This window comes from Silene latifolia, chromosome X (genome assembly GCF_048544455.1).
Source record: "Silene latifolia isolate original U9 population chromosome X, ASM4854445v1, whole genome shotgun sequence".
NCBI lineage: Eukaryota > Viridiplantae > Streptophyta > Magnoliopsida > Caryophyllales > Caryophyllaceae > Silene > Silene latifolia.
Genome location: NC_133537.1, coordinates 286,625,300 through 286,697,388, shown reverse-complemented (window position 1 = coordinate 286,697,388; position 72,089 = coordinate 286,625,300). Strand labels below are relative to the sequence as shown.

General features: G+C 36.8%; 2 protein-coding genes, 1 long non-coding RNA gene and 1 other non-coding gene across 4 annotated transcripts; all 4 read left to right on the top strand.

The window, feature by feature from the left end:
• Positions 1–15,665: 15,665 nt before the first annotated feature.
• Positions 15,666–19,711, top strand: LOC141620247 (uncharacterized). The gene is made up of 6 exons (XM_074437169.1): positions 15,666–16,125; positions 16,771–17,060; positions 17,785–18,573; positions 19,017–19,092; positions 19,202–19,305; positions 19,445–19,711. The coding sequence occupies exons 1-6, from the start codon at positions 15,666–15,668 to the stop codon at positions 19,709–19,711; spliced, it is 1,986 nt and encodes a 661-aa protein (XP_074293270.1).
• Positions 19,712–24,860: 5,149 nt separating this feature from the next.
• LOC141621854 (nucleobase-ascorbate transporter 6-like) lies at positions 24,861–28,118 on the top strand. The gene is made up of 9 exons (XM_074438028.1): positions 24,861–24,995; positions 25,205–25,342; positions 25,599–25,742; positions 26,136–26,211; positions 26,551–26,626; positions 26,726–26,785; positions 26,869–27,053; positions 27,143–27,372; positions 27,578–28,118. Exons 4-8 carry the CDS (start codon positions 26,153–26,155, stop codon positions 27,171–27,173), a joined length of 411 nt encoding a protein of 136 aa, XP_074294129.1. The 5' UTR covers positions 24,861–24,995; positions 25,205–25,342; positions 25,599–25,742; positions 26,136–26,152; the 3' UTR covers positions 27,174–27,372; positions 27,578–28,118.
• Positions 28,119–33,002: 4,884 nt separating this feature from the next.
• Positions 33,003–34,013, top strand: LOC141621853 (uncharacterized). Its single transcript, XR_012532732.1, has 3 exons — positions 33,003–33,261; positions 33,409–33,535; positions 33,696–34,013. It is a non-coding gene; the product is annotated as an uncharacterized LOC141621853 (long non-coding RNA).
• Positions 34,014–61,186: 27,173 nt separating this feature from the next.
• LOC141625690 (small nucleolar RNA R71) lies at positions 61,187–61,292 on the top strand. The gene has a single exon (XR_012535456.1). It is a non-coding gene; the product is annotated as a small nucleolar RNA R71 (small nucleolar RNA).
• The last annotated feature ends 10,797 nt before the right edge of the window (positions 61,293–72,089 follow it).

Below are 72,089 nucleotides of genomic sequence, written 5' to 3'. Positions count from 1 at the left end.
AGGATACTCTGGTCAAGGAGGAGGGTATGACCAAGGAAGAAGTTCTAGTAGGTATGGCTACCACCAAGATGATGATGACGAGTGAGAGATGCCTACCTCACCACCTCCATTTGTATGATACTCTTCTCTCCCTCTCTTTTGTATAGTACATTGCATTTAGTTTAGCCTTCACTTGCATTTGTATTATATTTCATATTGCATTTGCATTAGCTAGTTCATATAGTATAATTTGCATTGTATTATATTCCATATGATTCATGTAAAATAATTGCATATAGACTAGAATTCATGCATAATCATTAATGACCAATCCTATCCTTTTCTACACTAGAAATAGTGTTTAAATTGGTTTAGGGAGGTTTGATCATAGGTGAATTAAGCATTTAGCGTGCATCATCTAGCATAGTGTAGATTGCATTCATTTGTGATATATATGCCATACTAGAATTGCATTCAGTTAGAGCATGCATTCATCCATATCATATCATTGCATTTGTACTTTATTTCAAAAAATAAAAAAAAATCCATAAAAATGTATTTCCTTTTCATTCCTACTTCTACATGTACATTGAGGACAATGTCCAAAATAAAGTGGAGGATGGGAATTTATATTCCAAAAATGATAAAAAAAAATTGAAAAATACAAAAACATGTCTTTTTGTTTCATAAACATAAAAACCATGAAAAATTGAAAAATTGAAAAAACCAAAAATATGTTCATTTCCTTTGTAGTGTAGTCTTGTATATATTATTTGTATATATTGTGTTTGTTCATCCTTTTTCACATTGATCGACTATGCCACATCCGAGACATGAGGATATTGAAGACCGCATGGTATGATCTTTCCAATCTCCTTTTTACTCTTTATGTTAATGACTATGTGGCTTTATTTTGATTGATGCGGTATAAACAATGTGAATTTAGGATTGCATTTAGTTTATATGACATACTAGTTGGTAGAAGCCTATGCATTATGATGTATATATGTTAGTTGCATCATGGCATATAGTTGCATTTAGGAAAAATTTTGCGAAACCGTCTATTTGGGAAGCTTGATAAGTGTATATAAGGCCCTAGTAGATGCCTTTTCTTCTTAAGACTTTGCTTGTTAGAATACTTGTAAAACACCTTAGGATGTGTCATATTAGGATCCTTTGACCCATGGATTAAGGCCTAGTCAAGAGTACCTTGTGGTGTGATAACTCCTTGGCTACCGTTTATTCCAAGGTGACCCTTGAAACCATGCAACCATCATTCATCCATGTTCTACCATAAATTTTGTCATCTAAGGGAATGGGCACAAAACAAAAATTGTTCAAATTTGAGTTCAAGAAATGAAATGAAAGTTGAAAAAGTTTGCAAATTGCATCAAAAGAAAAGAGGAGCAAAAAATAGACTCCTAAAGCTTCACATATAAGGCACCCTCACTACATATGGGGTGACTTTGAAAATGTTCAAAAAGAAATGCAAAAAGTTGAAAGTTGTCAAGTGTTGAAATGCCAAACATCAAAGAAATGGCAAAAGAAAGTGTTCTCAAATGTTATATGCCACAAGAAATTGGGGGGAAAATAAAAACAAAGCAAACTCCCAAAGTGAAACTCAAATTCTATTGATCCCTTTATCCATCATATCCATTTTTGTGCATGGTAGAGAGGGGACGACCCTTCTTCTTGTCTAGGCAAGAGGGGGAATTTCGCGATCCTCCAGTGTTTCTAACACCATAGGGAGTCTATTCTTGACAAAAGCATTTAACAATTGAGGACAAAGGTACCCTAGCTTGACACAACTTGGAGGTGATTTATTGGTATCCTTCTAGACTTAGTAGTTTGAAGAAACCATATCTATGAAGGAGTGTGTACCCTTGAATTGCTTCCCTTTAGATAATTTCCGCCACTTAGATGAGGAAAGTGGCTATTCTTTTGTATATGCATCCATTACTTGATTTTGTGTGCTTTAATGCTTGGATGTGTCGCCATTTTGGCAAGACCCACCTTGCCTTGCAAGAAGGATCCTACCTCATGGTTGTCTTGTTGTGAGTTGAAGGGGCGGAGTGAGACCCGGTAATTATCTCACATCGGCTATATTAGTAGGTTAGTTTGAATAAGTGTCCTAGTATTTGTCACCTCTTTACTCGGGACGAGTAAAGGTTCAGTTTGGGGATATTTGATGTGACTCATATTTGCGCACATTTAGTCCCCTAATTGAGCCTATTTTTCATACTATTAAAACATTCCATAGCCATTTTGTCCGTCAAATGCTTTCTATTTTGCTTTCCTAGTGCATTACATATGTTTTGTAGGAAAGGAGATAATTAGGCGGAAATTCCCGTCTCTTGAGCTTATTTGGAAGGACATTGACGATCTTGGTAGAACGAGTATAGAGGAAGAGGCAAGAACTAAAGACCAACGTAGCAAGAATAAGAAGTATGCGAGAGGAAGCATTCTGAACAACAATACGGGCGTCCAAAGCAGGAAGCCGCTCGTCCAAGTACCCAAGAATCCGAGCGTCCCGACCTTCGGCCGCTCGTCCAACCTGCCTACAATCCGCTCGTCCCACCCTTGCATATGAGCGTCCCTCAGCGTCTTCAGCAAAGATGCACATCTGCCCGAAATACTTGCATTTCCCTACTTAGAACTTAGAATTGTTAATTACTATTTTAGCCTTAGTTAACCTAATGAGGCACTACTATAAATACCCCATTTTGATGATAATCAAAGGGGGGGCTTCCACATTAGAAAATCCTCTTAGAATAGATTAGGAGTAGATTAGAATAGATTAATCTCAATCTTTCCACAAAATTACACATTAATCTCTCCTTAATTATTGTTCAAGTTTATTACTTTTGGGTAATTGAAGATTATTGGGTTATTATTGGAGGATTGACAACCCTTCATCAATCAATCAAGTTCTCTTCTTTTATTCTTCCACTTGATTGATTGATGAAGGGTTGTCAATCCTCCAATAATAACCCAATAATCTTCAATTATCCAAAAGTAATAAACTTGAACAGTAATTAAAGAGAGATTAATGTGTAATTTTGTGGAAAGATTGAGATTAATCTATTCTAATCTACTCCTAATCTATTCTAAGAGGATTTTCTAATGTGGAAGCCCCCCTTTGATTATCATCAAAATGGGGTATTTATAGTAGTGCCTCATTAGGTTAACTAAGGCTAAATTAGTAATTAACAATTCTAAGTTCTAAGTAGGGAAATGCAAGTATTTCGGGGAGATGCGCATCTTTGCTGAAGACGCCGAGGGACGCTCGTATGCAAGGGTGGGACAAGCGGATTGTAGGCAGGTTGGACGAGCGGCCGAAGGTCGGGATGCTCGAACTCTTGGGTACTTGGACGAGCGGCTTCCTGCTTTGGACGCCCGGATTGTTGTTCAGAATGCGTCCTCTCGCATACTTCTTATTCTTGCAACGTTGATCTTTAGTTCTTGCCTCTTCTTCTATACTCATTCTACCAAGATCGTCAATGTCCTTCCAAATAAGCTTAAGAGACGGGAATTTCCGCCTAATTGTCTCATTTCCTATAAAACATATGAAATGCACTAGGAAAGCAAAATAGAAAGCATTTGACGGACAAAATGGCTATGGAATGTTATAATAGTATGCAAAATAGGCTCAATTAGGAGACTAAATGTGCGCAAATATGAGTCACATCAACCACGCTGTTTCTTGTACTGGTACTATGGGTGTTAAGCATCGGCATAACCTCGTTCGTGACACCTTATTCGACATCGTCTATAGGTCTGGTATTTCTACGGGTAAGGAGGTCGATATCGGTTTGGTTGACGGACATGGAGGCTCCCTTCGTCCTGCGGATTTGCTGCTTTATTCCTGGGACAAAGGGCGTGATGTGTGCGTCGATTTGATAGGGTCTTCTCCTTTGACTCAGACTGGGATGATGGATTTTGTGCCCGGCCGGGTTGTCGCTGATGCTGCTGAGCGTAAGTGTGCTAAGTATGGGGATTTATGTGCGACAGCTGGGTATGGTTACCTTCCCTTCTCTTTCTCTTCACTTGGGGAGCTGGGTTCGGATGTTGTTGCCTTGCTCAAGCGGATCCAGAAATTCTCGGAATCTCAGGATGCGGGGGCTCGGGTGGCCGCTTTTATTTTGACTAGACTTAGCTTTGTTGTTGTTAAGGGTGTGGGGGGCCCAGATTGTCTCTCGGCTCCCCACCAATTTCATGTAAACTTTTATTTTTCTTTTAATGAAAGCTGCGCGCACCCTTCTATAAAAAAAATAAAAAAAATAAAAAAAAATAAAAAAAATAAAAAAAATAAATAATAATAATAATAATAATAATGATAATGATAATAATAATAATAATAATAATAATAATAATAATAATAATAATAATAATAATAATAATAATAATAATAATAATAATAATAATAATAATAATAATAATAATAATAATAATAATAATAATAATAATAATAATAGTGTGGTTGCCTGCAGGGTGGTTTTCGTTCGGGTGGTTGCTTGGTGGCTATATCGGTTTTTGTGCAGGTAGGGCGTGGGGTTTGCTTCTTCCTTCATGCCCGAGCTTGTGCAGTTTCATTGTCCTTTTTCAAGTCTTCATGCGTGTCCGGATGGTTTTGGTAAGGGCCTTACTAAGGCTGCATGGAAGAAGCATTTTCAGGTCCGGCATTGTCATGATGGTGCGTTGGGACTTACGCGTCAGACTCTTACTGATAGTCTGACTGTTTTATCTAATGCCGAGAGTACTTTGAGACGGATGAGGCTCTGGTTGTGTGGGGTGTGCTTTAAAACCCGTACCTTTCGCGCTAGATGTCGGCATAGTCGGGGTGATATTGTGGCGCCTCCGGAGTGTGTTGATGGCTTCTATAGTTTTGTCATTCAGGGTATCCCTAGACCTCCGGCTTCGTCTCCATCGGTTATTTCGTCTGATGATGGGGTTGAGCTTGTTCAGTGGTCTATATCTTCCCTTAATCGTTTGTTATCTTTGGGCCTTCGCACCGTGAAATCTATACCTCCTAAGTGTCGGCTTGGGTTTGCTCGGGCTTTGAAGGGGGTCTTGGATGATGTGGCTGGTTCTCCTGGTGACCTCTCCTGCTGGATTCGTTTGCTTGTGTTGTCTCTTTGTCTGCTTAGGACCTTCGCTCCTCGGAGTAATCTTGAGTGTAGGACCGTTATTAGGCGCCAGCGTCAGGAGGAAAGTATTACCAGGGCTATCCTCGCTTGGGGGGTGCCTGGGGGTGGTTTGCAGCTGTTGCGGGAGTTTTTGGATGAGGGTCCTTCTTCGTTTCATGTGGAGGAGGATCTTGATTTGAGTGAGCTTAACCTCCATCAATGTCGGCAGAAGATTTGTGATGGTCACTATACTGCTGCTGTTCAGGTGCTTTCTTCCTCTGGGGTCGCCCCCTACTCCGATGCCACTCTTGTGGCCTTGCGAGAGAAGCATCCTGTCGCCCCACCTCCTTCTTTGCCTCCTTTGTCTGGGGATCATCATCCTCTGGTTGCCTCTTCGACAGTGATTTTGGATATGATTCGGAGGTTCCCACGTGGCACTTCTTGTGAGAGGGATTGATTTCGTGCCCAGCACCTTATGGACTGTTTGAGTGGTGCTGTTATGGCTATCTCTGATGATTTGATCACTTCTATTACTAGGGTGGTTAATCGTTTTCTTGAGGGCCGGTGTCCTCTAGCTCTGGGTGAGCACATTGCCAGCGCCCCGCTCACGCCGCTTGTTAAACCGGGTGGTGGTGCTCGTCCTATTGCTGTTGGTACTGTCTGGAGACGACTTGTATCTAAGGTTGGTGCTTTTTTGGTTGGTCCTTCTTTGTCTTCTTATTTTGCTGGTCTTCAGTTTGGGGTGGGTGTGTCCGGTGGAGGAGATGCTATCTTGCATGCCTTGAATCGGCTCACTGAGGTTCGTGGTGTTGAGGTGGGACTTTCTATGTTGCTGGTTGATTTCCAGAATGCTTTTAATCTTGTGGATCGTGCGACCATGCTTCAGGAAGTCCGCCGTCGTTGCTCGGTTCTTTCCCCGTTGGGTGGAGTTTTGTTACTCCAGCCCTGCCCGTTTTTTTATGGGGAGCATTGCTTGTGATCTTATCAGGGTGTCCAGCAGGGTGATCCTTTGGGCCCTTTGCATTCGCTCTGGTTTTGCATCCCTTGGTGTGCAAAATCCGGGACTCTTTTGACCTTGCTATGGAGGCGTGGTACTTGGATGATGGCACCATTGTTGGGGACACTTTGGAGGTGGGGAGGGTTTTGGATTTGATTATGACGGATGGCCCTCGTTTTGGACTGCATCTTAATGTCGCCAAGACTGAGGTCTTTTGGCCTGTTGAGGATCCTCATAGTCGGCTTCCCGGGGTTTTCCCCCCTTCTATTGCTCGGCAATTGCGTGGTGTCTCTGTTTTGGGTGGACCTGTCAGTACTTGTCCTATTTTTGGCAGTAAGATTATGGCGAAGAGAGTGACTAAGACTATTGAGCTTATAGACTTGGTCGCAAGGATTGAGGACCCGCAATGTGAGTTGCTTTTTCTTAGAGCTTATACTGGTATTTCTAAGTTTTATTTCTCTTTTTGTACTTGCTCCCCCCGTGTTTTTGGTTCGGTCCATTTTTCTTTCGATGCTGCCTTTCGTTCCAGCTTGGAACGTATTGTCACCGCATCCGGACCTGGTTTTGGGAATTGGCAGTGGCGCCTTGCTACATTCCCTATTCATCTTGGTGGTCTTGGTGTTTATGTGGCGGGAGATGTTTTACACTATGCTTTTCTTGCATCCCGTTTGCAGTCTGCTGATTTGCAGGCTAAGCTCCTACGACCTTCTGGTATTGTAGATGCTGGTCCTACTTTCGACGATGTCGTGCGGGTTTTTTCTGAGACTACAGGTTTTGCTATCTTACGTGACCTTAGTGAAATTGTTGTCCCCAAACTTATGAAGAAATTGGCAGACATATATTTCGCGACGGTTGCTGCTGCTTTAGAGTCTGTTTTCTCTTTGGCACCGCGTCAGCTTGCGTTGTGGAATTCTCAGCAGGGTGCCCACTCCTCTGATTGGTTGCGTGCGGTTCCTATCTCTGGGTTGGGTCAGACTATGAACGGGAGGACTTACCGTAGTGTGCTTGGATATCGACTGCGTGTTCGTTATTCACGGTATCTAGGCCTTGTCCTGCTTGCTCTCGGGTTTTTTTGCTGATGATGTTTACGGGGACCACGCTGTTTCTTGTACTGGTACTGTGGGTATTAAGCATCGGCACAACCTCGTTCGTGACACCTTATTCGACATCTGCTATAGGTCTGGTATTTCTACGGGTAAAGAGGTTGATATCGGTTTGGTTGACGGACATGGTGGCTCTCTTCGTCCAGTGGATTTGCTGCTTTATTCCTGGGACAGAGGGCGTGATGTGTGCGTCGATTTGAGAGGGTCTTCTACTTTGACTCGGACTGGGATGATGGATTTTTTGCCCGTCCGGGTTGTTGCTGATGCTGCTCAGCGTAAGTGTGCTAAGTATGGGGATTTATGCGCGGCAGCTGGTTATGGTTTCCTTCCCTTCTCTTTCTCTTCGCTTGGGGAGCTGGGTTCAGATGTTGTTGCCTTGCTCAAGCGCATCCAGGAATTCTCGGTATCTCAGGATACGGGGGCTCGGGTGGCTACTTATATTTTTACTAGACTTAACTTTGCTGTTGCTAAGGGTATGGGGGCTCAGATTGTCTCTCGTCTCCCCACCAATAATAATAATAATAATAATAATAATAATAATAATAATAATAATAATAATAATAATAATAATAATAATAATAATAATAATAATAATAATAATAATAATAATAATAATAATAATAATAATAATAATAATAATAATAATAATAATAATAATAATAATAATAATAATAATAATAATAATAATAATAATAATAATAATAATAATAATAATAATAATAATAATAATAATAATAATAATAATAATAATAATAATAATAATAATAATAATAATAATAATAATAATAATAATAATAATAATAATAATAATAGTAATAATAATAGTAATAATAATAATAATAGTAATAATAATAGTAATAGTAATAATAATAATAATAATAATAATAATAATAATAATAATAATAATAATAAAAATAATTATAATAATAATTATAATAATAATTATAATAATAATTATAATAATTATAATTATAATTATAATTATAATTATAATTATAATTATAATAATTATAATTATAATTACAATAATAATAATAATTAATAATAATAATAATAATAATAATAATAATAATAATAATAATAATAATAATAATAATAATAATAATAATAATAATAATAATAATAATAATAATAATAATAATAATAATAATAATAATAATAATAATAATAATAATAATAATAATAATAATAATAATAATAATAATAATAATAATAATAATAATAATAATAATAATAATAATAATAATAATAATAATAATAATAATAATAATAATGATAATAATAATAATAATGATAACAATAATAATAATAACCTCATATAAGCAACTAGGGGCCAATACTATGTTAATCCAGTTCACTTAATAGGGTTCAACGTTGTCCTTACAACTTATTTGGATGTAACAAAGTAATAAAAGTGTTTAATATAAAACTCAAACGATGAATGCATTATCACATATGTAAAATTGATACAATATCAATTATTACATAATCTATAATTCATTCTTAATTTTGTATATAGTTGATCATCTCAATTCAATTGAAATGACATGACTTATCATGCTAAGCCTATGAGAAGGCTTTGTTTAGTAAGTTTTAGCAACACTTTGCACTTTGCTAACCTTACTATATACTTTTTCCCTTTGTTATGAATAATCTTATTATGAAACTTTTGACTACGTGTCTAGATCCAATCTAGACATAGGCTCTCTTGCCTTAAAATAGCTCCCACTGTCATCACAGTGAGTAGGGATAGGACCTTCGGTTATTGGAACGAACTACCATAGTTCCTCCAATTCACAAAACCGAATCCTAATATCATCCCTTCCTTCTTGTATATCTCATTATTGCAAGTGTACTCAATTTCCGTTGTGTATATCTCATTGTTCAACTACCTAGGACGTTTCTAGCAGATATCCTCCTTAAATAATATAGCCAAGATGGTTCTCCAACCATCCTTATGTGTTTAGAATATGGTTTTTGTGTAACTCCTTGCACATAAATCCATCTCATTTCTAATCACTTTAGCTTCATCTCTTTAGTGCTTCATGAGTACTAACCAATGAACTATATGGCTATATAGAGACTTCTCTCAAGGATTTGATTTATAACTTCTCGTCATACTCCAAGTATACGAAGTTTAAGAATGGTGATACATCTTAGCGTAATGAATTAATCCCGCAGCGGAAGCATGTGGATTCAATTTCTACATGTTCAACACTTTTGAACTTGTCTAGACTCTTATCAATATAAGAATATTCATTTAACGCTAATATCCTTTTAGAACTATCTTTATAGGTCTGGATGTTAGGTTCATAAACCCCTATTAGACTCATCTATCAATTTATAAATTACCCATAATTTATTTACTAGTGGATCTAGTTGCATGCATAACAAAATAAAAGAAATAAAGAAGAAATTATATCAAGAGTGGTTTCCTCGATCTGGAGAGTAACCGTCTGACCGGAATCATCTACCGTAGATACCTTCCGAGCGTGGCCACGCATTTTCAGTTCACTAATCCTTGAGTGGCCCTGAGATTTTTGATAACCCTGACAAGGGGTGGACAATTCTTGTCGCACTGTTCCCTTCGAATAGCCACAACTCATCATGACCCAAAAGATGCCCATTTGACCTCAGTTACGAAAGTCGTAGAGCAAAAATCAAAATCACTTTGAAACTGCGCCACCTTGGGCAAACCGTCTTTAGTCTAAGAATTGACTCAAAAGAATACTATAGTAGCTCTCGCCACGACCAGGTTATATAAAAATTGCCAGAACTCTATAAGCGGTAACTGCCCGACAGAGTGTCCCATACAGTCTGCCTATGTGATCGACTAGTCATCTCTTATGACTCTATGGCACTTGAACTTGCCATCAATCGCATCACACTCTAGTCACTTGGAGACGTCACCTCATATAAGCAACTAGGGGCCAATACTATGTTAATCCTGTTCACTTAATAGGGTTCAACGTTGTCCTTACAACCTATTTGGATGTAACAAAGTAATAAAAGTGTTTAATATAAAACTCAAACGATGAATGCATTATCACATATGTAAAATTGATACAATATCAATTATTACATAATCTATAATTCATTCTTAATTTTGTATATAGTTAATCATCTCAATTCAATTGAAATGACATGACTTATCTTGCTAAGACTATGAGAAGGCTTTGTTTAGTAAGTCTTAGCAACACTTTGCACTTTGCTAACCTTACTATATACTTTTTCCCTTTGTTATGGATAATCTTATTATGAAACTTTTGACTACGTGTCTAGATCCAATCTAGACGTAGGCTCTCTTGCCTTAGAATAGCTCCCACTGTCCTCCAATTCACAAAACCGAATCCTAATATCATCCCTTCCTTCTTGCATATCTCATTATTGCAAGTGTACATTCCGTTGTGTATATCTCATTGTTCAACTGCCTAGGACGTTTCTAGCAGATATCCTCCTTAAATAATATAGTCAAGATGGTTCTCCAACCATCCTTATGTGTTTAGAATATGGTTTTTGTGTAACTCCTTGCACATAAATCCATCTCATTTCTAATCACTTTAGCTTCATCTCTTTAGTGCTTTATGAGTAGTAACCAATGAACTATATGGCTATATAGAGACTTCTCTCAAGGATTCGATTTATAACTTCTCGTCATACTCCAAGTATACGAAGTTTAAGAATGGTGATACATCTTAGCGTAATGAATTAATCCCGCAGCGGAAGCATGTGGATTCAATTTCTACATGTTCAACACTTTTGAACTTGTCTAGACTCTTATCAATATAAACATATTCATTTAACGCTAATATCCTTTTAGAACTATCTTTATAGGTCTGGATGTCAGGTTCATAAACCCCTATTAGACTCATCTATCATTTTATAAATTACCCAAAATTTATTTACTAGTGGATCTAGTTGCATGCATAACAAAATAAAAGAAATAAAGAAGAAAACAATGTTCCTTACATTGTTAAATGGTTTGAAATGGGCACAAGTAAGGTCTCCTACCTTCACTTGTTCTTGAGCTCAAATAATATGGGATGACCCTCCAAGATCTTCAAGTCTCAAGCATAGAGACACTCCTCTTAGTTGCACCCAAGACTATCCCTTAAAACTTATATACTAATTAACTAGATTAATATATAAGATTTCCTAAATAATTCTAATAATAATTCTATTATTACACTAGTAATATTATTATGTGATATTAGAATAAGATGAACAATTTTAGAGGTTCTAAAACCTTTTAGAGAGATGAGAAGGAGAACTCTACAATACACTATTGTAAGAATGAATCAAAAAATCAAAATAAGAACTAAACCCTTATTATAAAAGGAGGGTGCCGGTTTTGGAGGTGTGCAAGGCCAATTCATGACCTCTACTTTTTGCTTTTTCTCTTATCTAAAATATAGGCATGTAAGACTATATTTTAGGTAATGATTATGTTTAATTTTAACAATTAAAATAAAACATCCACTTACCTCAATACTCCCAATATTTTGGTCCATACATAAAATGGACATCCATTTTATGTTTGTGATTTTGTCAAATGTCATTTGTTAGGTCATGTGTCACACACCATGCCCAGATCTATTTTTAATGTATATTTATCCAAATAAATATCATTTCTCAAAAAATTAATTACATATGACAATTAGCTAGTAATTCATGATCACAAATATAAAATGGTCATGTTAATATAATTCACAACATCTTGTAATTATAATTAACCATTCATTCTTATTTCAATTGTTTCATAAACAATAATCAATTTTAGTAATAAAATCTTTTAATTACTAAAATAAATCTTATTTAATCAAATTACAATAAGATACAAAAATTCTCACTCAAAAAAGAATTGTTCAAATTTAAGGAATTGATTAACTTGTATCGACATACAATTAATCAACTTATCTATTAAGGGAATTGTTCTATAGGTGTGACCTTAAGGGATCAACTGATCACCACCGTCAAACGACGGTAATGTCAAACTCTAGTAAGCCAATCATTACCGATTAATATTGATCAGTTGACTATATAATGAATCATCCCTTACGTATTCTTATTATGAGATTTAATTATGATTTTTAATCATGTGATCGCACTATTGTTGAGGACACTTACTTCATCACTCTCCCACTTGTCTGAGACAAGTGTGCGTCACCAATTCTCTTGTCCTATTACAATCTCCCACTCAATGCAAGGTGTCTTGCAGGTCGTACTTACATTTGATCATATCTTGAGTGGTTTCCTCGATCTGGAGAGTAACTATCTGAACGGAATTATCTACCGTAGATACCTTCCGAGCGTGGCCACGCATTTTCAGTTCACTACTCCTCGAGTGGCCCTGATATTTTAGATATCCCTGACAAAGGGGTCGACAATTCCTATCGCACTATTCCCTTCGTATAGCCACAGTTCATCATGACCCAAAAGATACCCATTTGACTTCAGTTACGATAGTCGTAGAGCATAAATTAAAGCCAATCAGAAACTGTGCCAACTTGGGCGAATAGTCTTTAGTCAAAGAATCGACTCAAAAGAATACTTTAGTAGCTCTTGCCACGACCAGGCTTTATAAAAATTACCAGAACTCTATAAGCGGTCATTGCCCGACAAAGTGTCCCATACAGTCTGCCTATGTGATCGACTAGTCATCCCTTATTGTTAGGTTCATATACCTATAATTAGACTCTTCTAATAGTGAACTAATTAACATTTTAATATGAGTTCTAAGGATCTAGTGCATGCATAACTTAATAAGAAATAAAATGAGAAAACAATGGTTCTTACACTGTTGTTTTCGGATTTTGGGCACAAGTAAGGTCTCCAACCTTCACTTGTTCTTGATCTTAAATGTGAATGGAAGATCCTCCAACCTTGGTCTCAAAAGTAGAAACCCTCCTCAAGAGATGCACCCAAGATTAGCCCTTATCACTACTAAATAATATTTGCTAGATATTTATTTAGTAGTCTACCTTAAAAATAATGACTACTAATACTCATATATTACATTAATAATATTAGTAGTATTCTTGAACAATTTAGATTAAAAATTCTCAAGTTTTAGAGAAAGAAAACTAAGTATGAGAGAGGAATTTTTGCATGTGAATGAATGTGTAAATAAGAGAACAAATTCTCTTCAAAATAAAGGGGAAAAACCGGTGGGGGTAGGCAGAACAAGACCAATGCATGCACTTGCCTTTTCTAACTTTTCTTACCCAAAAATGGTAGAGTAGCTTTATAGGTTTTTAGGTTATGATGGTGTTTTTAACAATTAAAAACAATAAACCTCAAAACTCTAAAACACCCACTATAAACCGGTTTCATCACCTTATAAGGACCTCCATTTTATTTTGTCAATTTGTCATTTGTCACACAATATGTCACATGTAGTATGTAACATGTTATTAATTAATCTAATGCATATTTATCAAATAAATATCATTATTTACATTAATCAAATTACATATAACAAATCGTTTAGTAATATTTGATCACATAAATAAAATGGGTGATGTGAGTCTTAATTGCGCACATTTAGTCCCCTAATTTAACCCATTTTGCATACTATTATAACATTTCATGGCCATTTTATCCGTCAAATCCTTTCTACTTTGCTTTCCTAGTGCATTTCGTATGTCTTATAGGAAAGGTGATAATGAGGCGGAATTCCCATCTCCCGTGCATATTTGGAAGCTTGTTGACGATCTTAGATGGACTAGTATGAAGAGGAGGCAAGAACGATGACCAACGAAGTAGGAATAAAGAGTATACGTAGATCATAGGCCTTTAAAGCAAAAAGGTGGAAAACTCTGCCAAGATCCGTGCGTCCTAAGCACAAGACGGGCGGATTGCCTTGTCCAAATCCGAGCGGCCCGAGCACGAGACGAGCGGATCCGGAAGCGTTGATCCGGGCGTCTTCCTTGCAATACGAGCGGATCCCTTTGCAGAATCAACCGTGCCTCAAGCCAAGACGGGCGGATCGTGTTAGGAGTAGCAGTCCAAACTGCGCATCTGCCTCGGGACTTGCAATTCTCTATTTAAAACTTAGCATTGTTATTTACTAATCAACCCTTGCTTAACCTAATGATGTACTACTATATATACTCCATTTGTAATAATCAAAAAGAGGAGGAAGTTCCCTTAGCTTAGAAGAAGCTCTCCTAGGTTAGATTAGGAGTAGATTAGAATAGATTAATCTCAATCATTCCACAAAATTACATATTAATCTTTCCTTAATTATTGTTCAAGCTTTATTATTATTAGGTAATTGAAGATTATTGGGTTATTATTGGAGAATTGACAAGTCTTCATCAATCAATCAAGTTTTCTTCTATTATTCTTTCCTTTCCAATTATTCATCTTAAGTTTGGTATAATCCTTTACTCTTTATTGTTTATTTCCTCACTCTCTTAATCATGCTTATACTTGTTGTGATGATTGACACCATTGATAACATGTTTCCCATGATAATAAGTGAGTAGTTGTTTAGCTAGTATTAATGGGGAATTAAAGGGAAATAAACATGGGGATTGATCTATGCTTAATCTAATATGTTTCCATAATTAATTTGCTTGCTTGTTGTGATTTCAACTTATGCACATGTTATGTTCGATGAAATGCGAGCCTATAAATCCTTGCATTTTTTTATCCATCATCTATCTTTTCAATGAGGCTCGTAAGCTTATAAACCAACTCGAGCCTCATTAGACCATGCATAGAGTTGAATAGGAAGGATTAAGTCGACTTGTAGGTGTTGTACAATCTAATCGATTCGGCTCTGGGACCCAAACTTCTTAGGGATTTTAAGATATACACTAACTCGATCCCATCACAACAATAAGTTCTTGCTCCTAATTGAGAACATGTTTGTATGATCTGCTCCCATGAATCCTGACAGGGCTATCGTATACCTATCAAAAATAACTAACTAAACTAACTGTATAGCTAGGGAAGTCAGGTCGATCTCCTCAGGGAGGCAAGATATCTGTAAAGGAATAGTCAGGTGTTTTGTGTGTGTGGTAGCTTCACTTCTCTAATACGCAGATTAGAGACGATTACTTTATAGTTGGGGTTTTATCCTGGGGGCGACACGCTAGTAACTCCCTGCGACTATTTGGAGGGCGTGAATCGTCTTGAGGAGAGCTGATTTATTACGCGACTCTCCAACAAATTTCCAGGTGGTTTAATTATTGTACCAGTTCATCTTCCTTATCAAACGGAGTTTTTTCCAACATTCTCAAGACGAGTTCATGGATCCTATGGCAACTCCATCATCTACTTCCACTCCAACCGACTTTAACAAACCTTTCAAATTCACGGGTGAGCATTTTAAGCGTTGGTCAAAGAAGGGATTGTTCTATCTAAAACTTATGAAGGTAGTGTGGATTTTAACCGCTAAAGATCCAACTAAAAAAGACGTAAGTAATATGACCAAAGAAGAACTTGAAAAACATGAAAAGGAAGTTGAGAAGCGGAAAAATGATGAGGAGGGATTGTAGGAATTATCTTCTTAATTGTCTTTCTGACGAGCTTTATGACTACTATGCTAGCTTTTATTCTATTGCAAAAAAGATTTGGAAAGCTTTGCAGAAAAAATATGACACGGAGGAAGCCGGTGCAAAAACGTTTGCTTGTAACAGGTTTTTAAATTTTAAAATGGTGGATAGCAAATCTGTGGTGACACAAACACAAGAATTGCAAAAATGTGTACATGACATACAATCCGAAGGTGTCGCCGTTGATGACCAAATGCAAGTTGCGGCAATAATAGACAAGCTACCTCCATCATGGGGAGAGTTCCAAAAGAATCTACGTCGCAAGCAAAGTGATTTGACCGTTATTGATCTAATTACAAGAATCCGAGTTGAGGAAGAGTCTCTTAAGAGAGATAATGTCTCTAACAATGGTAATGGTGAGTCGGCGAAGGTAAATTTTATTACTACTAATGAGGACATCCATAAAGGCCATAACTTTAATAAAAATGGTGGTAAGTTCAAACCTAATGGAAAGGCTTTTAAAAATAATTTTCGTAATCACCCTAATAACCAAAACCATTTTAAGAATAATACTAATAAGTTTAAGCATAATAATAATAATAATAATAATAATAATAATAATAATAATAATAATAATAATAATAATAATAATAATAATAATAATAATAATAATAATAATAATAATAATAATAATAATAATAATAATAATAATAATAATAATAATAATAATAATAATAATAATAATGGTCACCATTTTCGTTCTAACTCTTTTGGCAATAATAATAATAATAATAAACTCAATGGTACTAATTATAATAGTAATCAATCCATCAAACCACAATGTTTTGAGTGTGGAAAATATGGTCATATTGCTAAACTTTGTAATAATAAGAAAAAGGGAACCACCTCACAAGCTAATATGATAGAGGAACCTTTGGTTGCTATGGTGACTGAAATTAATATGGTGGAAAATTATGATGGTTGGTGGATTGATACGGGAGCCTCAAAACATGTGTGTCATGATCGAAATTGGTTTAAAAGTTATAATCCTGTTGATTCAGATAGAAAAATACTTTTAGGTGATTCACATACTACTAAGGTTCTTGGTATTGGTGATGTTGAACTTAAATTCACTTCCGGTAAAGTTTTGACCTTGAAGGATGTTCTCCATACTCCTCAAATTCGGAAGAATCTTGTTTCTGGCTATCTCCTCAACAAGGCAGGTTTTGAGCAAGTGTTTAAGTCCGATAATTATTCTATCACTAAGAATAATATGTTTGTTGGCAAAGGCTATGCTTGTGATGGTATGTTCAAATTGAATGTTGAGATGAATAAAGTTGTTGATGGTTCGGTTTATATCGTGAATTGTGTTAATATTTGGCATACCCGTTTATGTCATGTTAATAGTAAATATATCAAAGACATGAGTCACATAGGGTTATTACCAAACCTAGTAAATAAATTTGAGTAACGTGAAATTTGTAATATGACTAAGATCACTAAAAAAACCTCATAATAGTGTTTATAGAAGTACTCAATTATTAGAACTTATACACACTGATATATGTGAGTTTGAAGGGATATTAACACGAGGTGGACAAAGATATTTTATAACCTTTATAGATGACTTTTCAAAGTTTACGTATGTTTACTTAATGAAAAATAAGAGCGACGCTTTTGATAGGTTAAAAACATTTATAAGTGAAGTTGAGAATCGTTTTGAAAGGAAAATAAAATGTTTTCGTAGTGATAGAGGATTAGAGTATGCTTCTTTGGGATTAATAGATTATATAAAGTCTTTAGGGATAGTTCATTAAGTGACCCCACCTTATTCACCCGAGTCAAATGGCGTAGCGGAGAGAAAAAATACAACTTTAATTGGTTTGACTAATTCTAGGCTAGTACATGCTAGTGCACCTAAAAACCTATGGGGAGAAGCAATTTTGACAGGTAATTATGTGATGAATAGAATACCTCGGAAAAAGACTTTACTAACACCATTTGAATTATGGAAAGGTTATAAACCCAACATTAGTTATTTTCGTATTTGGGGTTGTTTGGTTTATGTTCGTAAGACCGATCCTAAAATTCACAAGTTAGGAATTAGAGCTATTAGATGTGCTTTTAGTGGTTACTCTTATAATAGTAAAGCTTATAGATTTTTGGATTTGGAAAATAATGTTGTTATTGAGTCTTTAGATGCTATTTTTCATGAAGATAAATTTCCTTTTGCAAATAGTGGGGGTGATAGAGTTTCTAACGAAAACTTTGTGAGCGATCCTAGACCCTCAATTACACATGAACTAGTACAAGAAAAGGACTTAAGAAGGAGTAAAAGACCTAGAATTGCAAAAGATTTTGGTCCTGATTTTGAGCTTCATTATGTAGAAGATAGTTATCTTTTCGAGGACAATATTATATGCATGATAGATAATGAACCTAATTCCCTTGTCGAGGCTTTTTCATCACCTGATGCTAATTTTTGGAGAGAGGCTGTCAATGATGAGATGGACTCTTTGATGTCTAATAATACTTGGGTTTTAGTTGATTTACCACCCGGATGCAAACCTATTGGAAATAAATGGGTACTTAGGAGAAAAAGGAAACCAGATGGTAGTATTGAAAAATTTAAAGCTAGACTTGTTATTAAAGGTTTTAGACAAAAAGAAGATATTGAGTTTTTCGATACTTATTCTCCGGTTGCTAAAATTTCTTCTATTAGGACTCTGATTGCGGTTGCAACTGTTCATAATCATTTTATTCATCAAATGGATGTAAAAACTGCATTTTTAAATAGGGATTTAGATGAGGAAATTTACATGGAACAACCCGAAGGTTTTGTGCAACCTGGCTTGGAAAATAAAGTATGTAAACTAACAAGATCTTTATATGGGTTAAAACAAGCTCCGAAACAATGGCATAAAAAATTTGATGATTGTGTTTTAACGAATGGTTTTTATGCTAATGAGATTGATAAGTGTGTTTATTATAAAAGAGTTATTAATGATAGTGTGATAATTTGTTTATATGTGGATGATCTTCTCATTTTGGTACTAACATGGCAATTATAGTAGATACTAAGAAAATGCTTTGTAAACATTTTGACATGAAAGATATGGGAGAAGCTAATGTAATTCTTGGTATGAAAATTCATAAGTGTTCTAATGGAATTTTTCTCGATCAATCTCACTATGTAGAAAAAATGTTGAAAAAATTTAATTACTTTGATTGTAAGCCAAGAAATTCTCCTTTTGATTCTCATATTCAATTATATCCTACCATGAATGACTATGATGTGATAAATCAGAAAGAATACTCTAGAATTATTGGTAGTTTGAGATATGCCGCTGACACTACTAGACCTGATATTAGTTATGCCGTTGGTGTGTTAAGTCGTTTTACTAGTAGACCGTGTCATGAACATTGATTTGCAATTGAACGCTTAATGAGTTATTTAAAGAAAACTATTAACTATGGTATTATGTATAAAAGGCACCCTCCTATACTTGAAGGTTATCTTGTGCGCCGATTGGAATTCTTTAGCCGGAGACACTATGTCTACCAGTGGCTTTGTGTTTTTGATAGGTGGTGGTGCAGTGAGTTGACGATCAAAAAAGCAAACAATTATATCTCATTCTACTATGGAGGCAGAGTTGATAGCTTTGTCAAATGCTAGTGATGAAGCAAATTGGTTGCGTAATTTATTACATGATATTCCTATGTGGGATAGACCAGTGCCTCCTATTTTACTTCATTGTGACAAGATCTTTATGCACTATTGGCAGAGTGCATAGTTTGTACTATAATGGTAAATCCCGATCTGTTAGACGGATGCATGGTATTGTGAGAGGACATTTGTCCAATGGTGCTATAAATGTTAGCCATGTGCGATCAAAAGAGAATATAGCTGATCAATTGACTAAAGCTCTAGCTAGAGAGAAAATTTGGAAAGCATCAAGGGGGATGGGACTTTTGCCCAAAGATGAGTTAAGTCATGTATGAGGATACCTTGCAAAGGGAAAAACGAATCATATGATGACGGGTGACATGCCTATGTATATATTTTTTATATTATGATGATTATTATTATTTACGTCCCTCCCTATGGTGCAGGCATGTATACTTGTGGCGTTGATAAGGTTGAGCAAAGTGCATTTTTGTATGAGAACTTGATTAATATTATTTGGCTTTGCTCTTAATGACCCATAGCTCGTGTGGGCGGAATGCTTGGCCACGAGTGCATTTTTGATGGGTCACCTATATGAGTGTTGGAGTGAGGCCGCTTCTGTGAGAATGGGGGCACATTCTCTAGATACACTCATGAATACCGGGATGGTGCACATGGCCATAATGTGCGGACCTTTGAAGCTTGGAACACCAAAGGTATTATGTGTGTGAGGTTCCCAACGTGCCTATGAGTAGTCAAAGTTTGAAGGCGGTGCCACTTTGACTCTAGTACGTGGTGAACCAAAACACAAGTAGGGGTTTAAAGGCGGAGCCACCTCTATGATGCATGATATCTTGTGACATTTGTGAGTTATTTTTTGTTAAAATAAATGGGGAAATGTTATATATTTTAATATAAAAATAATACTCCCTCCTATTCTTAATAACCCTCCCCTTTCATGGGGGACACGTGAATTAAGGAGGGGAGTATTATATGGTAAAGTATTGTAGTGGGGTAGGAGATTGAAGAGAGGGAAGATATTGTGTGATTAAAATAAGTATTGTTGTGGGGTAAGGTGATTAAAATAAGTATTGTTGTGGAGTAAGGTGATTAAAATAAGATAAATTATGAGTATTATGGGGTATTGTTGTGGGGTGGGGTGATTAAAATAAGTATAAAAGTTTGCCAAATAAGGAAATAGGGAGAGTATTGTGAATAGACGAAAAAGGAAATAAAGAGAGTTATTTAGAATAGAAGAGAATATATAAATATCTTTATTTTAAAGGTTAAAAAGAAAAATAATATTACATTTATGTCTTAGTCAAATAATATTCTCCTTAATCAAATTTTGAGACCGTCTTTACTACTACAATTTTATGGAGGAATCTTTCAAATTTTAATTTGCTCTTAATGGCCCTAATTAAGCATTTAGTACGTTACTTTGGATAATTTTGTATAATGACTATTCTTTGGTTCATGAGGTTGACCTTTTTAAATGCTTGTTTAATTGTTTATTCAAATACAAAGATTTAATATTATTGTCGTTGCTAAGGTTTTAACGTTCATTGGCCTTTAAGAGCAAGATTTAATTTGGGTCATCAGCTATTAAGTTTGTACGTATCATACGGATTGAGTTTTACACACACATATATAGAGAGAGAGGAGTTCTAATAAGTCCAACATATGTCATTGAGTCCATAAGTCTCTCTAAGGGTCATTGGATAGAGTCAATGGATGGTTGAGATGAATTTGATTAAGAGCTATTAAAAATAAAAGGTAAAAAATGTGGATGGTTGGATTGAGATGGGTTGTTGATATTGAAAATTACCAAAAAAAAATTACCACTAATCAAATTTCTATACACTAATTAATTTTTCTTTCTCTCTGTAGCCCCTAATTAATCAGTTTTGAGTTTTAGATTTCAGAAGTGTAAATGTAATGTTGTATGAGTTTTACAAGTGTAAATGTGATGTTTTACGAATGTAAATGTAACATTTTAAGTGTAAATTTGATTTTTTGTGACGGAAATTTTGGATTTATATAATTTTAACATTTTACAAGTGTAAATGTGATGTTTTACGAGTGTAAATGTAACATTTTAAGAGTGTAAATTTGATTTTTTGTGACGGAAATATTGAATTTATATAATTGTAACATTTTACAAGTGTAAATTTGTTGTTTTTTTTTTTTGCTGAAGGGTAAGTATATATTAATCAAAAAATAGGGTATCACAAGGGTTATGAAAGAATACAAACAAGAAGAATCAAAACTAGAACAACATTATGAACAATTTGAAATACTATCTATCCAAATCTGATCATCATGCTTCAAAGGCTTCACATTCCTATGCTTCCATCTCGTCAAAATCTCAGAACATATTTGATAGATCAATCTTTGCAGGGTAGTCACCTGTTGAAGAAGACGAGCCTGATTCCTGACAGTCCAGATAGCATAAGTAACACCCACATAACACGCATCAGTAATTAGCTTCTGAAGAGGACTAGCAGCACGATTTTTGGAGAACCAGACTACCATTTCATCCACATTAAAGTAAATTTGATGTTTTACGAGTTTAAATGTAACATTTTAAGAGTGTAAATTTGTTTACAAGTGTAAACGTGATGTTTTACGAGTGTAAATGTAACATTTTAAGAGTGTAAATTTGATTTTTTGTGACGGAAATTTTGAATTTATATAATTTTAACATATTACAAGTGTAAATTTGATGTTTTACGAGTATAAATGTAACATTTTAAGAGTGTAAATTTGATTTTTTGTGACGGAAATTTTGAATTTATATAATTTTAACATTTTACAAGTGTAAATGTGATGTTTTACGAGTGTAAATGTAACATTTTAAGAGTGTAAATTTGATTTTTTGTGACGGAAATTTTGAATTTATATAATTGTAACAATTTACAAGTGTAAATTTGATGTTTTACGAGTGTAAATGTAACATTTTAAGAGTGTAAATTTGTTTTTTTTTTTTTTTTTTTGTGACGGAAATTTTGAATTTATATAATTTTAACATTTTACAAGTGTAAACGTGATGTTTACGAGTGTAAATTTGATTTTTTGTGACGGAAATTTTGAATTTATATAATTTTAACATATTACAAGTGTAAATTTGATGTTTTACGAGTATAAATGTAACATTTTAAGAGTGTAAATTTGATTTTTTGTGACGGAAATTTTGAATTTATATAATTTTAACATTTTACAAGTGTAAATGTGATGTTTTCCGAGTGTAAATGTAGTATTTTAAGTGTAAATTTGAAGGTTTAAGAGTGTAACTTTGGTCCTGTGAGTGTGACTTTGGTCCTTTATAAGTGTAACTTTTGTTCTTTACGAGTAAAACTTTAGTCCAACTACCAAAAAACACCACCACCGTCGTCCTCCACCACCAACTCATATCCACACAAAATATGAGTGCAAATCTATATAATTTTAACGAGTGTAAATGTACAGATATACAAGTGTAAATATAAAGAAATATGAGCGTAAATGTAAAATATGAGTGTAAATGTAAAGAAATACGAGTGTAAATGTAAAGAAATACGAGTGTAAATGTAAATAAAAATGCGTGTAAATGTAAAGAAATATGAGTGTAAATGTAAAGAAATATGAGTGTAAATGTAAAGAATTGTGAGTATAAATCTGAAAAATGCGTGTAAATGTAAAGAAAATACGAGTTTAAATGTAAAAAAATACGAGTGTAAATGTAAAAAAATACGAGTATAAATTTGGAACAATAACAATAACACCAACACCAACGAATATTAACAACTAACTTTATTATAAAACTTAAGAAAAAAAAATAGATCTTAAAAAGACTAAGTATCTATTTTATAGATCTAAGAATAAAAGTAGATCTAAAAATTTTAAAAAAAAAAACTTTTCGAGTGTATCTATTTTGAAGATTTAATAAGAATAAAATAAAAGTATCTCACAATATAAAAGAAGACGAATTTTAAAACTGAAAACGAAATCTGAAAACGATGATATACAATTATACACGAGTCATTTAAAGTCATTAAAAGAACAAGCAACTAAAGTATAATAATGGGTCAAATTACACGTTGATCTATGCATTGAATTTGAAAACGATAAATCTGAAAAACAAAACCATGTTAACAGACGCCATCACCAAAAAACCAATAAACCATGTTAACAAAATCTGAAAACGATAAATCTGAAAACAATAAACCAAAAAACCAAACGCCATCACCAACACCGTCCTCTTTCTCACATCCTCTCCTCACATCATGACCCACAACAACCACAAACCGACTACAACACCCTCGACAACAAGCCGCACTAAATCAGATCTCGATTTTTTATTGGTTTATTTTCAGATCTTGTGGTTGTGGTTGTGGTCGTGGATGTTGTTGTTGGTTGTTGTTGACGACGGTGTTGGAGGAGGCGAGAAGGGTGGCTGGTGGTGTTGTGGTCGTCGGTAGAAGAGGTGCGTCGTTGTGGTGGTGGCGGGTGTGGGCGTGGGTTTAGGTGTTTGGGATCTGGAAATAGTAGGGATGTGGAGGTCGGGATGGTGTGCGTGAGGGGGAATGGTGGTGGTGGTCGGGATGGTAGTCGGGGGGTGGTGTTGTATTTCAGATCTGGAAATGGTGGAATGGTGGAGGTCAGGATGGTGTGCGTGAGGGAGAATGGTGGTGATGGTCAGGGTGGTAGTCGGGAGGGTGGTAGTCGGGTTGTTTCAGATCTGGAAATAGTGGTGGGTGTGGGTCTGGGTAATGGTGGTGGATGTGGGTGAGCCGCGAGGCGTGGTGGTGGCTTACAGGCCCGGGTACTAGGGTAGGGTGGTCGGTGGTGGTGAGGATGAGGATGAGAGGAGGCAATTTTTTTGGGTTTTTTTAATTTCGTGGTGGTGGTGGTGGTGGCTGATAGGTCGGGGTAGTAAGGTGGGGTGGTTGGTGGTGGTGAGGATGAGAGGAGGGAATTTTTTTTTTGGTTTTTTGAATTTTTGGATTTTTTTGGTTTTTAGAGAGTTGGAGGGATGATATTTGTGTGATAGGAGAGAGAACTGAGTGGAAAAAGAATGGTTTTATAGTGAAATTAGAGGTTGATTAGTGATAGTAGAGAGGGAAAGTATTTAATTAGGATTGATCCCCTAATTTTTGCACTAATCCTCCATTTTTCTCTTTCAATCTAAGCCCTCCATCTCATCTTTTTAAGGGTCCTAAAGAGGACTTATGAACTCAATGGATTTGGGTGGGTCATTAGATCTCATTTATATATATATATATATATATATATATATATATATATATATATATATATATATATATATATATATATATAAAATTGAATCAATGTGAGACCTTTCTTGGGGTGAAAGAAATTGTGTCCATCCTAAACCATTAGATCTAAAAATAATAGACCCACCAGATAATGCCACGTGTCCCCCTATATAATTCTAATTAACTAACGCACAAAATTTTTGGTTCATTTACTCAATTCATTTGCTTCGTCCAGTCTCTCTCTACAATTCATCTTCAACCGAGCTCCTCCATCTTCAGCTCCATGTTCGCCATTATCAGCGAGCTTTTCGACCGCCAATATCACTGAGCTTTCCGACCGCCATTGTCATCCTGAAATTAGGTAACTAATTTTCATCTACTTATTTTCGATCACACTAATTTTCGATCGCCATTGTCATCCTGAAACGCAATAAAATTTCGAATAATCGCTTCGACCGCCATTGTCATCCATCACACTAATTTTCAATCTACTTATTTAATTTGCTAAATTAAAGCTCAACTAGTTTAATTACTCATTTTATTGCGTTTCCTTCTCTCTCTTCAACTCAGCTCCAGTGATTCGAAGTTTGAAGCAAAGGAGAAATCAGGAGGCATTGTCGTTCAGGTTTTGGCGCGCGCACCATCGCCATGGACGGCTCAAGCTCAATTCTTATCCAAATTTCGACTCTCAAGGATATGCTTGACAAGGTTTACGCTAATTTTCATCTCATTCGATTCCTATGTTGTTGAGTGTCTTCAATTATTGCAAATAATCGAAGAATTAATTCGTTTTAGGTTAACGATGAAATCGAAACGAATAATCGAAGTTTCTATTTCCTTATTGCTTGATGATGAAATCGAAGCGATTATTCGAAATTTTAACCTTATTTGATTTCTGCGGACCTACTGGTAATGCCGAAGTTTATCATTTCGAAAACATGATCAAAATTCCTCTTTTTTTTAGGTTACTGATGAAATTGAAGCGAATATTCAGATTAGAAGGCAAATTGAGTCCGAAATTGTCAAGTGTGAAGAAATTGAGGCCGCGCTTGCTGCTAGAGAGTCGGAGCTAATGAAGCTAGTGTATTTCTTTTGATCGCCGTCACTGGTAATTTCTTTTGAATTTATGATATTTGATTTTATTTGTTTTTTTGTTCTATGATTATATGATACGAGTTGATCTCTACTGTTTGCATTCATGTGCAATTCTGTTGTTTGTTACACACATTTTCACTTCTGTTTAGCCCTAGTAAATGATGTCAATTTGTGAAGTAAACGATTATCATAATTCTGAGGATAGAAAGGTCTAAATTGGCATCTATTTGCTCTGTTTAAACCATATTGCATCCGCTCAAGCCAATTCCATACGTTTGTTAACCATTGTCAAAGAGAACTAAAGCTTTTATATAATTCCTGAAGATTCGTACATTATTTATTGTGGGTCAATATTCTATGAATGATCTTAAGTTCTTAACTGATATTGCTTTCTTATAAACTGCAGTGGCGGATGTTGTATTAATGTTGGGCGAGTATTTGAGGAATGAGCCTTGGATGGAACTTCTATGTAATCATCTCAGGTATCATGTTAATAATATAAATAATTCATCTTTGACATAAAACCGGCTTCAGAAGGAGAATCAGCGACTAAAACTGAAAGAGTTTCAGGAAATACCTAAGAAGACTATAATATCCTTGGTTAGTAATAGTTCTGATTGACTCATTGGTAGAGGTTCAGGGCAACAATGAGATCAATCCAAGGGGCGATAATGTTTGCATCGATATTTCCTGTCATAATTGGGGTTCTGGGACTGTGGAGGATTGTTGTAAGGGCAGGTGGAAAGACACTGTTTTCCACTGACTTATTAAAAATACGTTTCTTGCATAAAGCGTTTGCTCATGGAAATTTGTTAGTGTAGGTTCTTAAGCCCTCTTGCTGCTATTCCTCTAGTGACTCTAACTGGACTTGGCCTATTAGAGTTCGGTTTCCCTCTGGTACGCTAGTTATCGTTGTACTATGATCCTGTCATTGATGTCTTGGGAATTTATTTACCAAACCTGAAATTATCTACTGTCCATCTGATCTTATGCTAGCTTGCTCAATGCTCTGCAATCGGAATCCCAGCTCTTGTTGTACTCATATTTCTCTCGCAGGTACGAGCATCCAATCTCTCGGTTTTTGTTGTACTCGTGTACATTATTTTGGCTAAGATATGAAAACATAACTGATAATGCAGTATCTTGGTAGCATCTTGAAGCCATTTAAATCCGTTGGACGCCGATATGCACCAACAGCAACAGTAGCCCTAATTTCGGCTTTTGCAGCAGTCCTAACAGCGGGCAGAGCGTTTAAGAATACCTCGCCAAGTGCTCAGTTTTACTGTCGTACTGATTACAGTGGTCTCCTCGGTGCTGCTTCCTGGTGAGTCCATTCTCGATGATACCAGGAGATCAACATATTCTTTTCTTCTTAATTATACTCAGTAATGAGTTCCTGATATTGTTATGCAGGCTACGAGTCCCTTACCCGTTTAACTCATGATCAACATATTCTTTTCTTCTTAATACCTAAGAAGACTATAATATCCTTGGTTAGTAATAGTTCTGATTGACTCATTGGTAGGGCAATGAACGTTGCTGGTCGCTTAAGTATAGAATGTTGGGTGTAGATGCTGCTTTAACAGCCCTCACCAAAGATTGAGAAATCCCTATGCAGGAGATTTCAACATTCTTCCGAAGAGGTATGTTATATGTTCATCCTATCGGTTATAGCATTCACAGTCGATTTTGGGGGTGTACTCATAACCTGGATTTGAACACGTTCGCATAAAATTGTACTTTTTGAGTTATGGCTCCTCTAACAAACAAAACATAACGATCACAACGGATTTGAACAGAAAAATTATTAGCAGAGGCTAAACATAACTAGGTTATTCAATTTTGCAGTGAACCATATATGATGATCATGCATGGGCAGATGCCTAAATCAGCGAAAGATAATACAGCGGCAAAAGATCAGACATCGCCAAAATATGAGACAGCGTTAAAAGATGAGACAACAGTGAAAGATGAGACAGCAGCGACAGATGATACAGCGACAACAGATGTGACAGAAGCGACAGATAAGAAACCAAACTGTGAAAAGGCCGTAAATCTTTGGTTGCTTTTGGACGTACCCATGACAGCCTCATTGGTATGTGATTGTATCTATCCTTAAGCTTTGGGAATTTATGCAGAAAAGAATGGGGGTTAGAAGGAAGCTGGTATGCTGCACAAGGGACAGGGTCATTAGCATTGATTTTGATGAGAATGAACAGGACAGTAAGGCCCCCTTTATCTCCTTCATACTATATACTCTCTCTTTTATTCAATTCATTGTGTTTTTATTTATTATCATTAATTTATAATCTTAATTCCTACTTCAGGAGTTCAGTTGTAGGACTACTAGTCATGCATTCAATGCCAATATAATTGTGTTGCTGTGTTATCTACCATTGCATTCATTTTCACTACTTTTTCCTGCAGATCAGATTAAGTAGTAATACTACTTTCATTCTTCTCGTAATTCGTATTTACCCGATAGAAACACGGAAGTAGTTAATTACCTGTCATGCATTTGTCCCAACTCCGTGTTATCCGCTAAATCTTGTACGCCATGAGATTTGTTTTCTAGTTAAATAGTCGAGATTCACAGCAATAATAGTTTTGATGCCAACGCGTTTTTAAACCCAAGTCATGAATTGGACCGGCCGCAGTAGTTGCATAGCACCAGGAAAAATATTGAAGGTGTCAAGTACATTTTGAAACAAAAAGGCGGATATTATTGGCTCAAGGTAGGTAGGTAGGTAGCCTTTTTGGCTCAATCTAGTTTGACTTGAGAGCATATAATAAGAGCTGGTATTTTATTTGAATCAATTTCCTGAATCCCAGCAAAAGTGGTAGTCTAGGTTAATGCTAGTAGGAATACAATTACTCCGTATTATTTTTCAACTACTCCTATTATCTAGACTTTTTGTCATAAATTGTATCCATATAGTTTAAGATTAGGCTATCTTATTTACTTGTCCCAGTGTGAGAGCGAGCCTTGTATTCTTGAGGTACTAACTGTGAAATCGAGTCTGAAGGGAGTTGTGTCGGAATGTTAGTGTTTGACAAGCGACACAAATGCAAAGTGAAATGTCGAAGTGACGTAGTCGTGATGAAATTATATTTGAAGTGAGCCAAATTAGGACAGTAGTAAAGATGAAGGTAGCTAGATAATGTAACCCTGCAACTGTTGTGATATAGTACCCACATGGAAGTCACTGTCTTCCTGCAAATTAAGATAGACAACAATATGTTCCATTCAAATCTTTGTTTGTATCTTGTTGAAAAATACTAATTGTGAGAAGCACACATACTACGAAAATGATTTATCGAAAGTGATGTCTATGGAAATTTCCTGAGTTTTTATTGTATTATATTTTCCTCTTTAGCAACCCTTACTATTAGGGAAGCATTAAGTGTAAGTGTCGAAAAATGTTGCATGTTTACAGCTTCTGTTTATGGCGAGTTGTGGAAATTGTTTTTGTGAAACCTGGACCTAATTTTGTGAAGTTAGGACTTAAATTGGTTAATTTCATAGTAAGAAATAATTGTGTATCCTAAAGTATTGATATGTGTATCTGAGATACTAACATGTGTATCTAGAGTGGTTGTGGGGGAAAACATTATTCAACTAGAGAAGGTAGAGGGTGGTTAGTACCTAATAAATATTGGAGCTAATATTGTGAACCTTGGAGCGCGGTATGTGAAACTAGAAGGTGATTTTGTGAAATTTGGAGCGCGGTATGTGAAATCGTTTACTTTAGAGGTGATTTGTGAAACTAAGAGGTGATTTTGTGAATCCTATACCTTATTTTGTGAATCTTAGAGCTTGCTTTGTGAAAATAGAAGGTAATATTGTGAAATTTGGTCACAAAATGGTCGAAATCACCTATTTTGCTCTTTTTCTTATTTTGTGAATCATAGACCTTGTTTCGTGAATCCTAGGCCTTTTATTGTGAAACTTGGTCATAAATGGTCAAAATCGCCTATTTTCCTCTTTTTATTATTTTGTGAATCATATACCTTATTTTGTGAATCTTAGAGCTTGTTTTGTGAAAATAGAAGGTAATATTGTGAAATTTGGTCACAAAATGGTCGAAATCACATATTTTGCTCTTTTTATTATTTTGTGAATCATAGACCTTGTTTCGTGAATCCTAGGCCTTATAGTGTGAAACTTGGTCATAAATGGTCAAAATCGCCTATTTTTCTCTTTTTCTTATTTTGTGAATCCTATACCTTATTTTATGAATTTTAGAGCTTGTTTTGTGAAAATAAAAGGTAATATTGTGAAATTTGGTCACAAAATGGTCGAAATCACCTATTTTGCTTTTTTTTCTTATTTTGTGAATCCTAGGCCTTATATTGTGAAACTTGGTCATAAATAGTGAAAATCGCCTATTTTGCTCCTTTTATTATTTTGTGAATCCTATACCTTATTTTGTGATTCTTAGAGCTTGTTTTGTGAAAATAGAAGGTAATATTTTGAAATTTGGTCACAAAATGGTCGAAATAACCTATTTTGCTCTTTTTATTATTTTGTGAATCATAGACCTTGTTTCGTGAATCCTAAGCCTTATATTGTGAAACTTGGTCATAAATGGTCAAAATCGCCTATTTTTCTCCTTTTCTTATTTTGTGAATCATATACCTTATTTTGTGAATCTTAGAGCTTGTTTTGTGGAACTAGAAGGTAATATTGTGAAATTTGGTCATAAAATGGTCGAAATCACATATTTTGCTCTTTTTATTATTTTGTGAATCATAAACCTTGTTTCGTGAATCCTAAGCCTTATATTGTGAAACTTGGTCATAAATGGTCAAAATCACCTATTTTGCTCCTTTTATTATTTTGTGAATCATATACCTTATTTTGTGAATCTTAGAGCTTGTTTTGTGAAAATAGAAGGTAATATTGTGAAATTTGGTCGCAAAATGGTCGAAATCACCTATTTTGCTCTTTTTATTATTTTGTGAATTATAGACCTTGTTTCGTGAATCCTAGGCCTTATATTGTGAAACTTGGTCATAAATGGTCAAAATCGCCTATTTTTTCTTTTTTTCTTATTTTGTGAATCATATACCTTATTTTGTGAATCTTAGAGCTTGTTTTGTGAAACTAGAAGATAATATTGTGAAATTTGGTCACAAAATGGTCGAAATCACCTATTTTGCTCTTTTTATTATTTTGTGAATCATAAACCTTGTTTCGTGAATCCTAAACCTTATATTGTGAAACTTGGTCATAAATTGTCAAAATCGCCTATTTTTCTCTTTTTCTTATTTTGTGAATCATATACCTTATTTTGTGAATCTTAAAGCTTGTTTTGTGAAATTAGAAGGTAATATTGTGAAATTTGGTCATAAAATGGTCGAAATCACCTATTTTGCTCTTTTTCTTATTTTGTGAATCATAAACCTTGTTTCGTGAATCCTAGGCCTTATATTGTAAAACTTGGTCATAAATGGTCAAAATCACCTATTTTGCTCCTTTTATTATTTTGTGAATCCTATACCTTATTTTGTGAATCTTAGAGTTTGTTTTGTGAAAATAGAAGGTAATATTGTGAAATTTGGTTACAAAATGGTTGAAACACCTATTTTGCTCTTTTTATTATTTTGTGAATCATAAACCTTGTTTCGTGAATCCTAGGCCTTATATTGTGAAATTTGGTCATAAATAGTCAAAATTGCCTATTATTCTCTTTTTCTTATTTTGTGAATCATATACCTTATTTTGTGAATCTTAGAGGTTGTTTTGTGAAACTAGAAAGTAATATTGTGAAATTTGCTCACAAAATGGTCGAAATCACCTATTTTGCTCTTTTTATTATTTTATGAATCATAAACCTTGTTTCGTGAATTCTAGGCCTTATATTGTGAAACTTAATCATAAATAGTCAAAATCGCCTATTTTTCTCTTTTTCTTATTTTGTGAATCATATACCTTATTTTGTGAATCTGAGAGCTTGTTTTGTGAAACTAGAAGGTAATATTGTGAAATTTGGTCATAAAATGGTCGAAATCACCTATTTTGCTCTTTTCCTTATTTTGTGAATCATAGACCTTGTATTTTCAGTGTTTGTGAATATTGGAGGTAATATTGTGAACCTTGAAGCTAGTTTTGTGAACTTAGTACCTGATAATGTGAAATCTCGATTTGATTTGTGAAGAATGATTTTGTGAAACCTGGATTTCATTTTGTGAAACTTAGATCTGATTTTGTGAAACCTAGACATGATTATGTGAACTCTAGATCTAATTTTGTGAAACTTGTTTATGTGAAACCTGGACCTGATTTGTGAACTTTGTACCATTATGTGAAATCTCGACTTGATTTTGTGAAACTTCATTTTGTGAAACCTGGATTTTATTTTGTGAAACCTAGATCTGATTTTGTGAAACCTAGACATGATTATGTGAACTTTAGGCCTAATTTTGTGAAACTTGTTTTTGTGAAACCTGGACCTGATTTTGTGAAGGTAGGACTTAAATTGGTTAATTTCATAGTAAAAAATACTTGTATAAGCCAATGTGTCATGTTTCACATGTAAATGAAGTTACTAATGTTTTCATGTCTTTGTTACTTGTTGATGCATAATTTAATTTTGGTACAATATCATCTATTAGCTCAAAAGGTAGAGCATTGTGCTATTGCGCAAGGTGTGGGTTCGAGACCCACATAGATGAACAAATATAAATATCCGATTATTATATAATAATTACCATTGCCAATGTATGTCTAAAGTCACCTATTCAAGTCTTAGATTCACAAAATAAGGTCCAAGATTCACAAAAATGCATAGGGTCCACAAAATCAGGTCCAAGCTTAGATAAATCAAGTAGTCTCACAAGCTGTAGCTTAAGAATTTTGTCTGTTATATTTTAGAGACATAGAGTAAAGTATTTGGGCTTTTGTGTGTGAAAAAATATTTGGGCCAAAAGAAAAGTTAGGAATGAGCCTAAGTTTCCAGCCCAATAAATATTGAAAATCAGTTCATGAAGGAATATGGTGAGGCCGGCCGCCTCGCCATAATTAGCGGCCTCACCGGATCCGGCCTCTATATATATATATATATATATATATATATATATATATATATATATATAGAAATAGGATCCTATAAGTCCACCATTCTAAGTTGAGTCCATGAGTCCTTATCTAAACCATTGAATCTTAAAAAATGGATGGTTTAGATTAAAAGATAAAAACACTAAAAAACATACAATTTACACTCCCTATGCGTAATTAATTGTTTGTCTCTCATACACCAAATTCCCATAGACTAATTAATTCTTTTTCTTATAATTTCATTTTATCTCTCATTTTTATTTCATTTGCAAACCAAATCAAAAAAATTATTTCCGCATAAAATGAAAGCTACTTCATAAAAAGCTCCGTAAATCTTCATTCGGAGTCCGATTAGGGCGAAATAAAAGCCTAAATTTATTATTTTTTCGAGCCCGTCGTAATGGTGATATTTTTATATACCATTGAGTTTTCAAAATATTTAGTACTGATCGGTTGTGCTAGAAATATAATGGTTTGTGTTTGTTTCATATTAATTTTTGTTGGATTTTGTTGAAATTGTTGCTTAGGTATTTAAAATAGTTTGATAATTTTAAATATAGTGATTTTTGTGATTGTTTTTTGATGAATTATATCTAAATTTTTTAATTATTAATTGTAGTTTGGAGATGGAGATGATGATGATGATGATGATGATGATGACAAGTCGTTAGCGATATTGATTGATGATGAAGATGTTGATATGTCTTTGGTGTTATAGATTGATCGGTTGTGGTAGAAATATAATGGTTTGTATTTGTTTATTATTAATTTTTGTAAGATTTTGTTGAATCGTTACTTAGGTATTTAAAATGGTTTGATAATTTTAAATATAGTGATTTGTATGATTATTTTTTTGATGAATTATATCTAATTTTTTTTATTATTAATTGTAATTTTTTTATGAAGATGGAGATGATGATGATGATGATGATGATAATGATGATGATGATGATGATGATGATGATAAGTCGTTGGCGATATTGATTGATGATGAAGATGTTGATATGTCTTTGGTGTTATAGATTGACAATGAAGATGTGAGATTTAGATTGATTGATTTGGATTGATAATTGTTGATGAAGGTTGTAACTTCAATTATATAGTGTGTAACTTTATTTATATAAGGGTGTAACTTCAATTATATAGTGTGTAACTTCAGTTGTATATCGTGTAACTTCAGTTTTGTAAGAGTGTAACTTTAGTACTTTACGAGTGTAACTTTAATCTTATAAGGTCATTTTGTATATACAAATTTGAATATTACTAATTTGAATGTTTGTAATTTTAGCACAAGTTATGTAACTTTAGTGCTTTATGAGTGTAACTTTAGTGTTTTATGAGTGTAACTTTAATGCTTTATAAGTATAACTTTAATTTTTCACGTGTGTAACTTTAATATTTTAGGGTCATTTTGAATATAAAATTTTTAATTTAATAATTTTGAATTTCTGTAATTTTAGGACAAGTTTATGTAACTTTATTGATTTACGAGTGTAACTTTAGTGTTTTGCGAGTGTAACTTTTAACCTGAGTTGTAACTTTAGTCCTTTAAGGTTATTTTGTACATTAAAAATTTTAATTTGTTAAACTTTATCACATGTCTATCTAATTTGAATTGTTGCAGGTGTAACTTTAATAGGTGACATGTATAACTTTAATAAAGCAAGTGTGTAACTTTAGTCCGTCCCACCACCCTCGCCTCTTCATTCAGAGTCCAATTAATTATATGAGTAAATTAATTAACAATAGGTCTTGGTGTAGACGGGTGGGGCGAATAGACGGATAAAGACCTCTAATAAAATGGGTAGGAGGGACAAGGTGGGGCACCCCCCATGTGCTTCCCACTTTATGGCAAACGGATATTTTGTGAGGGAAAATGGTATCCGTCTATACGTATAGACGGATAGTGTCCGTCTATAATGAGAATTTGTGATTAATTAATTAGGTTCAAGTATAAATAGTGTAACTTCAGGTGGACATGGTGTAACTCCAAACAAATGAGTTAATTTCAAGCAAATAAGGTGTAACTTGCGAGTAATTAGCAGAACTCAAAATTTCAAAAACTCAATGGTAATCGAAAATATTACCATTGCGTCGGGCTCAAAAAATTAATAAATTTAGGATTTTGTTTCGCATTAATCAGAGTCCGGATGAAGATTTACGAAGTCTTTTACGAAACCGTTTTTATTTTACGCGGGTATGAAATTTCGTTTTTTAAATCTAATATTTTGATAATTGAAATATAAATGATAGTATATTAATTTAATAAATTATTTGATAGAAAAGAGAAAGTAATTGATAAGAAAACTTGGTAATTGAAATCATGGGAGACAAATCATTAATTGCATGTTGGGTGAGTGTTTTTTTGTTTTAATCTCAACAATTCATCTTGTAAGATCAAATGGTAGAGATGTGGACTTACGGACTCAACTAAATTTTGTGGACTCACCTGAACCTATCTCATATATATATATATATATATATATATATATATATATATATATATATATATATATATATATATATATATATATATCAGTCTTTTAGCCTTTGGTACTCACTACTTTCCGAAAGCAAAAAAAATATTTACAAGAAAGAGATAAACATTCTCCCAAGTTCTTACAAATAGTCAGGTGTTTTGTGTGTGTGGTAGCTTCACTTCTCAAATACGCAGATTAGAGACGATTACTTTATAGTTGGGTTTTTATCCTGGGGGCGACACGCTAGTAACTCCCTGCGACTATTTGGAGGGCGTGAATCGTCTTGAGGAGAGCTGATTTATTACGCGACTCTCCAACAAATTTTCAGGTGGTTTAATTATTGTACCAGTTCATCTTCCTTATCAAACGGAGTTTTTTCCAACATTGGTTCCCTAAACTAAAGGTGTAAAAGGAAGAGAAGCAAAGAAAGAGCAATAAAGGTAGAAAATGAGATTAAACTATCAATAGAGAGGGGACATGTCAGGATTTCGGTTCACTACGGTAGTCCAGTGACTCAACTGTAAACAACTTAGATAAATTACTGTGAGACGGATATGGAAAGGTCCTTCCGGTCCACTTTCTATCCTAAATTACCACTAACTTAACTTCCGTCCTCGTCAGGGTAGTCTACTGTTCATAGCAGGTCTATTTAGACCAATCTTCCGATCCAGGAATAAATTTAACCAGATTAAAAAGGTGATTCAGAAGTGTGCACTCAACTAAGTCGGTAGATACAGTTATATTGCTATGGGGACAGAGTTTCACAATTAATTCATCTAACCTGTTTACTACATCGTCACATTTCTACCGTAGATCCCCTAATCCCGACATGAAATGATTTAGCTACTCATATCGCTAATGTTGTCAATAATAACAATATTAAGATAACTAATGTAAAGCATGATGAAATAGTAATTAAAATGCATAAACACAGATTAGGGCAGAAATTAAGGAAGAGCAAAACAAGTAATTAAGATGAACAAAAGAGAGATTAATATTGAAAAGGGAGAAAGAGATTACAATCGCAAGAATCCGGCGTAAAGAACAAACAAATCCGAGCTAAATAACCTTGAAAGCAAAGTTACAGTGAAAGAGAGAAAGTAACACAGTCTTTTGTGAAAGATGAAAATAATAAGATAAAAACTTGATAGAATTGATGCTAATGACCTAGTTATTATGCGTTTATATAGAAAAACAAGTAAGTCCATAAGCTAAAACACGTTCACGGACTAATTAAAGCCTATGAAAGACAAAACCACTCGATCGAGTAGTTTGAAACAACTCGATCGAGCAATTCTCCAAGTAATCTACTCGATCGACCAAAATTGTTACTCGATCGAGTAACTCCTAATTCCAGCACTTCTTGATCGAGTACAATGCTACTCGATCAACCAACCTCGGCCATAGAAACCACTCGATCGAGTGATAAAACATCTCGATCGAGTATTCTTCTTCCAAAACAGCTCAAACTCGTGACCGACTGCCTCATAGACCGTTCCTTCACGCATCCCAATGCAAGATCTCACTCTGAAAAATCCGGTCTCCTCAAAATGCATGCAAAAAGGACGAAAATGGTACGATTCCACTACTTTTACGCTCATTCCTACAAAACGGACAAAACGAACCAAAGTAGCTAATTCGGGGGCAAAATGCAATATAAACAGTACGAAAATACGTAGAAATACGAGCTAAAATAGGCTAAAAAGACTATACAAAATACACGTATCAAATCTCCCCAAACCGAACCTTTACTCGTCATCGAGTTAACAAAAATGCAACTAATGGAACTGATGGGTGGATGTCGTCGGGTCACATCCTATCAAACACATTTATAATACTCAACAAACAACTAGTTAGCGGTAAGTCGAGGTCGATCCATGGGACGGTGTGCTTTGGGTTCTAAGTCTATCTATCTCAATTTATGCCAGTGTCACGATTTGTTTGGGTTTGTAGTTGTGTCCTAGATTAATGCAAGCAATAAAGTAAAGCAAACAATGAAAGGAAAGATGTAAACAAATGATTAAAAGTGCTAGGATATCATGGGGTCATAGGGGATTCATGGTGTTGATCATACAAACATGTTTACAATTATAAGCAAGCAATTAATGTTGTGGAGAAACCGAGTTGGTTTATATCTTACGGTTCATAGGAAGAGTAGGGTCCCGGAGCCGAATCGATTAGATTGTACAACACCTACAAGTCGACTTACTTTCCTCCTATTCAACTTCTATGCATGGTCCAACAAGACTCGAGTTGGTTTATATCTTACAAGTCAAGTTGAGTAGATAAGAGATGGTAAAAATGCAAGGATTCATAGGCTTAGCATTTCATCAAACATAACGTGTGCATAAAGTTGACATCACAACAAGCAAGCAATTTAATCATGTGAATATATTAGATTAAGCATGAATCAATCCCATGTTGGTTTCCCCTAATTACCCACTAATCCTAGCTAAAGAAACTACTCACTCATTATCATGGGAAACATGTCATTAATGGTGTCAAACATCACAACAAGTATAAACATGATAATAGAATGAAGAAATGAACAATAAAGAGTAAAGAGTAAAGGAATTATACCAAACTTGAGATGATCCAAATAATAAAGCAAAGAATAATAGAAGAAACTTGATTGATTGATGAAGGGTTGTCAATCCTCCAATAATAACCCAATAATCTTCAATTACCCAAAAGTAACAAACTTGAATAATAAACTTGAACAATAATTAAGAAGAGATTAATGTGAGATTTGTGGAAAGATTAAAGAGTAATCTATTCTAATCTACCCCTAATCTAATCTAAAGAAGGATTTTCTACTCTAAAAACTTGTGTAAAAGGATCCCCCTTTGATTATTTACAAGTGGGGTATTTATAGTAGAAATTAGGTGGATGCATTAGGGTTAACTAAGGGCTAAACTAGTAATTACACTTTTTAGATTGAGCAGGGAGGAGCCGGTATTTTTCGAAGGAAGGGCTTCTTTCTTTGTAGCTTGGAGAAAACGAAATTTATTTGTCTTTGGAATCCGTGCGTTTTGGAGTCGGGACGGGCGGATTCAGGCGGGGGAAGACGGGCGTCTTCAGGGGAATCCGGGCGGATTCTGTGGCTGCTGTCCGGGCGTCTTTGAAGGAAGACGCACGGATTCTCGTGCTCGGGACGGACGAATTGTGGACAATCCGCTCGGATTGTAGCTCAGCACTATTTCTTCTTCTTTTCTTCCCTTTTCTTCATAAAATCCTTGGGGATTTCCTCGGGGATGCAAGGATCCTTTCTCAATCATTGCTCATCTACTATCATATGTACAAAGGCCTTCTAATCTTTTCTCTCCTTGATGCTTGGTCATTGAATTCAATCAATTTAGTCTCGTTTTGCCATGAAAATGCAAGATTTGCACTCCTTTCCTACCAAGGGATCAAAATCTCAAAGAATATGCAAAACAAAGAACTAAAGACAATAAATGACCAAAATATGCACTAAAAAGCATGGGAACAAGGCTAATTCGGGGGTTAAATATGCGCTAATTATGGTCACATCAAATATCCCCAAACCGAACCTTTGCTCGTCCCGAGTAAAGAAGTGACAAAGACTAGGACCATTATTTAAACTAACCTAATAACATAGCCGATATGAGACAATTAGTGGGTCTCACTCCGCCCCTTCAACTCACAACAAGACAACCATGAGGTAGGATGCCTTCTTGCAAGGCAAGGTGGGTCTTGCCAAAATGGCGACACATCCAGACATTAAAGCACACAAAACAAGTAATGGATGCATCTACAAAAGGAATAGCCACTTCCTCATCAAGTGGCGGAGGCAACTAAAAGAGAACAAATTTAAGAGCATATAATCCGTCACAAGTACTAGTTCAACAAATTACTAAGGCTAAGAGGATGGCACTAAATCACCTCCAAATGGTGTTAAATTAGACTACTTTCGTCCTCAATTTCCAAATGCTTTCGTCAAGGGCGATCAGATGGTGGTGGAATGATGATCCCTATGATGCTAGTAGCATATGACATGACAAGTCTCGAATTCTCTACAAAGGTAAAGGTCATGGATCGTCCCAAGCTCGACAAAGTGGTTTGACAAAAGGCTTTTTGGGAATGAAATGCTCAAATCTTTATACACAACGGGTGGATATGACTAGTATTCAAAAATTGACCTCATTCAACTTTCACATTTCAAAAATTTAAGATGGGGTTTGTCCCTTCTGGGCTAGTGTCTTTTGCTTTCGCCAATCGCTTATTAGGCAACCGGTTAATCTCCAGACAATAGCTTTTCGGGGTGATAGTCACTCTGTCTCTGGGCGGCCGAATTCACAACCGTGTGGGGGCCCAATTCAATGGATCCCGCTCCAAAGCACATCGAAGTGGTACGCCTCCATCAAAACAATTAAATTTCTCAACATTTCAACATTTCATAACATTTGAGGTTTCCTTGGCATTAAATTACTTCCACATGACAAAACTTTCGAAATGAGCATTTCAAACTTGTTGATAGAAAGTATTTTTGGGCTGCCTTACCACAAGGTCAATCAAGGTCACCTAGACAAGTTAACCAAGTCCACATCGCATCACGGGGTTGGATAGGTGACTCACATGCAAACCCTTGACTAGGCTTTGGGTCATGGGTCAAAAGACACTAGTATGACACTATCTAGGGTGTTTTACAACCATTCTAGTAGGCAAAGTCTTAAGTTGAAAAAGTATTTGTAATGACTTAGTTGCTCTTGTCAAAGTTCCCAATTAGGCACTTTTCAAAACTTTTATCTAAATGCAACTACATGCCATGATGCAACTATTATATATATCTTAATGCAAGTGATTCTATCAACTAATATGACATATAAACTAAATGCAAGTCCTAAATTCACATTGTTATACCGCATCAATCAAAATAAAGTCACATAGTCATTAACATAAAGAGGAAAAAGGAGATTGGAAAGATCATACCATGCGGTCTTCAATATCCTCATGTCTCGGATGTGGCATAGTCAATCAATGTGAACAAGAATGAACAAACACAATATATACAAGACTACACTACAAAGGAAATAAACATGTTTTTGGATTTTCAATTTTCAAGTTTTTGATTTTATGATTTTATGAAATTAAAGAACATATTTTTGATTTTTGATTTTTTCATGTTTTTGATTTTATGAAATTAAAGAACATATTTTTGTGATTTTTCGAAATTTTTCAATTTTTATGCATTTTTGGAATATAAATTCCCATCCCCCACTTTATTTTGGACATTGTCCTCAATGTACATGTAGGAGTAGGAATGAAAAAGAAATACATGTTTTTTGGATTTTTGATTTTTGGATGGGTATCATACAAATGGAGGTGGTGAGGTAGGCCTCTTTCACTCATCATCTTCATCTTGATCATAGCCATAATGATGAGAGCTCCTGGCTTGGTCATACCCGCTTGCTTGACCCCAATACCCTCCTTGGTCAAATTCTCCCTCTTGACCCGAGTACCCTCCACCTTGGCTAGAATGCCCTCCGCCGTCGCGGCCCCAAGCTTGGTTCCTTTGATTTGGGAACAAGAGCTCCGGTTGTGCCCAAGAGGGCTTAGGACCATTGGGGTCAATATACCCTTGTTGAGCCATGTTATAGTATTGGGGATAAAGGGCCAAGTAGTTGTCGACCCTCCCGTTATGCACCCCGAGGTCCACTCTATTCATGAGTGCCATCAAATCATTAATACCCGGGGTATTGGGGATTGCCGGCTCAAATTCGGTATATGGGGTAGGGTATGGTGGGATAGGTACATAGGAAGGTGGGCGAATAGGCCTTCCCGGTCCTCCACGAGGTATTTGGCGGTGCGGCTCTTCCCTTTGAGGGGGATTGTCAAGAATCTGGATATCAAGGAGGTAGCTTGGTGGAGGCGAGTATGGGCTCAATCTTGGGTCAATGCCCGGTATCTTCCAACCTTCAAGGATCATTGAAGTGCATCCTTTGGTGTGCCACTCTACACTCCCATCTCGAGTGTAGTTGCACCATCGGTGACTGTTGAAGATGGTGTGCTCATCAATCAAAGTCCTCCCCTCAAGAGGAGTATAGGTCCCTTGGGCATTGAACCCGGGACAAAGGTGGTGGGCCAAAATAGTAATCAGACCTCCCATCACGAAGGTCTTGAGTTGGGTGGTTCCTTGAGCAAAATCATTGAACCTAGTAAGTATCTCAAGTGGCATATTGAAGTTATAACGCCTCACCGCTCGAACATTTAAATAGGATTCAAGAAAAGTTAAGTCGATGAGAGTACACCTATCTTGTTCGTACCTCCCATTGATGGTACCAGCCACAAAGCGCTCGGTGAATCGAATCACCGGATATTGGATGGCGAAGATGTGGCAATGCTTTGGGTGGATAAAATCCCTCCCGGAGATAGCCTTCCAAAGAAGGTCCACACCGAAATTATCGGGTTTTTCGGTATAGTTGGTGGGCACTACAAGACCGAAAACATAGGGAATTCCTCAAGTGAAAGATGATGGTCTAGGTTGCACAACCTAAACTCCATGCCCACATCGGTGCGGGTATTTGTCACAATGCGAAGGCTACTCAAGAATTCAAGGGTGAGACTAAAGTACGTCTCTTCATGGGCATGGAAAAGTTTCCCAATGCCAAGACCATTAAAGAACATCTCGGTAGGGTACCTTATCTTAAGGATTTCCAACACCCTAGTATCTACGAATTGAGTGGGTTCGTAGTTCTTACCTAGTAATTTGACAAAGTTCATGCGGTGGTCATCGGATTCAAATAGCACCTCTTGGAAGTAGTCAAGTTGTTCAATTCCTCCCCTCATTAAGGGTTGGGAGGTCCTTGGTAGCACTACCTCCCGTGGCATTGAAGAGGTCGATCCCTTGCGCTTCTTTCCGGTGGATTCAACCAATTTCTTGGCCTTTCCCTTGGTGTTCATCAATGGTGCCATTTTGATGTGGGTGATGGGAGTGTTTTTGAGGGTGGGAGGGTGATTTTGAGGATTGAGATGAGTGTTTTAGGGTTTGATAAGGTGAGGAAATGAGGGAGAAAGGGGGTGATTTTATAGAAGAAAGAGGGAATCCGAGCGGATAAGGGTGGGTCATATCCGGTTTATCCGAAAAAACAGGACAATCCGAGCGGATTTCCTTCGGGACGGGCGGATTGTGAGAATGGAAGACGGGCGTCTTCGCTCGAATCCGGGCATATTCTAACACAGCGATTTTTCTCGGTTGAGAGGAGGAAAAAGACGGGCGTCTTGGGACTTAGGACGGGCGTCTTGGTCGGGACGGGCGTCTTGGATGAAATCCGCCCGTTTTCTTGTGCAGCGCAAAATTTTATTTTGAATGACATACGGGACGGGCGTCCCGCGAAGAATACGGACGTATTGTCCCAGGACGGGCGTTTTTGCTTGAATCAGCACGTCTTCTTCTACAGCGCCAATCATTCCTTCGACGTGGGCCCTGGACGGGCGTCTTCTTCTAAATCCGGGCGTCTTCAGCTCCTTTCCTTCTTTTTCTTTTTTTTTTCTTTTTTTTTTCCGTGCAATAACATACCCTTTCACCGATTTTCCATTCCTCCTTATCTTTTTCTGAAATTTGCTCATTAAACATGTAAGATGACTCTCTCTCTCACCACTCTCATGCAAGAAATTAAATGCAAATGCAATAATGTACAATATTATACAAAGTAAACGGTCCAAGAAATATCTTACAAATGGTGGTTTGAGGTAGGACTCCACCAAACTAGTTCAATTTGTAGAAATTTTTATCCATAGAGCTCAAGGCTCTTAATAAAAGATCAAAAGCTTGTGAACAAGCTCCAAATAAGCATAAGTATGGGTTGCTCAATTTGAATATGAAGTTTGGCCAAGGAGGCTTGTAGAATGTTCCTTCCCTTGCTTTGTCCTTAGCGTTAGAGCTTTCCCGATGCTTCAAATAAACAAGCCCATGATTCTTGTCAACACTAAGCATGAAGTGTGGTTCATTTTCATCCGTAGACTTCCACTTACCAACTTCTTCTTCAATCTCGGTGATGATGATAGTATTTTGATTTTTCAATCCTTCCAAGGTGGAAGGAGAATTTTCATGGCATTGATGATCGAATTCCTTAGAAAGTATCACCGTGGGTGCCAAATCTTCACAAGTGGCTTCACGAGCAATTTTCTCTTTGAGCTTTTTCACCAAGTAGCTCTTGTATTATACTTTGGCCTTTTGAAGAAGATCTACCATGTCCTCTTCAATGATCATTGGCTCCATGATAGGTGTCAAGTGGTCTTCATGAGGAATAAAGGAAGGACGTTCTTCTTCATGATAGGGTATCTCAAATGTCTCAAGGATAGGCTCCTCAATCAAGGTGGTATTACGAGTCCATCCATTAGGTTCATCATCATTGTTGCTATCTTCATATGAATCATAAATAGGGGCTTCATTTAACTCTTTCTCCAACAACCCAATATTCACTTCAAAGGACACACCCTCATACTCACAAAGGTTAAGAGTACTTGGCTTGCTCAACCTCATGTCTTCTTCATCAAACACAACACTTTCATAGTCACAAGAGCTCAAGGAGATTGGCTCTTCCCATTTCTCACTTTCCATATCAAAAGTTACTACTTCAAATTCGCATTCATGCTCAATGTCTAATTGATGGTAAGGAGTAGTTAGTTGGGTTTCTTTTATTTGGGCAATTTGAATTTCCAACTCCTCACCTTGGTAACAATGCCTTGAAGAACAATGTCCCTCTTTTGGCTCTCCTCTAGCATTTGTTTGAAGAAGTTTTGTTGATCTCCCATCATTTGGAGAATCACATTTTGAATGGGTTCATCTTCTTGTTGTGGGTAGGTGCGAAAGTGGTTGTATTGTGGCAATTGAAACTCATTATGAAGTGGGTATTGGGTGGGTGGTTGTTGTGGATATTGGATGCGAGTGTTTTGGTTGGAAAATTTGGGGTAGTAGTTAGGATTTTCATTATACGAATAATAAGGTAGGTTTGTGTTGACTTGCTTCTCAAACTCCCCATACCCATAGTCATACTCAAAAGATCCAACATATACTCCATAAGTAAAGTCTTGAGCCATCATAGCTAAGACAAGGAAACAACTACAAGGATGGAAACTACACAAAAATGGTAAGAACAACCCTTGAGGAACAAGTTCCTCAAGGTGAAAGCAAAATTAAAATAGACAAACAAGTAAGAACTTAATCACATAGCACCATCCCCGGCAACGGCTCCATTTTGATGGGTGGATGTCGTCGGGTCACATCCTATCAAACACATTTATAATACTCAACAAACAACTAGTTAGCGGTAAGTCGAGGTCGATCCATGGGACGGTGTGCTTTGGGTTCTAAGTCTATCTATCTCAATTTATGTTAGTGTCACGATTTGTTTGGGTTTGTAGTTGTGTCCTAGATTAATGCAAGCAATAAAGTAAAGCAAACACTGAAAGGAAAGATGTAAACAAATGATTAAAAGTGAGGATATCATGGGGTCATAGGGGATTCATGGTGTTGATCATACAAACATGTTTACAATTATAAGCAAGCAATTAATGTTGTGGAGAAACCGAGTTGGTTTATGTCTTACGGTTCATAGGAAGAGTTGGGTCCCGGAGCCGAATCGATTAGATTGTACAACACTTACAAGTCGACTTACTTTCCTCCTATTCAACTTCTATGCATGGTCTAACAAGACTCGAGTTGGTTTATATCTTACAAGTCAAGTTGAGTAGATAAGAGATGGTAAAAATGCAAGGATTCATAGGCTTAGCATTTCATCAAACATAACATGTGCATAAAGTTGACATCACAACAAGCAAGCAATTTAATCATGTGAATATATTAGATTAAGCATGAATCAATCCCATGTTGGTTTCCCCTAATTACCCACTAATCCTAGCTAAAGAAACTACTCACTCATTATCATGGGAAACATGTCATTAATGGTGTCAAACATCACAACAAGTATAAACATGATAATAGAATGAAGAAATGAACAATAAAGATTAAAGAGTAAAGGAATTATACCAAACTTGAGATGATCCAAATAATAAAGCAAAGAATAATAGAAGAAACTTGATTGATTGATGAAGGGTTGTCAATCCTCCAATAATAACCCAATAATCTTCAATTACCCAAAAGTAACAAACTTGAATAATAAACTTGAACAATAATTAAGGAGAGATTAATGTGAGATTTGTGGAAAGATTAAAGAGTAATCTATTCTAATCTACTCCTAATCTAATCTAAAGAAGGATTTTCTACTCTAAAAACTTGTGTAAAAGGATCCCTCTTTGATTATTTACAAGTGGGGTATTTATAGTAGAAATTAGGGGGATGCATTAGGGTTAACTAAGGGCTAAACTAGTAATTACACTTTTTAGATTGAGCAGGGAGGAGCCGGTATTTTTCGAAGGAAGGGCTTCTTTCTTTGTAGCTTGGAGAAGACGAAATTTCGTTGTACTGGAATCCGTGCGTTTTGGAGTCGGGACGGGCGGATTCAGGCGGGGGAAGACGGGCGTCTTCAGGGGAATCCGGGCGGATTCTGTGGCTGCTGTCCGGTTGTCTTTGAAGGAAGACGCACGGATTCTCGTGCTCGGGACGGACGGATTGTGGACAATCCGCTCGGATTGTAGCTCAGCACTATTTCTTCTTCTTTTCTTCCCTTTTCTTCATAAAATCCTTGGGGATTTCCTCGGGGATGCAAGGATCCTTTCTCAATCATTGCTCATCTACTATCATATGTACAAAGGCCTTCTAATCTTGTCTCTCCTTGATGCCTGGTCATTGAATTCAATCAATTTAGTCTCGTTTTGCCATGAAAATGCAAGATTTGCACTCCTTTCCTACCAAGGGATCAAAATCTCAAAGAATATGCAAAACAAAGAACTAAAGACAATAAATGACCAAAATATGCACTAAAAAGCATGGGAACAAGGCTAATTCGGGGGCTAAATATGCGCTAATTATGGTCACATCAGGAACGGAAATGAAAACTCAGAGCTAACTTAACTTGTCTACTTGAACCAATTTAATGCAACAAAAATTAACAGTTATAGCTATGCAATCAATACGCAAACGAGTTATAAGTTTTTTAGAAATATAGCCGACCTATCGACCTTGCAAGACCAACAAAATCGGACTCTCACGTGGTCACTCTTCTCTCATGAAGCAAAGGGTGAATAAAATATGTGAAAGAGAGAAAGAGAAACAGTCACTCACCTAACTGCGACCTACATAACATGCATGCAACAAAAATAAAAGACAATTCAAGTACTAATGCACACACTCCAACCAATAATGTCCGTCACAGCCGAGGGCTTACAAATGATATGGGAATAGTGAGGTTCAGGCGAGAAAAGGCAAAACAGATTATGGTAATGTGGAGGTAAAGGCGCCAAGCTAGTTCCTAAACAGGGCCATATAAGACCGTCCGAATCTCAACTGACTGAAAAATAAAGTACAAGTGCCCTTCATTTGGCACACAACTCACTAATTACATACACAATCTCCTCAAAAATATGGAATAAAACGGAGGAGTGAGACCGTCACAAGATAAAAACGAATACAGACGGACTCAAAATCAAACCAGCTCAAAATTTTTGAAACTTTTCTTTCTGGTTCTTCACTGTAAACGTGATTCACTTTTTTTTCTTTTTTCATATTTTTTTCTTTTTTCTTTTTTTTTCTTTTCACGTTTTTATTTTTTTTTTCTTTTTTTTTTCTTTTCCTCCTTCCTTTATTTACACCAGCTCCAAACAAAATGATACGGGCCAAACTGCAGACGGAAAAAAAAAATCATAGCACAAAAGACATACTAAACTAGCTTGACTAGGCAGGCTCAGTTTGGGATGTAGCTAATGGGTCAAAAAGGCAAGTTTTGGCTTAAGTGGAGCTAAATGGGTGAAAAATATAAGAAAAGGGGAAAATTTGCAAGCACCTCCCTACATGTGACACCGACCACAAACCTGAATGTGTGCATTTGACAAGAAATCGAATGTCATAAAAGTGCAAAAATGATGAACATGTTATGCAAGGAGTACTACTCTCAATTCCTAATGAACTGGTCATGAATGTCACCCGTTATGGGCTCTAAAACTCTGAAATTATAAGTAGCTTGCCGATTTATCAGGTCAAGTCTAAACAGTCAGCTATATTTGAACAAAAACTCGTAGACTATGCGTATGACAAAGCTAATAACCATCAACGGAAGTGCAAGGCTCAAGTAAAATGACAAGTTATAGTGCAATATCATCACGGAAATCAACCGTTCCGACTTAACCTATATGCAAAAATAAACGTGAATATTTTTGAATATTTCTGAAATTTTTCTAATTTTTTTTTTTTGATTTTAAAGAAATAAATACAAATGCAAGCTGAAAAATAGAAACATGAATGAAAAACAAATGCAAATTCAGACTCAAAAGGATGCAATACCCTCCCCAAACCAAAACGGACAACGCCCTCGTTGTTCTCCAGCATACACCAGCAGATATACACAGGGGAACGGGAATATACAACCAATAAAGAATGAAAAACAATAAAATAAAAAGGAGACAAAGAAAATAAAAGAATGAGAATAAACATACAAAGCACGAACTTCCCCAAACCAGCCAGAAAACTGGGGAAGTGAGTAGACCAGCAGCTACTCGTCAGCCTCCTCGTCACTGTCATGCACGTCCTCCACCCCGTGCAACAGTGGGCAAAGGGGCTAGACGAGGCAAGGTGTCACAAGGAAGGTCGACGGATAGGGAACCGTCTATCTTCCATGTCCGGTAGTCTGTGGTCAGCCAAGTCTGAGAGTGCATGGCAGCTAGGCTCAGATACCTATCACCGTCTATGTAAGGTAAGTCACGAGGCAAGACGGTGAGGAGAGAGCGAGCAAGAAAGGTGGCTATGCCACCACAGACAATAGTGCCCATGAGCTTCTCTCCCTGAGCCTGGAAGTACTTGGCGGTCAGATAAGCGATGTTGAGGGTAAAGGGACCCTCGCCGTCGATGTTCAGGTAACCTCCTAAGATGGAGAGCTCATTGTTGTTGATGTTGTTTGGCTCCTTTCAGCCAAAAATAGTGCTCCCCATCAGTCTAAGAAAGTAACGGGCGGGGGGTAGGTGGACCTGAGTGAGCTTTCGCTCGTGAAAAGGGGTCTGTGCAAAAGCCCGCCAAAGAAGACTAATAACCTTTCTAGAGGCAACAGTGGTGCCAGTAAAGGAAAGGACGAGTCGGGTACCAAACTCCTCAAGTGTCATAGAGAAGGTCCGGTTATACAACCGGAAGGACACAGAAAGACTAGTAGGGACAACGTCGTGTGCCCCTGAGGAGAAGGTAAAGGAGCTGAAGAACTCAAGGCTCAGCTCCCTGAAAGTGTGGCCACTCATAGTGATGAGTCCGGCCATCACCGTGCCCCGTAAAAGCTTACAAACTGGCTTGTAGAAGTCGAGCCTCTGAAGTGACGTACGGCAAAGAAATCGCTTAGGGAGAAAGTCACAGTCAACTAAGACATAAAACCTCTTCCGATGAACACCATTAATAAAAGTTACCTGGGGGAACGCAGGGTAGGAGTCAAGAGTGTCATCCACTCGGATCGTAATATAGCCAGCAGCAGGTGTAGCACGACCGCGACCCCGACCTCTAGAACTTGAAGTAGAAGACCGTCCACTGACGGTACGAGGAACTAGAGCCGCCCGTAAAGCAACTGCGACTGCGGGTGAGTCCGCCACAGGTGTGCTCACCGTGGCTGAAGTGAGGGTGTGGCTGCAGCTGTGGCCGCCACTGAGGAAGAAAGGCTAGCAGAAGTGCTAGCAGTAGTAGTGGTCGTGGATCGAGGTGGTAGTCGAAACAGGCTAGCGTAGTGCTAGCGGCGTAAAAACAAAGATCAAACAGCAGAGACTAAGAACACGGGAGCTGCGGTACTAACAGAAGTGGAGGCGGTGGTGACAGCAGGAACCACCGTCTCAGACAAGGACGGACTAGAAATCGAGCTCGTAGAAGGCACAAAGCTAGAATCCATCCTAAACAAAGAGGGCATGGGAAAAGCAATAAGAAATCAGTGTGAAAACAGCATGAAATTTTCCCTAAACAGTCGAAAAATTCGACTAACAGCCCAGAAATTCCCAAATTTTCCTCAAAAATTCGAATGATAGCAGGTAAACAGCAATATGGGCGGGGTGGCAGATGACAGAAGCAGCAATTTAAGCAACAATGGAGACAAATTGAACAAATGGCAGCAGCAAACACCAGTTAACAGTCGAAAATTTCGACTGAAATTAGCCCTAATCGCGAATTTCCCATAAAATTCAAATTAATCATGTAAAAATCAATGAGGCATGGGAATTAAGCATCAAGTAAGACAAATTAGCCATTGAATCAAAATTATAGTCGAAAAATTCGACCTAATATGAACATCGAAACCCTAATTTCTAATTCACTTCATAAAAAGCAAAATTAATGAAATTAAAATGCAACTAAGTGTAGGAATTAATTACTTGATGATTAGGAACCTACAAATTGAGCAATTAACCGATTAACAAGCAAATTGACGATTTTTTTTGACCGAAAAATCGCAAACCCTACTTCCTCTAATAGATTGAGTAAAACGGCAAGAATCAAGAGGAAAGTAGAGGGTTGTGGACGATTAATTAACAATAAACAAAATGTAGGTGGTGGATTTGGCAAATGGGCACGAAAAATGGAGATTTTAGGGGTTTTTGATCGCAAATAGGGAAAATAGTCGAAAAAAAATGAGGAAGATAATGAAGTAATAAGAAAAATAAGGAAGTTAAAGGGACTCCCTGTGTGCAATTTCCAATTTCACTCGATCGAGTGGTTTAGAACTGCTCGATCGAGAACTCCCCTTTTCAGGTTTTGTCGATCGAGTAATATGGGATCATTCGATCGAACAGAATTCACTCGATCGAGTACAAAAAGCACTCGATCGAGCTCTTTTCCTCGTGTAAGCTCTTGAATTTGCGTATAATTCCCCAAACCTGCATAAAAACACTCGCAAAAATATCCCAAGATACCAAATACGAATAGTGACAGTCTATAGTCTTCTAATCTATGCTAAAAATGTCTAAATTCTAATTGTCCTAATTAAAAGCAATAAACAAGTCCGACGGAAATTAAACACGGGGCATTTCCCCGCTCACTTCTCAAAGCAATTCAATAGCCCCTCGGAGGGCTTCTGACTGGAGGACGTCACCTCAGCAACATTAATCGTCCTCTTCAATTTCCATGAGCTTGAACTTGAATCGTTAGGAGGAGAATAGTTGACGTCCACATACGCGCGAACTTTTCTCGTCCTTACTCCTTTCTCACCAGCTTTAGCATCATTGCTCCCGACTTGACTGCCATTAATTGCACAAAAACCATTGACGGCTCCTTCATTATTTTCATCCGTACCTGCAGCAAGGAAAACAGACGAACTTTCCTCCTTTTTGCTCTCAACCTGAGGCGGAGGGGTCACGATAGCAGCACAATATTCTAAATTTTCATTTGGAGTGTCAGTAGGAGGGTCGGTAGAAGAGAGGGCATTGCAAGGCTGAGCTTGCATGGGAGCCCTTCGGAACTTAGACTGATGGAATATCAATTCCTCGTCCCCAACCTGAAAAATCAATGTCTTGCCCCCGACGTCTATCACTGCACGGGCAGTAAATAAAAATGGTCTCCCTAAGATGATAGGGGTATGGGTATCTTCGGGGATGTCAAGTACAACGAAGTCAACGGGAATAAAGAACCTCCCGATCTTAACAGGTATGTCTTCTATGACACCTAGTGGCCGTGATATACTACGGTCGACCATCTGAACGGTCATATTTGTGCAATTAAACTTGGTCAAACCAAGTATCTTAGCCAGAGACAATGGTAAGACACTCAAGCTAGCGCCAAGATCGCATAGCGCGTTATCAATCAAGTGGGTACCAATATGACACGGAATCGAAAAACTACCCGTGTCTGACTTTTTGGGAGGTAACTTATTCTGAACTAGGGCCATCCCTACCTCGGTCAAAGCTACCGTCTCATGGTCGTTAATGTGCCTCTTACGCGATAAAATTTCTTTCATAAATTTAAGGTAAGAGGGCACCTGTGTCAGCAATTTGGCGAATGGCACAGTGACCTGCAAGCTTTTCAGGAGTTCGGCAAATTTGCCGAATTGTTGATTAACCTTAGTACTCTGCAAACGCCTCGGGAAGGGTACCATGATGGGTATCTCGGGCCTTTATTCCTCTCTTCCAATAAATCAGCCGGATCAAGCTCTAAATCCTTCGATCGATACTTCTTTCCTCTCGAACGTGGTCTTTCAGATGATTTTTCACTCGATCGAGCACTAGCAGGCTCTCGATCGAGTTGTTCTTTATCTTCATTACTCGATCGACCAAAAGTATCATTTAATCGAGCAGATTCTTCAGCAAATTCACTCGATCAAGCAGTTTTATTTACTCGATCGAGCTTTTCTTTTTCCTGTTCACTCGAACGAGTAGAAATGCCACTCGATCGAGTCCTTTCTTCAGCACTTTCACTCGATCGACCCCCAGAAATTAGTCGATCAAGTACTTTCTTTGTCGTCAGCTCTTTTTCTTCAACAGAACACTGTTCATCAGCAGTAATTACCTTCCCCGGGTCTGATTTTGGTCCTTCATATGAATAACCGCTCCTCAAATTAACTAAATTCACCGTCTCATGTGGATTCTTATCGGCTTGTGACGGTAAATAATGTACCGGTTTCCGTGTGGACTGGTTCGCGGCTTGTTGGAGCTAGTGTCCTCCACAGTTAGTGTGATAACGTGTATAAATCTCTTATAGGTTCACAGGGTATACTTAGTATTTTATCAGTTGATTAACGTTTACTAATAACGGTTGGCTTGCTAGAAGTTTGACGTTATTATCATACGATGGCGATGATCAACTCTGGTCCCTAAAAGTCACACCTAAAGGATGTGTTTGAGAGATGTGATTATATGAAAATATAATCACATTGATGCCTTATATGACTAAAAGGTTAGTCCATGTATTTTACTAAAAGGTTAGTCAATGTGATGATGAGTCGATTATTTAAAACAATTAAATAATATCGATATTTGAGACAATTAATTGTTAATTCGTAAATTGAATATAAACTGTTATATTTAATTAATGTATATAATGTTAGCTTAAACGAATTAAGATGTTAATTCGTAATTAAACATAAACGGTTATATTTAATTAGCAAATTATAAATATGCGATATTTATAGTTAATGTATATATTATACGAAATTGTCATAATAAATGATGACAGACCGGTATTAATAAATCGACTACAAACTGTTGTGTGTGGACTTATTAATACGTGACGACATAAATGACAATTGATAATGATACACATTTTATACAATATGATAACAACCTAAAATAAGAAAATTTTCTCCTTATTTGTTTGGTTGTTACACGTTTAAAGGGGAGAAAAATAAGAAAAAGATCTTCCCCTCTTTTCTCCTTTTGGACGGTTAAATAGGAGAGAAGGTAGGATCATTTCTCTCTGGATTTTTACTCGATACTCTTATCATAAAACCCTAAAAAAAATGATTAGGAATTAGGGTTCTCTTTCTAGCAAGAAAAAGGCTTTTCTCGGAGCATTTTGGGTGCAACGATTAGGAGAATATCGATCTCGATATTCGTTCTTAGGCCAAATTGCTAGGACCGGAGGTTAATTCTAATCTCTATTCTTTTGTTTATGCATTTCGTTTATGACTCGTAATTTCATATTTCATAATTTCGTTATAATCCGAATTTTCTTAATAATGTTCAAATCAATTGTGATGAATCAAATATTCAGATAATCGATTTAATCATAATTTAGATATTCATTTTAAGAGGTTAAATTGAATCATCTAGTTTGGATCTATGTTTAAATTAAACGTTGATGATTATGCCAATCTTGTTATAGTAGCAACATTAAACAAATTTGTTCAAATAAAAGGGGTTGTTTTCGAGAAAAAAAAAAAAACTGTTTTTCGAAATTTTAGAGCAGAATGCCGAGAGCAATAAAAAAAATTTGGTTTTTTTTTTTTTTTTTTTTTTTTTTTTGTTTTGGCCAATAATTATTATACATTATATCTATAATGTATGATTGTTTGTGGTGAAAAAGTTCACAAATTTTAGATACCCAATTATTTTAAAGTGGTTTAAAATGATGTTAGATTAATTCATATTACAAGTTAATGTGTATTAAGATTGGAATTATTGTGAGTAATTGAGGAATTGTCACATAATTTTGATCATTTTAAAATAGGTGGTTTGGATAAATTACTCTACATAATTAAGGAATTATGTCTTGAATGATTAATTTATTGTTGATGCATTTTATTTAGTTGTATGAATTGTTGACTGATTTATTTACGTATTTTTGCAATCGGTTGTAATTTGGTATTACCTAGTGTTGCCTTAGTTGATTATGTTTTCGTAATGATGGAAACATAATCTTGATGTAATTTTGAGATCTCGAATCTCCTTTGGTTTTCTTTAGTATTATGTTTTTGAAATTAGAATGTAAATAGGTTTATTTTGTAATTTATTAATTGTAATTTTGAGAAGACTAAAGATGGAGATTGGATTGCTCACTCCCGCTACATGGACCAAGATGTAACATCATGACAAGCTTCTCAGGTCCTAGGAAGGATTCCAAAGTTGTATTTATGTTCATTTTGGTAGATAGGCCACACTAGGACTTTGTTTTTGTTTTACGTTTTTCCATTCTTGTTGCTTTTCTTCGCATGATAGTTAGTGCATTATATTCCGCCTAAACCAAACCACCTACTTATATGCATGAAAATTGACTCATATAGTTTGGATGTTAGTTATCATGGACATAAAGATGTCACACTATTTTAAGCCATCATCTTAGTTTATTCATTCTCGCATGCTAGATATTAGTTCACTTAAAATGTATTAAAATAAAGTTGATGGGATCTTCCTCTAAAACTAAAATTGAGACTAGTCTTTATAGGCCAAACAACTGTGAATCCCTTCTTTGTCAGTAGGTATATAAGACCTTACTCTCCATATGACCCCTTCTACGTTGGGTAAGTAGTTTGTGTTGACTTATTTTACCTCAACATTATAATCCGAAGAGTTTCTCGAGATTATGATGGACTATAGATAGAATTTACAGAAATTTATCAACCAAGAATTCTAAAAGTAGAATTAGCCAAGAGGTTGGCTTATCAATTTACAGATAATTGAGTCTTGTGATCATTTATATAATTCTTGAGGGAGGTCAATTGTATAAATGCTTGAGTCTTCACATTATAATAGTTTTGCATTAGACTTAAATCATAACGATGAGTATGCTTATTATGTTTTTCTTCTTCTTTTCGCAGTGTAGAATTCGTTTTATATTGAAAATACTGCTTACCACAAATGGCTGGAAATACTGATATCCCTATGCCAAGTGCCACACTTGCACGCGAGTCCTGGCTCAAAACTTTCATAGACCACATGAATCAGTCCACACGACTGAAGAATGACGGGTCCAACTTTGCGGACTGGGAGGCATCATTACGGAATGTTGTCATTGTTGACGCTAAGCCCAAGTACTTGACTGAGCCAATACCGCCAAACCCAGGCCCCAATGCGAGAGCTAACGAGTCACTTGCTTATAGTGACTTCGTCATGGAAGCGGGTGCGATAAAGAACGTACTCATTTTTGCAATGGAAACCAATTTGCAAAGACGCTTCATTGCCCAAGGTGCAAACAAGATTTTCACCACGCTCACTAATGAGTTCTCAAAAGCACCGAGAATCATTACTTATGAGCATACCCGTCGCTTCTTTGAGGCGAAACTCCCCAACCGGTTAGCCCACACATTCTTGACGTGATTGAGAATGTCGAGAAACTGGAGGCACTTGATTACAAAATCAGTGAGAGCATAGTCATTGACCGTATGCTTCATTCACTTCATGATGGTTTTGCCCTTTTAAGGGCAAATTACTACATGAATGACATGAAAAAAAGTCCTCATGAGCTACACTCACTTCTCGTATAGACCGAGAAGGATATGAAATTGAGTGGGAGCATGAAGCAAGATGTTCTCATGATTTCCAACAAGAATAAGGGTAAGGGCAAAGCTCACAGCGACCTAACTGTAGGAAAGCCAAAGTTTAAGAAGTCAGGAAATGGTAAGAGTGGGCCTGGTGAGACTAGTGGCTCACAAGGCAAGGCAAAGAGCATAGGCGGTAACGTTGAGTGCCACCATTGTCACAAGACTGGGCATTAGAGGAGGAACTGTCCCATGTACCGTGAGGACATAAAAGCAGGCCGCGTCACTCCTGTTGGTATGTAATCTTATATTCATATGATTGAGATTAACCATGCAAGTTTCGGAACTTGGGTACTTGATACTAGTTGTGGTTCTCATCTATGTAATCATTTGCAGGGTCTAAAAAACATCACACCCCTCGCAAAGGGTGATGTGGACCTACGAGTCGGGAATGGAGAAAGAGTTGCTGCAGTCTCAATGGGAACATACGTAATCCAGCTCCCGAGTGGTTTTGAGTTATATTTATATAACTGTTACTATGTACCCAGTTTATCTAAGAATATTATTTCTGTTTTCGTACTTGATAAAGATGGTTTTTCATTTTCAATAAAGGACACTAGCTGTATTTTTTCTTTTAATGAAATGGTTTATGGCAAAGCAGTTTCCATGAATGGAATTTATATCTTAGATCAAACCACAGATATATTACATGTGAATAATAAGAAATTAAAGGTTGGTGACAAAGATCAAACTTATCTATGGCATTGTCGAATGGGACACATAAATGAAAAACGTGTAAAGAAACTCATTGAAAATGGGACTATCTCCACATTTGATTTCTCATCATTTGGCACGTGTGAATCATGTCTTATCGGAAAAATGACTTGAATTTCCTTCAAAGGTGTTGGAATGCGCGCTAATGACCTATTAGGACTCATACGTACTGATGTATGTGGACCTATGTCAATCACCGCAAGAGACGGCTATAGATATTTTATCACTTTTACGGATGATTTGAGTAGATACGGATATGTCTACTTAATGAAGCATAAAAGTGAGTCTTTTGAAAAATTCATGGAATACCAGAATAAGGTTGAGAACCAACTGGGAAGAAAGGTTAAAGCACTCCGTTCAGATCGTGGTGGCGAATATCTTTCAAATGAGTTTGATCAACACCTTGAAGATTGTGGAATAGTTTCTGATTAACTCCACCGAACACCTCAATTAAATGGTGTGTCCGAACGGAGAAATCGAACACTACTTGATATGGTTCGATCCATGATGAGGCACACGGTAGTACCAGATTCATTATGGGGTTTTGCTCTTTTGTCACCGTTTGCTCTTATACTTAACAAGTCCGTCTAAAGTCACGACAAGACTCCGTATGAGATATGGAAGGGAACGGTCCCTAACTTGTCCTTTATTCGGGTTTGGGGCTGCGAGGCTTATGTCAAGTGGAGACACGAGGATAAGCTCGGCCCGCGATTGGTCAAGACATACTTTATTGGTTATCCAAAAGGAATGTTTGGTCATTACTTCTATTCGCCTACCGAACATCGAGTTTTTGTTGCGGCTAGTGCAAAGTTCTTAGAGAAAGAGTTTCTCGAGAACAAGTCAAGTAATAGAACCTTCGAGCTGTCGGAGATTCAAGAACCAAAAACCGAGGAATAGATGGAGGAAGATGTTCCTTCAACTTATGATACGGTTAATATTCCTCAGGAACCTAGGAGGTCGGGTAGAGTCTCTAATCCTTCAGACAGTTACATTTGTATGGTCGAGGAAAATGACGTTTTGCTCCTAGAGAGTAATGAACCCGCTACCTATAAAGGTGCCATGACCTGTTCCGACTCTAAGCTATGGCTTGAAGCCATGCAATCCGAGATGGACTCCATGTATGAGAATGACGTATGGGATCCTGTTGATTTACCTAACAAGGTACGACCTCTTCAGTGCAAATGGCTTTACAAAATAAAGCATTCTGTAGAAGGGCAAACAGATACCTATAAGGCACGACTAGTGGCAAAAGGTCTCACTCAAGTGCACGGATTGCATTATGATGAAATCTTTGCACCCGTAGTTATGCTGCGTTCCATTCGGATAATCTTAGCGATTGCCGCTTTTCATGACTATGAAATTTGGCAGATGGATGTGAAAACCGCCTTCTTAAACGGTTATTTGGAGGAGGAATTGTACATGGTACAACCCGAAGGTTTCATAGATCCTGAAAATCCTAAGAAAGTGTGCAAGCTTAAACGTTCCATTTATGGACTTAAGCAAGCTTCTCGGAGTTAGAATCATCGTTTCGACCAGGTGATAAAAGAGTATGGTTTCACTCGATCGGTCGAGGAACCATGCTTATATATCAAGTTGAGTGGGAGCAAGATTGTTTTCTTGATATTGTATGTCGATGACATAATCTTGATTGGGAATGACATTCCTCTCTTATCTTTGGTAAAAGGATGGTTGAAGAACCATTTCCAGATGAAAGATCTGGGTGAGGCACAACGCATATTGGGAATCCATATCTATCGAGATAGATCACGGCGAATGTTATCAATGAGTCGAGTCTTATTTAGATAAGATTCTTGAAAGGTTCAAAGATGAAACAACTCCAGAAGGGAACCTTCCAATGACTTCTGGGATGTATTTGAGCAAGTCTCAGTCACCCAAGACACCGGAAGGGGTCGAACGCATGAGTCGCGTTCCTTATGTATCAGCCATAGGATCAATCATGTATGCCATGATATGCACACGTCCAGACGTGGCATATGCATTGAGTATGACGAGTCGGTACCAAAGCAATCCAGGTGAAATACACTGGATGGCTGTTAAAAACATCCTTAAGTACCTACGGAGAACTAAGGATTGGGCATTGACTTATGGAGGATATACTAAGCTATGTGCAATCGATTCTGCGAGATGCTAGCTTCCAAACGGATCGAGATGATTGAAATCTCGTCTTGATTGGTCTTTGCTCTTAATGGTGCTGCGGTCACCGGAAAAGTTCCAAGCAGGAAGTTGTAGCGATTCTACTATCAGATCCAGTACTATGCCGCCGATAAGCGGCAAAGTAAGCTATATGGATGCGTCAATTCTTACAAGGACTAACTATAGTTCCTAGTTGAATGACCCAATCACCATCTATTGTGACAATAGAGGTGCCATCTTCCAGGCCAAGGAGCCTAAGTCTAGCAATAAGTCTAGACATGTACATCGGAAGGCTCACCTGATCCGTGATTACGTGGAGCAAGAGGAGATAGTGATTGACAAGATTGCTTCGGATGACAACATCGCCGATCCTCTCACTAAACCATTGAAATATGATAAGCATGAAGGGCACGTTATTTCCATGGGAATTAAACGTGTTCCTGAGTTGTAGTAGTTGCTTATGGATTCGATACATTTTCTTTTTCATATGCTATTTATAACTTCATCGTATTATTTCATATTTTGTTTTTCATGTGGATTGTACGACAACATTGAACGCCACAAAGTGAACTGAATTACATTATATTTGTATTGGTCCGTAATCGCCTACATGAGCTGATAACTCTGGCTATTATATTGTGAAGTTGATTGATGGTGGGTTCAACGAGCCATAAGTCAAACGGTTGGCTGATCGATCACAGATGCGAGTTATAACGATACCTCGTAGGACATTGTGACAACGTAATGGAGTCCTAAATGTTTAAAAACATTCGGTGCCAAGTCGTGGATTGGACGTCCATTGTGTTCCTAGAGTCGATTCTTTTGACTATCGACTGTCGCTTGAGATTAAGGCAGTTTTTGGGTGACTTTGGTTTCTTTCTCATGGTCGACTCGTAACAGGAGGCTAAGCAGATTTTCACTTTGGTCATTTCATACTTGTGCTTGTATCTGCAGGATTCGAGTTGAAGAAAATATCCATCCTTTATCAGGTTTAGTCATTTCTCGGGGCCACTCGAGGAGTTGTAAATCGAAATGCATGGCCATGCTCGAATGATGATTCGTTTATCAGTTAAGTTACTCTCTAGTCGGAAAACCACTCTTGATATTGATCACTTGTAAAATACGACCTTTGTGAATACGGATTTTGCAAATTGTTTTACATTGAGTGGGAGAAATTAAGGATATGAGAATCGGTTATCGCACATACACTTGTGAGGACAAGTGGGAGATTGTTGGAGCTAGTGTCCTCCACAGTTAGTGTGATAACGTGTATAAATCTCTTATAGGTTCACAGGGTATACTTAGTATTTTATCTGTTGATTAACGTTTACTAATAACGGTTGGCTTGCTAGAAGTTTGACGTTATTATCATACTGATGGCGATGATCAACTGGTCCCTAAAAGTCACACCTAAAGGATGTGTTTGAGAGATGTGATTATATGAAAATATAATCACATTGATGCCTTATATGACTAAAAGGTTAGTCCATGTATTTTACTAAAAGGTTAGTCAATGTGATGATGAGTCGATTATTTAATACAATTAAATAATATCAGCTGAGACGAATTAATTGTTAATTCGTAAATTGAATATAAACTGTTATATTTAATTAATGTATATAATGTTAGCTTAAACGAATTAAGATGTTAATTCGTAATTAAACATAAACAGTTATATTTAATTAGCAAATTATAAATATGCGATATTTATAGTTAATGTATATATTATATGAAATTGTCATAATAAATGATGACAGACCGGTATTAATAAATCGACTACAAACTGTTGTGTGTGGACTTATTAATACGTGACGACATAAATGACAATTGATAATGATACACATTTTATACAATATGATAACAACCTAAAATAAGAAGATTTTCTCTTTATTGGTTTGGTTGTTACACATTTAAAGGGGAGAAAAATAAGAAAAAGATCTTCCCCTCTTTTCTCCTTTTGGACGGTTAAATAGGAGAGAGGGTAGGATCATTTTCTCTCTGGATTTTTACTCGATACTCTCATCACAAAACCCTAAAAAAAAATTATTAGGAATTAGGGTTCTCTTTCTAGCAAGAAAAAGGCTTTTCTCGGAGCATTTTGGGTGCAACGATTAGGAGAATATCGATCTCGATATTTGTTCTTAGGCCAAATTGTTAGGACCGGAGGTTAATTCTAATCTTTATTCTTTTGTTTATGCATTTCGTTTATGTCTCGTAATTTCATATTTCATTATTTCGTTATAATCCGAATTTTCTTGATGAAATATACCGATATTTCTAACACCGCTAACTGGGCAACTTGAGTTTCAAGTGCCTTGATAGATGCATCTTTCTGTTACTCAGCTGCCACTGCTTTGTCAAAGACTACAACATCGTCTTCAACTCACCTAGCTCACTTACCCCACCAGAGGATGATGCACCTTGATTAGGTGTAGGAAAGGAAGGAGGCTTCTGAAATCCTTGTTGAGCCTTATGAGGAGGGACATATGGCTGCTACTGCTGCGGAGGGGTAGGATTGAGCACATTTTGACTTGTCCACCTCAAATTGGGATGGACTGCCCCTTGGTTGTTATAATAGGAACCCCTTCCTTGCCTGTATTGTTGAAAAGCAAGGACCCGTTCCTTCTCTGTAAGACAGCCAACAGCAGTGTGACCGTCATTTCTCCCACACCTCTCACATGTGACAGTCTCCCCTCTAGTAAGCAAATGGACCGTCTGAGGCTCCCCAGCAGAATGCAACTGCAACTTATCAAATCTAGCATTCATGGCTTCCAACTTAGCCACAACTTGCTTATCGACTACATGAACTGTTCTAATACCATCCCTCGAGTTTCCATACTCAGCACAGTGGGTCTCCATCTCTTCAATAAGAGCCCATCCCTTATCATCGTCGGTGTTCTCTTGAAATCTTCCGTTGGATGATGCATCAAGTATGGCTTTGTGATCATCGTATAGCCCATTACAAAACTGATTGGACAGGAACCACGGATCAAAACCATGGAGAGGAATAGACCTCCCCAACCTCTTGAAACAACACCAAGCTTCATAGAAAGTTTCATCCGGTGCCTGTTTGAAACTTGTAATCTTGGCCCTCAGCTGATTAGTGCGATGCGGAGGGAAATATCTCTTATAAAAAGCAAGAGCAAGGGTCTCCCAGTCTGTGACCCCCGCGGCCGTACGGTCCAAATTAGTCAGCCACCTCCTGGCTGAGTCAGTCAAAGAAAAAGGAAACAGAACCTCCTTAATCTTGTCTTGAGTTACCCCCTTTGTGGCGGGGATAGTAGAACAGTAGTCCGTAAAGACCTCCATATGCTTCCTCGGGTCTTCACCTGCCACACCTCCAAAGAGATTTCTCTCCACCAGATTGATATAGGAAGGATGGATGTGAAATGTATTCCCATCCTCAGTCTGGAGATTGAAACCCTTTGGAATTGATGATGCTTTAGGCTCCGAATGACTGGCAATGTTCGGCATCTTTACTTGGTTGGTTTACTAATCAAAGTGTCTTCTTCAAAAGATGGATTTTTACTGTAAAAGGAAATGCTGAAGTTCGGGTTCGAAAGTACTCAAGGCTTCCTTTCGTGATTCTCTTTGCGACGGAGTCAATGCCCGAAAGCCTCTCCGCTTTAATCACCGAAACTAACTCCAACCTGTGTGTGACCAGGCATACACAACACTGAAAGAAAATGAATAAGAACTGCGTCAAGGAATAAAAATTCCCTGAGACGGATAAAATAAACGAAACAAAGACAGATAGGGCAATTGCCTCCCCGGCAACGACGCCAAAATTTGACAGGGCTATCGTTTACCTATCAAAAATAACTAACTAAACTAACTGTATAGCTAGGGAAGTCAGGTCGATCTCCTCAGGGAGGCAAGATATCTGTAAAGGTCCGTCTATTTGGTCACAAATGGGGGGGGGGGGGGGGGTGTAATTGGTTCCCTAAACTAAAGGTGTTAAAGGAAGAGAAGCAAAGAAAGAGCAATAAAGGCAGAAAATGAGATTAAACTATCAATAGAGAGGGGACATGTCAGGATTTCGGTTCACTACGGTAGTCCAGTGACTCAATTGTAAACAACTTAGATAAATTACTGCGAGACGGATATGGAAAGGTCTTTCCGGTCCACTTTATATCCTAAATTACCACTAATTTAACTTTCGTCCTCGTCAGGGTAGTCTACTGTTCATAGCAGGTCTATTTAGTCCAATCTTCCGATCCACGATTAAATTTAACCAGATTAAAAAGGTGACTCAGAAGCGTGCACTCAACTAAGTCGGTAGATACAATTATATTGCTATGGGGACAGAGTCTCACAATTAATTCATCTAACCTATTTACTACATCATCACATTTCTACCGTAGATCCCCTAATCCTGACATGAAATGATTTAGCTACTCATATCGCTAATGTTGTCAATAATAACAATATTAAGATAACTAATGTAAAGCATGATGAAATAGTAATTAAAATGCATAAACAAAGATTAGGGCAGAAATTAAGGAAGAGCAAAACAAGTAATTAAGATGAACAAAAGAGAGATTAATATTGAAAAGGGAGAAAGAGATTACAATCGCAAGAATCCGGCGTAAAGAACAAACAAATCCGAGCTAAATAACCCCGAAAGCAAAGTTACAGTGAAAGAGAGAAAGTAACGCTGTCTTTTGTGAAAGATGAAAATAATAAGATAAAAACTTGATAGAATCGATGCTAATGACCTAGTTATTATTCGTTTATATAGAAAAATTACTAAGTCCATAAGCTAAAACACGTTCACGGACTAATTAAAGCCCATCAAAGCCAAAACCACTCGATCGAGTAGTCTGAAACAACTCGATCGAGCAATTCTCCAAGTAATTTACTCGATCGACCAAAATTGTTACTCGATCGAGTAACTCCTAATTCCAGCACTTCTTGATAGAGTACAATGCTACTCGATCGACCAACCTCGGCCATAGAAACCACTCGATCGAGTGATAAAACAGCTCGATCGAGTATTCTTCTTCCAAAACAGCTCAAACTCGTGACCGACTGCCTCGTAGACCGTTCCTTCACGCATCCCAATGCAAGATCTCACTCTGAAAAATCCCGTCTCCTCAAAATGCATGCAAAAAGGACGAAAATGGTACGATTCCACTACTTTTACGCTCATTCCTACAAAACGGACAAAACGAACCAAAGTAGCCAATTCGGGGGCAAAATGCAATATAAACAGTACGAAAATACATAGAAATACGTGCTAAAATAGGCTAAAAAGACTATACAAAATGCACGTATCAAATCCCCTATGATCCCATGACATCCTAGTGTCTCTAATCAATTATTTACATCTCTTAATTGTTTACTTTATTGCTTCTATTAGTTTAGACTCACCAACTCCAACCCAAATCAATTGTGACACTAGCATAAATTGAGATAGATAGACTTAGAACCCAAAGCACACCGTCCCATGGATCGACCTCGACTTAACCACTAACTAGTTGTTTATTGAGAATATAAATGTGTTTAATTGAGAGCCCCATCGACACTCTCATCAAAATGGCGCTGTTGCCGGGGACAGTGTTATGTGATTAAGTTCTTACTTGTTTGTCTATTTTGATTGTGCTTTAATGTAATACTCCGTATTTTAATAATAATTTATAAGGATAATTTATTTAATTTAATGAGTAATTAAATGACATTTCTAATAATAAATACAAGTGAGACGTTAATTAAATAATAAATTAATAATTCAAGTCATGAATTGGGTTCGGCTAATATTTGTGCTTTGGGCTTAGTTGGTAATCGAGTGTTGGACTGTGTGGTATTATTATATGGGCCGAATTTATTAAATTGGTATTAGTGTAATCGGGATTTATATCGGGAATTAATAATAATATAACAAGGGAATAATATTATATAAAGGTAATTATAATAATAATAATAATAATAATAATAATAATAATAATAATAATAATAATAAAGTTATGGCAATAATAATAAATATTATATGAGGAAATCATAGTGATGGTAGGATTAATAGTATATGATAAATAATAATGATATAATTATAATGACAATTCCTATATTAATTAGAATAAGGAAAGTTACATAGTTTCCTAATTGGCCTCGTATTCTCTAAATCTTACACTATAAATACCACCATAAATCTGAGAAATAATTCATAAATTAAAAGAAGGAGCTTTAGGAGACGGAAGAAGAAGGAATTAACATAAACTAATTAATCAACTCGAGGTAATTATTCATCTTAAATCAATTTATAATCTTTTCATGCAAGCATCTTTAAGACAACCGTGTGACCTCTATAGACCACCATAGGACTCGAAATTTGGACCTAGAGCAACCTTGCACTTTGAGATTCTCGACCCGACCTTATTTGACCGACGTGGACCTTGCTAGGGTGGTGTTTAGGGCGGCTAAAGGTGGCTGGTCAGGAGGGGTTATACGGGTTGGTTGTGGGTGATTGGGACGGTTATTTGACCCACTAATTGGACACGGCTTGACCTGGGGTTTGGGTGGTTGATGTTGTCGGCAGGGGGTGGTTGTATTGGTGGTGTTGGGGTGGTCAGGTATGGTGGTTTGTGCGGTGGTGACGGAAAATAGGGGAGGAGGTGTTGTTCTGGGCAGGTGGTTTTCGGGGGGATTTTGGGGGTTGTTGGTGGCCTGGGTTAGGAGGTTTTTGGATGGTTCTTGTCGAGGGAGGATAGGGGAGTTGATTGGTGGTTGTAGGTGGCGGTGAAGGTGGCGTTAGATGGTGGTTATGGGCGTGTTTTATAGGGGTGTCAGGTGGGTGTTGTTGGTGTCGTGGGGATTAGGGCGTGCGTGTTTGGATTGCTGGTGGTGGTGGAGCTGGAGGTTGGTGGTTATCGGGGGTCGGGGTGCGGCAGGCTGCTGGTGTCTGGCTTGGGTGGTGGTTGTGGTGGCTTGTGGTGTCGGGTTTGGTGGGTTTTTAAGAGGGGTGTTGGTCACGGTTTATAAACCGTGTATGGGGTAATGTGTGTTTGTTTTTGTGTCGGGTTTTAATTATTTTATTAGCTCGGGTGAGTCGGGTTCGTAGTTAAATCGGGTTTTTAGTTATCATAAACTTTTAGTAATTATAATAAATAATTAATTTGAATAATTAAATAAAAGGAATAAATAAATAAATGAATAAATAAGTTAGTAATTATAATTGTTGTAATTGTTATTATTATATAGGTGACGAAAATTGTGAAGAATTATAATCAGATTGGATTTGCTTTATTTATTTGGATTGCGTAATTGGAGTGCTTGCTTGCCAGGTAGGATAATCTACTCAACTATATCTGTTTTTGGTGTTTAATGCATGGATATTATTAGAAGGGTGATTGGTTCATGATTCCCTTTTCAATTAAGTTAATTGAGTGATTTATATTGTTGGTTGTTGGAGTTATGCATATTATATATGATTATATTGTGGAACGGTTTATGAGAATTGGACTGCCCCAGGCTTAGTCTCTGGTGGATAACGTGAGTGGTGATTGGACTGCCTGAGGCTTAGTTTCTAGTGGATAACGTGTGTGAATAATTGGAAGGCCCCAGGCTTGTCTCTGGTGGATAACGTGTGTGAGTATTTGGAAGGCCCCAGGCTTAGTCTGTGGTGGATAACGTGGATAGTTGATTTTGAGATGTGACATGTGAACAGTTGAGATTAGAATATTGACAGTTGTGAGAGATTGGTTGTTTTATTATATTTTATCCTACTCAACCATTGGTTGACGTGTTTGCTTCTGTGTCAAAATAAAATTGATGCCTGCTTTAATTGATGGCATCCTGTGGTGAACCATTTAATATTTCCGGTTAAATGGGGAGCAGATTTAAATAACAGGTTTTGAGTTAGATGGATATGGGGAGCTTGGGCGTGTGAGCTTTCGGACCTGCAGGAGTCTAGATCACAAATGTAGTTATATCACTTATTTAATTTCCGCTGCGAGTTGTATTTATTTTTATATTAAGTTTTAGTTGATTAAGTTGTAATGAACATGTATTCACTAAAGTTTTAATTTAAAGTACTTTGGTATTGTTGTACTTTGTTATTCACTACCTCGGGAAACCGAGATGGTAACAGTTCTATTTATTTGGGAATGTCTAGCTAAAGGCTCCCGAATAAATGGGGGTGTTACAAAGTGGTATCAGAGCAAAACGATCATCGGGCCTAACCAATGAACAATAATGAACATAGGATGCGTCTAATAAAATGAACCCGGGTAGAAACTGTTAGGAGCCCACTTAAGGCTTGGGATGAGTAGGGCCCCTCACACCAAACTTCCGGCCCTTTCAGTTTTGAACCGGTAACCCTGAGAGGAATATTTGAGAGTGTGGGTTAATCTAAAAAAAAAAAACCGTTTATTTGCCTTAAGAGTTTTGGTTGCCTTGTTTGAATATTGTTTCATTGATGACTGTGGTTACGGGGACGTAACTTTGCCTTTAGGGAGAGGGGATGTGATATGGCTTTAAGCATTGATATAAACATATGATTATGAGGTAAATATGTCGGCATGTGTGATTAAAATGTGAAGTATTAAGGGAATTGTGTGAAATTGTGAAGAACGTAATTTTAGTTGATTTCCGGAATTTTACCCTTGATTGTTTTGGCTGCCATTTACTACCTGTTTAAAATTATCATATGAAGATTTTATGAGTAATAGCTTTATGAGTTAGCTTTCATATGCCACTGGTCTCATGTGCAAATAATGTACGGTTTAGGAGAAATAAATATTTTAGTGGACAGTAGTCGAAACATTCCTGTACAGTAATGTTTTCGCGCCATGTTTTTGTGAAATTTGCCATTTTAGAACTACATAATTATTTGTTATAATTCCAACGCCACTGTTTATTAGACTCATGTATGTTTCTAAATTGGTAAGCCACGTTCTAAGGAAATATTATGACAATTTATGGTGATTTTTACAAGTTGACCTAAGTTTCTGACAAGTTGCTGTAAAATTTCTGTTTCGACCAAGTAGCTTGTAAAATGCATTATAAATTGACCCTTTGAATTTTTGACTTGCTTCTTTTTCTCATGGTTTATTAACTTTCTATATTTTCTAAAAAGTATAAGTTCTATAGACGTAATTATGTTATTATTTATTTATGATTTTTAGAAGTTATAACATGTTTCCTAGCCTTGAAAAGTATAAGTTTTGTTTCTTATGTTTTGCACATTGATATTTTGATGTTGTCAATTATGTGAAGTATAATGACATGTCTAGTGATATGCGGAACGTGTTGCCCTAAGCCTATATTGCATCCATGTTTAAGTTAGATATCATTATTAAGAAAAGATTAACTAAACAATTATGTGTATTTTGTTATAGATTATTACTTATTTTGGCAATGTATTCGCCAAGAGTTTAAATAAAGTTAGTTTAAGTTGTGGTTTTGCTACTTGGAGGTAAATCAAATATTTTTGTATTCAGTCAACCATTAATTAGTGTTGGAAATAAAAGTTGTTTTATATTACAATGTGTGTTTCATGTTTTATATTATAATAATGATTTGGTTGTTCCATTTGTTTGGTATTCCGAACTTCGAGGACGAAGTTAATTTTTAGGAGGAAGGAATGTAATACTACGAATGTTTTGAATTGTTGTTGTGGTACCTTGTGATGCGATTGGTATGGATGATAATCGTAAATGGGTGATGGTATTGGATGATGCTTAGTTGTAGGAATGTTTATAAATGTTGTGGTGGTAGTTGTGGGCGAACTTCGGGACGAAGTTCATTTTAAGGGGGGAAGACTGTAATACTCCGTATTTTAATAATAATTTATAAGGATAATTTATTTAATTTAATGAGTAATTAAATGACATTTCTAATAATAAATACAAGTGAGACGTTAATTAAATAATAAATTAATAATTCAAGTCATGAATTGGGTTCGGCTAATATTTGTGCTTTGGGCTTAGTTGGTAATCGAGTGTTGGACTGTGTGGTATTATTATATGGGCCGAATTTATTAAATTGGTATTAGTGTAATCGGGATTTATATCGGGAATTAATAATAATATAACAAGGGAATAATATTATATAAAGGTAATTATAATTATAATAATAATAATAAAGTTATGGCAATAATAATAAATATTATATGAGGAAATCATAGTGATGTAGGATTAATAGTATATGATAAATAATAATGATATAATTATAATGACAATTCCTATATTAATTAGAATAAGGAAAGTTACATAGTTTCCTAATTGGCCTCGTATTCTCTAAATCTTACACTATAAATACCACCATAAATCTGAGAAATAATTCATAAATTAAAAGAAGGAGCTTTAGGAGACGGAAGAAGAAGGAATTAACATAAACTAATTAATCAACTCGAGGTAATTATTCATCTTAAATCAATTTATAATCTTTTCATGCAAGCATCTTTAAGACAACCGTGTGACCTCTATAGACCACCATAGGACTCGAAATTTGGACCTAGAGCAACCTTGCACTGCCGAGATTCTGACCTGACCTTATTTGACCGACGTGGACCTTGCTAGGGTGGTGTTTAGGGCGGCTAAAGGTGGCTGGTCAGGAGGGGTTATACGGGTTGGTTGTGGGTGATTGGGACGGTTATTTGACCCACTAATTGGACACGGCTTGACCTGGGGTTTGGGTGGATGATGTTGTCGGCACGGGGTGGTTGTATTGGTGGTGTTGGGGTGGTCAGGTATGGTGGTTTGTGCGGTGGTGACGGAAAACAGGGGAGGAGGTGTTGTTCTGGGCAGGCGGTTTTCGGGGGGATTTTGGGGGTTGTTGGTGGCCTGGGTTAGGAGGTTTTTGGATGGTTCTTGTCGAGGGAGGATAGGGGAGTTGATTGGTGGTTGTAGGTGGCGGTGAAGGTGGCGTTAGATGGTGGTTATGGGCGTGTTTTATAGGGGTGTCAGGTGGGTGTTGTTGGTGTCGTGGGGATTAGGGCGTGCGTGTTTGGATTGCTGGTGGTGGTGGAGCTGGAGGTTGGTGGTTGTCGGGGTCGGGTGCGGCAGGCAGTCTGGTGTCCGGCTTGGGTGGTGGTTGTGGTGGCTTGTGGTGTCGGGTTTGGTGGGTTTTTAAGAGGGGTGTTGGTCACAGTTTATAAACCGTGTATGGGGTAATGTGTGTTTGTTTTTGTGTCGGGTTTTAATTATTTTATTAGCTCGGGTGAGTCGGGTTCGTAGTTAAATCGGGTTTTTAGTTATCATAAACCTTTAGTAATTATAATAAATAATTAATCTGAATAATTAAATAAAAGGAATAAATAAATAAATGAATAAATAAGTTAGTAATTATAATTGTTGTAATTGTTATTATTATATAGGTGACGAAAATTGTGAAGAATTATAATCTGATTGGATTTGCTTTATTTATTTGGATTGCGTAATTGGAGTGCTTGCTTGCCAGGTAGGATAACCTACTCAACTATATCTGTTTTTCGTGTTTAATGCATGGATATTATTAGAAGGGTGATTGGTTCATGATTCCTTGTTCAATTAAGTTAATTGAGTGATTTATATTGTTGGTTGTTGGAGTTATGCATATTATATACGATTATATTGTGGAACGGTTTATGAGAATTGGACTGCCCCAGGCTTAGTCTCTGGTGGATAACGTGAGTGGTGATTGGACTGCCCCAGGCTTAGTCTCTGGTGGATAACGTGTGTGAATAATTGGAAGGCCCCAGGCTTAGTCTCTGGTGGATAACGTGTGTGAGTATTTGGAAGGCCCCAGGCTTAGTCTGTGGTGGATAACGTGGATAGTTGATGTTGAGATGTGACATGTGAACAATTGAGATTAGAATATTGACAGTTGTGAGAGATTGGTTGTTTTATTATATTTTATCCTACTCAACCATTGGTTGACGTGTTTGCTTCTGTGTCAAAATAAAATTGATGCCTGCTTTAATTGATGGCATCCTGTGGTGAACCATTTAATATTTCCGATTAAATGGGGAGCAAATTTAAATAACAGGTTTTGAGTTAGCTGGATATGGGGAGCTTGGGCGTGTGAGCATTCGGACCTGCAGGAGTCTAGATCACAAATGTAGTTATATCACTTATTTAATTTCCGCTGCGAGTTGTATTTATTTTTATATTAAGTTTTAGTTGATTAAGTTGTAATGAACATGTATTCACTAAAGTTTTAATTTAAAGTACTTTGGTATTGTTGTACTTTGTTATTCACTACCTCGGGAAACCGAGATGGTAACAGTTCTATTTATTTGGGAATGTCTAGCTAAAGGCTCCCGAATAAATGGGGGTGTTACATTTAACCTTTAGGAACTTGTTCCTCATGGTTCGCTCTTACCATATTATTGTAGTTTCCATGCTTTTAGTTGTTTCCTTATCTTAGCTATGATGGCTCAAGACTTCACACATGGAGTATGTGGTAGATTTTTTGAGTATGACTACAATGGGTATGGGGAGTTTGAGGAGCAAGTCAACGCAAACCTACCCTACTACTCATACAATGAAAATCCTAGCTACTACCCAAACTTTCCCCACCAAAATCACCACATACAATATCCACAACAACCACCCTCCTAATACCATTTCAAATGCCACAATACAACCACTTTCACACACATCCACAACAAGAAATTCAGCATGAATTTGACATTCAAAATATGGTCCTCCAAATGATGGGAGATCAAAAAAACTTCTTCAAACAAGTGTTAGAGTAGACCCAAAATAGGGACAACGTTCTTCAAGACATTGTTACCCAAGGTGAGGATTTGGCAATTCAAATTGCCCAAATGAAGGAAGCTCAAATAACTACTCCTCACCATTCTTTAGACATTGATCATGAATGCGAGTTTGAAAGAGTAACCTTTGATGTGGAAGATAAGAAGTGGGAAGAGTCAATCTCCTTGAGCTCTTGTGAGTACGAAAATATTGTGTTTGATGAAGAAGACATGAGGTTGAGTACGCCAAATATTGTGTCCTTTGATGTGAATATTGAGATGGTGAAGGATGAACTATTGAAGAAAGGTAAAGCTCCCATTTATGATTCTTATGAAGATAGCCATGATGACAAGATCGTGAAAGAAGCTTATGAAGAATATGTGTCTTGCAAGGACCTTTGAAATAGGGAAGAAGAATGGACTTGTGAAATCACCTTACTTGAGGAGCCCATCCTTGAGAAATTTGAGATATCATATCATGAAGAAAGTGAATGCCTCTCCTCTATTGTCTATGAAGACCATTTCACACCCACCATGGAACCTATGATTGTTGGAGATGATATGGTGGACGTTCTAAAAAAAGTCAAATCATCATATAAAGGGTACTTGGTGGAAAAGATCCAGAACAAACTTGCAAATGAACTTACTTGTGGAGGTTTGGCACCCACAATTTCAACTCCTAAAGTATCCGGTCATCAAAGTTATGAGAATTCTCCTTCTACTTTGGAAGGAGTGACAAATCCAAGTGCTATCATTAGAAGAAGGTGGTAAGTGGAAGTCCCCGGACGAAAATGAGCCATACTTCATTCCTAGTGTTTACAAGAATCATGGGCTTATTGGTTGGAAACATTGCAAAGGCTCAAGTGCTAAGGGCAAGGTGAAAGAGAGAATAAATGGCAAGCTTCCTTGGCCAAATTTCATATTAAAGTGGAACAAACCATACTTATGCTTATTTGGGGCTTGCTCACAAGCCTTTGACCTTCTTCTAAGAGTCTTGAGCTCTATGGACAAAGAATTTCGACAAATCAAACTAGTTTGGTGGAGTCCTATCTCAAACCACCATTTGCAATATATGCCTTTCCATAATTTTCGCATTGTATAGTATTGTATATACCTTTATTTTTCTTGCATTTTATTACATGAGAGTAGTGAGAGAGGGTTGCTTACCCATTCATTGAGCATATTTTCAAATAACGATAAGAAGGAATCACAAAACGGT

Bases quoted from the DNA above. Each gene is read 5' to 3' on its own strand.
- LOC141621854 (XM_074438028.1), top strand. From the start codon at position 26,153: ATGTTGGGCGAGTATTTGAGGAATGAGCCTTGGATGGAACTTCTATGT. The intron at 26,212-26,550 runs GTATCATGTTAA...TTGTTAGTGTAG, and splicing joins CTTCTATGTAATCATCTCAG to GTTCTTAAGCCCTCTTGCTG. The intron at 26,786-26,868 runs GTACGAGCATCC...CTGATAATGCAG, and splicing joins TACTCATATTTCTCTCGCAG to TATCTTGGTAGCATCTTGAA.
- LOC141620247 (XM_074437169.1), top strand. From the start codon at position 15,666: ATGAAAAGGAAGTTGAGAAGCGGAAAAATGATGAGGAGGGATTGTAGG. The intron at 17,061-17,784 runs GTTTATATCGTG...TATGTTCGTAAG, and splicing joins ATAAAGTTGTTGATGGTTCG to ACCGATCCTAAAATTCACAA. The intron at 18,574-19,016 runs GTATGTAAACTA...GTGATAAATCAG, and splicing joins AACCTGGCTTGGAAAATAAA to AAAGAATACTCTAGAATTAT.